At 36.6% G+C, this 72,089-nt stretch overlaps 2 protein-coding genes across 3 annotated transcripts; both read left to right on the top strand.

The window, feature by feature from the left end:
- Positions 1-14,813: 14,813 nt before the first annotated feature.
- LOC131144103 (uncharacterized) lies at positions 14,814-32,183 on the top strand. Of its 2 annotated transcripts, XM_058092489.1 has the most exons (6): positions 14,911-14,961; positions 15,101-15,186; positions 16,683-16,747; positions 19,949-20,541; positions 31,097-31,272; positions 31,385-32,183. In XM_058092489.1, exons 3-6 carry the CDS (start codon positions 16,687-16,689, stop codon positions 31,827-31,829), a joined length of 1,275 nt encoding a protein of 424 aa, XP_057948472.1. In that variant the 5' UTR covers positions 14,911-14,961; positions 15,101-15,186; positions 16,683-16,686; the 3' UTR covers positions 31,830-32,183. The 2 variants fall into 2 exon arrangements, with proteins under 2 accessions (XP_057948473.1, XP_057948472.1); XM_058092490.1 differs by lacking the exon at positions 16,683-16,747 and having other exon boundaries at positions 14,814-14,961.
- A 2,548-nt stretch (positions 32,184-34,731) lies between these two features.
- On the top strand, positions 34,732-37,339 carry LOC131144102 (probable purine permease 10). The gene is made up of 2 exons (XM_058092487.1): positions 34,732-34,927; positions 36,062-37,339. The coding sequence occupies exons 1-2, from the start codon at positions 34,891-34,893 to the stop codon at positions 37,165-37,167; spliced, it is 1,143 nt and encodes a 380-aa protein (XP_057948470.1). The 5' UTR covers positions 34,732-34,890; the 3' UTR covers positions 37,168-37,339.
- The last annotated feature ends 34,750 nt before the right edge of the window (positions 37,340-72,089 follow it).

Here is a 72,089-nt window from a genome sequence, read left to right as displayed (position 1 = left end):
ACACCGATATCTAAAGCTCCTTATAGAATGAGTTCAGCTGAATTAAAAGAATTAAAGGAGCAATTGCAAGAATTACTAGATAAGGGGTTCATCAGACCTAGTGTGTCACCCTAGGGAGCACCAGTTTTGTTTGTAAAGAAGAAAGACGGGTCGAGGAGGATGTGTATCGACTACAAGGAGATAAGTAAAGTGACAGTTAAGAATAAGTATCCACTTCCCCGTATTGATGATTTGTTTAACCAACTCCAGGGAACATAGGTTTTCTCTAAGATTGATCTTCGATCTGGGTACCATCAAGTAAGAATTAAATCATAGGGTGTTCCAAAGACAGTTTTCCAAACCAGTTATGGCCACTGTGAGTTCTTGGTTATGCCTTCGGATTGACTAACGCACCTGCGGTATTTATGGACCTGATGAATAGGGTTTTCCATGAATAACTTGTTAACCCTAGGGAGGTTCGGTCGACCATGAAGTTGGAGTTCATTCCTGGTTGGTCGACCGACTCGTCAAACTTTTGACCTTTGGGAACTTTAGTCAACCAAAGCTCTCTATGTGTTGGGGTTTAGTCGATCGAACACACCAAACTTGTGCAATTCAGCCATATTCTTCTTATGAAGTCACCCCTATTCACATGATAATTGATTCTAAGACTATGAGGACTTTTCATGTGATAATTTGGGACCTAATGTCACGCCCCGAACCCCGAAAAAGAACCCAGGGTTGAAAATGTAACCTAACCTGTCCCTGTATCATACAAATCATCTACAAATACAGTACAAAGGATGAGAGTCCGACCCCGTGGTGTTCCCAGGAACCCTAAACACATCCTAACACAAACATATACGCAGTAGAATAAGGTCATTCTATATATACATATGCAGTACCATACCAGAGTCTATATAAGAGCAGTACACAGGCTCTATCAAAATGTACAAACGGGTGCCCAAATACATCTCAAAATGGCAACCTACCAAAAATACAGTCCTAGCACTTATCCAAGCGCTAACCGCAATACACTGGCCACTACGCTCCCTACACTAGGACGCTAGTTTCGGTTACTCGAAGGACCTATAAAAATGTACGTACAGCAGGGGTGAGACACCTCTTAGTAAGGAAGAACACAGGTTATATCGGTGTGTGGCATTTGAGTGTTATCATGATGCAACATACACGCAGTTAAATGCAGTCCAGTACTAGTTTATACAATGCATACACGCACACATACACATGATCAGCAATCTTGGTGTCATCACACCCTTTGGCCTGAAGCCGGCCTGCGACATACGGCGTTGGCGCGTAGCCAACCCGTGAACACGGCGCCACTGACACATGGTTAGTCCCCGACTCCCATGGCATCGTACTGGCGCTAACTGGTGGATCCACACCCTTCGGCCTGATCTGCTGGTATAGGCTCATGTCCTCGGATATAGAGTCGGACACTCTTGCCTACGTGGCAGGCGATAAACACACGCCCTCGGATATAGAGCCGGACACTCTCAGTACGCGGAACAATTCGGAACCCCGTTCCTACTAGCATTCCAACAGTCACACACACATGCATGCTCATATAACCAAACAAACCACACCCATTTGGTAATCTAAATCATGGTTTTCCAAACAAATACAGTTTAAATAAGTCAAGGCACGACCATCCCAATAACACAATATAAATCACCATATACGCTCGATTTTCAACCAAAACCAGGGATGTAGCCCGTCGCCCCCTTTTTTCCAAAACTGTAATAATGAAAAATCCATAGTTTTCCCGTTAGATCCCCCCAAATAAATAGCCAAAACACACATCGGACCATGAACCACAGTTTCACCGAGTCCGATTTCAAAAATAACCAATATAAACACAATTCCCCTTACCTTTTCCCCGAATAGCAAATCCCGAACTCCAAGGCCCCTAAACAGCGAACCAAGTTCCAAAACCTACAAATCACAGTACAGAATATACTCACAAGACTGTTTCCTACAAAACTACTGGATTAGAATTGAAAATCGAGCCTTACCTCGATTTTATGCTAAAACCCAAAAATCTCCGAAACGGGATTCCAATTCGTAGAACTTGTAGAGAATCCTTCCACGATCCTCGTGGTAACTTCAGATTCCCGATTCCAGCAACGATCGACGAAGAAATCTAGAGAGAAAGAGAGTGAATCCTGAGTTACTAGAGAGAGAGAGAGAGAAAAATCATTACTTCACTACTAAGCAACTCAAAATATCATTTTAAAGAGCCTTTGACCCGGGTGGATTCGTCAACGAATTGGCGTCCTCGTCAACGAGTCTGCCATTGGCTTCGTCGACGATACGGTGGCTTCATCGACGAGGCTGATATTTCAATTTCTCCAAGAACCTCGGCATTTCCTCATCAATGAGCCCCTGAATTTCGTCGACAAGAAGGACGAAGGCTTCGTCGATGAAATCTGGCTTCGTTGACGAGGTCTGCTCATTTACCAAAATGCCCCTCTCTTTAAATATTTTTAAAAAATCATTATCAATAGTCGGGTTCTTACGACCTCCCCTCCTTATAAAATTTCGTCCTCGAAATTTGTACTCCCTCATATACGAACTCATTCTTACCATCAAACACATATATACCAATCTAGAGAAAAACTGGCGACCACTACAGCGTAGCCCCATCATACACTTACACATACATACCCTAACTTATGGAGGAGGAATACCATGGTTACATATACAATTGTCTCAAGAGTTCACAATACACACACTCCCGACGACTAACCACCTATCCCAACCCATAGTAGGATCATGTACAAGTGCTCAAAACAACTGTGGATACTTCCGGCGTATTTTTGTTTCCATTTCCCAAGAAGCTTCCTCAACCTCGTGGTTTTGCCACAATACCTTCACTAATGGTATCTCTTTGGTACGAAGCTTCTAAACTTTACGGTCTAGAACCTGAACAGGTATCTCCTTATACGCTAAAGTATCCCCAATTTCCAATCATCATAACTAATAACATCTGAAGGATCCAACATGTACCTCCTCAACATGGATACGTGAAACACCGTGGACCCTTGAAAGTGCTGGAGGTAATGCAATCCTATAGACTATTGACCCACTCGCTCAAGTACCTCGAATGGTCTAATATACCTCGGGCTTTGTTTGCCCTTCCTCCCAAATCTCATCACCTCTTTCATCGGAGCAATACGCAGAAATACCTCTCCTCCCACTTCGAATTCTAACTCACGGCGGCGAGCATTTGCGTGACTCTTCTGCCGACTCTGAGCTGATCTAATCCTCTCTCGGATCAAACGCACCTTCTTAGATGTTTGCTGCACGAGTTCAGGTCCTAACACCTGACGTTCACCAACCTCATCCCAAAACAAAGGAGATCGACACCTCCGACCATACAAAGCCTCGAACGGTGCCATCCCGATACTAGACTGGAAGTTATTATTATAAGCGAACTCTATAAGTGACATAAATTGTCTCCAGCTAACACCAAAGTCTAACACACATGCTCACAACATATCTTCCAAAATCTGTATCGTTCTCTCCGACTGTCCATCAGTCTAGGGGTGGAACGTTGTACTAAAAGTAAGCTTCGTTCCCAATACCTCCTGCAAGCTCATCCAGAATCGAGAAGTAAACCTCGGATCCCGATCCGATACTATGGACACCGGTACTCCGTGCATTCTCACAATCTCATGCATATACAATTCTGTTAGCCTACTCAAAGGATAGCCAACTTTCATCGGTATGAAATGAGCAGATTTCGTCAATCTATCCACGATCACCCATATAGCATTCTGCCCGTGAAGCACTGGCGGCAATCGGGTCACAAAATCCATGGAAATATGCTCCTATTTCCACACCAGAATAGGCAAAGGATGCAATGGCCCTGCTAGCCTATGATGTTTAGCTTTCACCTGCTGACATGTCAGACACGACTCCACGAAACGAGCAATCTGCCTCTTCATGCCAGACCACCAGAAGGTCTTGCGCAAGTCTCAATACATCTTTGTACTACTAGGATGTACCATATAAATAGAACAATGCGCCTCCTCTAGAATCGTTCTTCTAATCTCATCATCGTTCGGAACACATACTCTGATCTCAAACCTCAACACACCTCTCTCAAAGATGTTAAACTTCATAGACAGTCCCTGCTTTACCTTTTCCACAACCTCTGTCAACTCTGCATCACTAGTCTGCACGGCTTTTATAAGCTTAAATAAGGTTGGTTGGATCACCAAGCTAGCAATGAAAGTCTGATGATCACCGGACACCAACTCCACGTCAAGGCTTTCCAGATCCCGCCTGACATGATGCTGAGCTACAACTGAAGTTACTGCTGCTGCATGCTCTGACTTCCGACTCAACGCATCTGCTACCACATTAGCCTTTCTCGGGTGATAATTGATCGTGCAGTCGTAGTCCTTGATCAACTCTAGCCACAGCCTCTGCCTCATATTCAACTCCTTATGCGTGAAGAAATACCTGAGGCTCTTATGGTCTGTGAAGATTTCACACTGCACACCACACAAATAGTGTTGAAAGATCTTCAGTGCATACACAACAGCAGCCAACTCCAAATCGTGCGTAGGGTAGTTCTTCTCATATTCCTTTAGTAGCCTAGAGGCATAAGCTACTATCTTACCCTGCTGCATGAGCACACGTCCCAGGCCTTTCAGAGACGCGTCGCTATAAATCACAAACCCACCATCCCCCGAAAGAATGGTCAACACTGGAGCAGTAACCAGCCAGTGCTTCAACTCCTGAAAGCACTGCTTACAATTACTGGCCCACTCAAACTGCACTCCTTTCCTAATCAATCGTGTTAGAGGTCCAGACAGTTTAGAGAAACCCTCTACGAACCGACGATAGTAACCTGCCAGTCCCAGAAACTCCGAATCTCCTGCACATTCTTCGGCCTTACTAAGTTGACCACAGCTTCAATCTTGCTAGGATCAACTGATATACCATCCCCAGTAACCACATGGCCTATGAACGCAATCTAACTCAACCAGAATTCACATTTCTTTAGCTTAGCATACAACTTTTTCTCCCACTGAATCTGTAACACTAACCTTAAATGTTCCACGTGCTCTTCTGTATTCCTCGGGTAAACCAGAATGTCATCAATGAATACTACTACGAACTGATCCAGGTACTCAAGGAAAACCCTATTCATCAGATCCATGAACACCGTCGGAGCATTCATCAACCCAAAAGGCATGACTAAGAACTCGTAGTGGCCATATTTGGTTCGGAAAGATGTCTTCGCTACATCCTCCACTCTAACCCTCACTTGATGATATCCTGACCGCAATTTGATCTTCGAAAAGACCCGCGTTCACTGGAATTGGTCAAAGAGATCATCTATACGAGATAAAGGATAGCGATTTTTCACAGTCACCTTGTTAATCTCACGATAATCAATGCACATCCGCATCGACCCGTCCTTCTTCTTCACAAACAATACTGGAGCTCCCCAAGGTGAAACACTAGGTCGAATGAATCCCCTGTCCAGTAATTCCTGTAACTGTTCCTTCAACTCCCGAAGTTCTGTTGGAGCCATTCGATACGGAGCTTTAAAGATCGGTGCCTTGCCAGGCAACAACTCTATCGTAAACTCCACCTCACGATCTGGAGGTAAACGGGGTAAATCATCTGGAAATACATCCAGAAACTCACTAACTACCTGAATGTCCTTGAGCCTCAACTCATTCCGGGACGGTTCCTGCACACAAGCTAGGTACCCCTGACATCCGTCCAAGAGTAGCCTCCTCGCCTGTAGTTTCGACAGAATCTGTGGCGCTGGACACACACATGATCCCACCAATTCGTACTCCTATTCCTCAGGAGGTCTAAAAACTACCACCTTCCTACGACAGTCGATCATCGCATAACTAGAGAACAACCAATCCATCCCCAGAATGACATCGAATCCCGACATGTCATATACAACAAGATTTACTGGTAGCAGCTTTTCCTGAATTTCCATTGGGCAGTCTACCAACATCTTCCTATAGGAAGATACACTCCCAGATGGCGTAGTAACAGATAACACCTCATTTATGTCTTGGGTTTCAATCCCACACCGTCCAATAAAACTCACAGATACAAAAGAATAAGTTGCACTCGAATCAAATAAAACAAAAGCCTTATTCAAAAGCAATAATAAGGTACCTGTCACCACGTTCCCTACATGCTTAGCTTCTGCTGGAGTAAGAGAATATACTCTGACTAGAGTTGTATTCATCGGAACGGTTCCTCGAGGTATCTGATTGCTCCCTCGGTTCCCACTGAGTGCATGCACATCTCGCTTCGGTGCACGACAATCACGAGCCATTTGACTAGGTCTATCACAGTTATAGCAATTACCTTCAAAAAATCGACACTCACCCTCTTTCCGTCTGAGGCACCTAGTATAACCACTAGTCTGGCTCCCCTAAGAATCTTGGTGCTCGGTATTCTGGCGGTAACCCGAGCTCTTGTTCCTCTTCTTCCACGATCCCTGACGAGATCCTATCTGAGAACTAGAAGGTAATATCCTCTTCTTTGATTCCCAATCCACCTCGTCCTCTTGGATACCGGTCTCAATCATTGTGGCTTTATCCACCAACACCGAGAACTCACAGATTTGAAGCATACCCACCAATCTGCGGATATCCTTCCTCGGGCCCTTCTCGAACCTCCAAGTCTTCTCATATTTGCTCGAGATCAAACATAGAGCAAAGCGAGACAACTCTATCTACCAAGCCGCATACCCTTGCATCGCCAAACTCCCCTGAGTCAGAGCAGAAAACTCATCTGCCTTCACATCACGTACAGAAGCCAAAAAGTATCTATCGAAGAACACCTCCTAGAAATGGCTCCACGTCATCTCCTCTGAACCGACTCTCTGCTTCTCCAGCAAACTCACCGCAGTCCACCATTAACCCGCCTCCCCAGACAGATGGAAAGTAGCATAGAGGACTCGCTGCCTCTCCGTCCAGTGCAGGACTTCCAGAATCCTCTCAGTCTTTTCCATCCAGTCCTCTGCTGTCATTGGGTCAGGTCCTCCAGAGAACGTCGGAGGATGCATGTTTGTGAACCTCTCAATGGTGCACCCCACAGCAGTAGGAGAGCGCTCACATCTCCTCACACTCCACCCGATCTCCCGTAACACCTGCCTCATCAAACCTCGAGGCACAGAAGGAGACTCATCACTCACAGTCTCCTCTGAGCCACTTCCCAGGTCATTATCCTTGGGCTTCATTCTGCAGCACAATAGAGTCTATCAGTATCCCTATGACACATACAATTAACATCATGATCTACACTAATCATGTTAACTACTCCCTACCAGGTCTAGGTCTGTCCTATCGCACCGACACTAAAGTTATCAATGATTTACCATGCTTTTACTAAAATCGTCATCCTAGGAAAAAACACGAAATACCGTCGACAAATCCCGGTCTAGCAACCGAACAACCCTCAACTAACTCTACCCATATCCACATCCTATACTCTGGTATGTACTCACAACTAAGCCTAACCAAGTCTACAAGATCTAGTAACCTGGTTAGCTCTGATACTAAGCTGTCACGCCCCGAACCCCGAAATAGGACCCAGGGGTGAAAATGTAACCTAACTGTCCCTGTATCATACAAATCATCAAACAGATACAGTGCAAAGGATAAGGGTCCAACCTCGTGGGGTTCCCAGGCACCCTAAACACATCCTAATACAAACATATACGCAACGGAAAAAGGTCATTCTATATATACATTTGTAGTACCATACCAGAGTCTATACAAGAGCAGTACACAGGCTCTATCAAAACGTACAAATAGGTGCCCAAATACATCCCAAAATGGCAACCCACCAAAAATACAGTCTTAGCACTTACCCAAGTGCTAACCGCAGTACACCGGCCACTACGCTCCCTACACTAGGACGCTAGTTCCGGTTACTCAAAGGACCTGTAAAAATGTACGTACAACAGGGGTGAGACACCTCTCAGTAAGGAAGAACACATGTTATATCAGTGTGTGGCATTTGAGTGTTATCATGATGCAACATACACGCAGTTAAATGTAGTCCAGTACTAGTTTACACAGTGCATATACGCACACATACACATGATCAGCAATCTGGTGTCGTCACACCCTTCGGCCAAAAAGCTGGCCCTTGACATACGGCATTGGCTTGTAGCCAACCCGTGAACACGGTGCCACCGACACATGGATAGTCCTCGACTCCCATGGCATCGTACTAGCGCTAATTGGTGGATCCACAACCTTCGGCCTGATCTGCCGGTATAGGCTCACGCCCTCAGATATAGAGTTAGACACTTTTGCCTACATGGTAGGTGATAAACACATGCCCTCGGATATAGAGCGGGACACTCTCAGTGCCTGGAACAATTTAGAACCCCGTTCCTACTAGCATTCCAATAGTCACACACACATGCATGCTCATATAACCAAACAAACCACACCCATTTGGTAATCTAAATCATGGTTTTCCAAACAAATACAGTTTAAACAAGTCAATGCACGACCATCCCAATAAAATAGTATAAATCACCATATACGCTCGGTTTTCAACCAAAACTAGGGATGCAGCCCATCGCCCCCTTTTTCCCAAAACTATAATAATGAAAAACCCATAGTTTCCCCATTAGATCCCCCCAAATGAGTAGTTAAAACACACACAGGATCGTGAACCACAGTTTCATCGAGTCCGATTTAAAAAATAACCAATATAAACACAGTTCCCCTTACCTTTTCCCCGAATAGCAAATCCTGAACTCCAAGGCCCCTAAACAATGAACCGAGTTCCAAAACCTACAAATCACAGTACAAAATATACTCAAAAGATTGTTTCCTACAAAACAATCGGATCAGAATTAAAAATTGAGCCTTACCTCGATTTTACGCCGAAACTTGAAAATCTCTGAAACGGGATTCCGATCCGTTGAACTTGTAGAGAATTCTTCCACGATCCTCATGGTATCTTCAGATTCCCGATTCCAGCAACGATCAACGAAGAAATCTAGAGAGAGAGAGTGAATCCTGAGTTCCTAGAAAAAAAGAGAGAGAGAGAGAGAGAGAGAGAGAGAGAGAGAGAGAGAGAGAGAGAGAGAGAGAGAGAAACCATTACTTCACTACTAAGCAACTCAAAATATCCTTTTAAAGAGCCTTTGACCCAGGTGGGTTCGTCGATGAATTGGCGTCCTCGTCGATGAGTCCGCCATTGGCTTCGTCGACGAGACAGTGGCCTCGTCGACGAGGCTAATATTTCAATTTCTCCAAGACCCTCGGCATTTCCTCATCGACGAGCCCTTGAATTTCATCGACGAGCCGAGGCTGATATTTCAATTTCTCCAAGACCCTCGGCATTTCCTCATCGACGAGCCCTTGAATTTCGTCGACGAGCCCTTGAATTTCATCGACGAGAAGGATGAAGGCTTCATCAACGAAATCTAGCTTTGTCGACGAGGCCTGCTCTTTTACCAAAATGCCCCTCTCTTTAAATATTTAAACAAAAACCATTATCAAGAGTCGGGTTCTTACACCTAAAGTTAGTCTATGGTCTTTTAGCTTTTTAATTTGTCCCAAAAATATGGCATCGATCAACCAAAGTAAACTTCGTTTTAACCCTAATCTTTAACCCAAACCAGTTAGTTATCTAAGAAATGAGTTTCTGTGTAAAGTGCTAGTCTCTAGGGCCTGTCTATGGTTGTTATGAGCTATCCATTCACATCATGCATGCAATGCATTATTACAAAGCAGAATATAAAAACAAATGCAATTACAATAGAAAGTGTACGTCTTCTTTTGTCTTGCTCTTCAGTTCCATGGAATGCGCCATATTGATGTGAGCTTTAAGTTCCTGATGGCTTCCATTTTTCGGTATCTTATGTCTATGTTAAAATGAAAATCTGTTCACGCACCAAAAGCACACATAAGACACTGGTAGTTTATCAGCATCAAAATAGAGATCGGACTCAAAAAGTCAACATAGTTCCCTTGAACAATCACTTTCCAAGCCCTCCAATCCATTGTTTGGATAAAAATGTGCCTTCTTTGTTTCCAATAGGTGTAATTTACACCACAAAACATTGGAGGTTTTGTAAAGGATTGACCCTTACAAAACGAGGATACACCAATATATGTTATGTGATCTTTATATAAAAACGGTTAAGCTTATTGTAACCGAACTCTGATACCGATTGCTAGAAAAGGTGTAGTCCCAAGAGGGGGGGTGAATTGGGTATTTAAAAAATTTATGCAAATGCTTTAACAATTATAACCACAATTTAAGCACATTATCTAAATAAGCAAATGCAATCAATATTCACAACAAATATGAATAAATATAAATGTGCTTGATTGAAAGAGATTAGGGAAGAGAGAATAAAACCCGTATTTTTACAAGATTTAGCAATCATTGCCTAAAGTAACTCACTTGAAGATTCCATTATGCACTCCTTCAATAGGCGGAGAAACCTCTCTCTTTTAGTAGGCAGAGATGCCTTTTATAATCTCTCCTTCACTAGGCGGAGATGCATCTCTTCTTTACGTAGGTGAAGTTGTCCCTCTTCTTTGCTTTGACAGTCCACCCCTTACTCCTTCACTAGGCCGAGTCGCCTCTCTCCTTTTACTTGGTGGAGTTACCTCTCTCCTTGAATCGGCGAAGATGCCTTTACAAGTGAAATCAATGAAATTAGATGTACAAAGAATGCTCCTTAAATGAGTGAATTAGTACAATGAAAATAACAAGCTAATTACGCATCAAAACTGCGTAATTGGGCATCTTAACCTGGGCTTTATGGTTTATATTTTTAATTAAATGTCCAAAATTGTCCAATATTTTAATAAAGTGCCAAAATCATCATTCTTGAACTTTATTGTACTATTTATGAAGTTTTGGTAATTTTTTGTCGCAAGAAAATTCTTGGGAACCAAAACCGATACCTATTTGTATTTCGTGCATAACTTTTCTGTCCAAGCTCCGATCGAGACGATTTAAATTTTTAGAGAAAGAGGAAAGAATTATCTACTTTGTGTTTTGAGTTTTGTGAGATACGGGCTCCAAAAGAGTAAGATTTGCGATGAACAGAGAATGAAAAAAAAAAATATAACAATCCGGGTCGAGTCTCCCATCCGGGTCAATCCTCTCCATCCGGGTCTAGGGCAGCCTCTCCTATTTAATCCTTCTTTGCTCTCCCACACAGTGTGTGCCTCCGGCACCCTTCTCCCTCCGTCAAACTCTCCTCTCTTCTTCTCCTTTTCTTCTTCTTCTTCTTCTTCTTCTTCTTCTTCTCTTCTCTTTACTTTGATTTATTCTCGTCTTCTCGCTCTTTCTCTGTTTCTATTTGTTTTCTTTTTCTTTCCCTAAGCTCTGCAAACCCGAGACTTAATCCTCCATTCTCTTTCAGTCCTCTGCTTCTTCCTTTAGTCAACAATTCCAGCTGAGTAGCCACCAAATACCAGCTCTTCTGCAGCAGCTCCAGCCGACTTCCTCTGCTCTGCTCCACTCCAGACTCCCTGCAGCCCTTGTTCCAGCACCTACGACTCCATCACAGCTCCACAGATCTGCAGCAACTCTCCAGCAGCCACCAGCCCGAAGACCTCCACAACTCCTCGGCCAGACCAACAACCATCCTGCTATGCAGCCGAGGCTCTTTTTCAGCTACAACCTCAAAAATCACTGCAATCCCATACCAGCAGGCCATGCCAGCTTCAACCCTTATCTCCAGCAGCCCCTTGGCTCTCTCTCTCGAAGCACAGCAGCCGTGGCAGCCCCCTGTTCCAGCCAGCAGCCCCTTGGTCCACCACAGCAACAAACAGAGCCTCCCATGACCTTTTTTTTTTCTCTTTTCTCTCTCTCTCTCTCTCTCTCTCTCTCTCTCTCTCTCTCTCTTTACTTTCATCTTTTGTTTTATTATTATTATTTAAGTGACAATGTTTTTGTAGGGTTTATCTTAAAGTTTTGTCTTTTTTACTTCCTTATTTCTTTTTTGCAAACAAATAATTATTTAAGTATTGCTAATTTGGAGTTGTTTTTTTTTCATTAAAGATTGAGTTTCGAATTCCTCTTCGGTTGTTGTTAGTAGGTTTAATTAATTTATTTTTTTGTAGGGTTTTAATTGTTTTAATCTTAGTTTAATTGGAATTTGAATTTTTACCCCGTTTTCGTTCATGGTTTAATTATTAAAGGTTTAATTTTGGTTCGAACTCTTATTTAGTTAAAAATTCGATTTTTATTACGCGTGTGTGTGTTGGGTTTAGCTTCCATTGTGTGTTTTTAATTTCATGTTCTAGGTTTCCATTTTTAATTAATGCGTGTCCCAGTGTTTCCTTAAGTAGGCTAGGGTTTCCATTGTTTGCTTCTTAGTTCCATGTATGTTAGTTTTAGGGTTTCACTTTACGTGTTATTTTAATTAGTTTAAATAAATCTCAACAACTTTGAAAATCCCGAATCTGAACTGAATTCAGTACCTTTTTAATTTCGATTGGAAGAACGTAAAATCTGAGATTAAACGCATTCCTTGAGGAGACGATCTAGCACTTGGGTTTAATATTACATGACGTAACTCTTATACTTGGGATAGCTCTCGAACTGCTCATTTTTCGAGTGAGTCACAAGCTAATACACTCTCAATATGATTATGAAATGAAACTCAAGGAGTAACTAGATGGTGAGCACTTGAAAGATAAATAAAGAAATTTGCAAAGTGCTTGAGAAAGATTTTCAACAAAAGATCAAAATGTTGGATTTGTATAATGGATGTATATCTATCTTTTTATCCTTGCTAAATCAAGTTAGAAACCTTGTATTTATAGGCAAAATGGTCTACTAGCCGTTTTATGGTCGTTGGGCTTCTAAAAATAATTTATCTTTTTAAAACTAGTCATTTTATGGCCGTTGCAGCAAACTGTTACGATTTTCGGTTGACCGAATTGAGAATTCAGTCGCCCGAATTTTTGACAATTTCACTCGCAAACACTCTTTAGTATTTAGAGCATAACTTTTGTTAAATAACTTCAATAGGGCATTCTTGGAATCAAATGAAAGTTAAGAAAAACTCCCACAACTTTTGTGCTAAACATGTTTGAAGTTGAGATGCTATTGATTGAGAAAATTGTACATCAATGCGGCGACAGAAAAAGCAAAATGGATTTGGAGAATCTTGTTTTGGGGGGTTTCATTCCAAAAATAATTTGAACACTTTGAAATAATTTTTGCACATTTATAAAATGATTTTCAATGAAATATAGAGTGCCTAAGGTCCAACTAAGATTACCTATGAGTTTTTTCATGTAATCAATGATAGTGTACGCACATAGGTTCTATTTGCAAAATACATGAAATAAATTCTTCTAATTCTTCAAGCTCGGACTTCATGAGCTCTATTATCATAGCCATAGCCTTCGAGCTTGGTATTTATAAGCTTCATATTCATAGTCAAATATCATCGTCTTGTGTGCTTCATGACTTTACAATTTGCATATGTTATTGTGGTTAATACCTTAATACCTGTGTACACACTTAGTAGCACAATTAGATGTCTTGATTTGTTATTATCAAAACGCGATAAAACCTAGAAAAGCCAACAATCAGTCCGGGTCTAGATATAATAGGGGGTCTTATAATTGTAGAGGGGGTAGGTGGCATTTTAATGCAATATAGAAGCTTGACAAAGAGGGTGAGGCTGACATTGATATGGATGAGGATATAGGACTTGTGAGAGGAGAGGATTCACTGGAGAGAGAGAGAGAGAGAGAGAGAGAGAGAGAGAGAGAGAGAGAGAGAGAGAGAGAGAGAGAGAGAGAGAGAGAGTTGCATAGAGAGCATGCATGTAATAGGCTTCTTGGAGAAGATGTTGGGGCAAAGATGAAATTACTTGTTGTATGTGTGGATGATGGCAAATATATTGCCATGAGTGCACAACCAATCTTATAATATATGATTCAGTAATGAAAAATAACATTTTTTCCAATTGATTCCTCCTATTTTTTTTTTTTTAGTTCTAAAAATGTTAATGAAGCAAGTTGATGGTTTTCCACTTTTGATTTCTATTTCAAATTTTTAGTTTTCACTTTTGGTCTTCATCTTCATAATTTTTCTTTTGTCTTAAAATTTATTTTTTTCAATAAAAAAGTATGTACAAAGCCCACTTTGGGACAGGCTAAAACTCTTGTTGACCACCCAAACAACAAACTTCCCAAGGGCATATAAGAAATGCCCTAGGTAACGTCAAAGGGACTTGAACCCTTATCTCAACAAAAGCGAATTAGGAGGTGAAGTTAGGCTAAATGTTTAATTCCTTAATTTTAGAAATACTAGTTGTGAGCACTGTGCCACGTCCTCCACATAAAAAAAAAAATGTATGTTTTGTTAGAAAAGAAGGGAGAATGGAGTTGGGTTTTTAATGTGATTGGTTTTATGATTATGATAAGTTTTAAATTTGAACGATGATAATGGATTGTTTAAATGTTTGAAACTTATTTGGTAAAATATAATTCTTGATCCTTTTTCAAAAGAAAGAATTTGTAAAGTTGGTGAGGAATAATCTAAATAGATTTTTGATATTCGGTTTCTAACTTTTAATATTTTGAAATGATGCCAAACAACTGCATTGGTTGGTTAATCATTGACAATTTGATTTTGATTCAATTATCTCAATAAATCATAATTGAAAGGGGAAGAAGTCCGCAGAACAGACGGCTGGGATGAAATGAAGGATATGATCCTGCGCCGCGTCGAAGAAAAGGACGGTTTTGACCCCCGCACGCGGAGCACGTGCCGGGTTTCTTGCTGAGGAATCACAGAAGGGCTTGCGTGTGGCCCACTCTTCCGAGTTACCAGTTACCACTTTCCTTCTTTTAAAGTTCCCCCCGTCTCTATTTCGTCTCTGTAATTCTCTCGTTCGCCGGCCTACCCATCTTTCCCCCAACGCTCTCGCTTCCTCCTTTTGAGCCCAAACTCAAGGTTCGTTCTCTCTCTCTCTCTCTCTCTCTCTCTCTCTCTCCAACTTCCTGTTCTTCTCTGTAAATTTTGTAGTTTGAGCGTTTGGATGTCGCATCCTGTTTTTGTGATGTCTTGATTTTTGATTCGGTGACGTGTTTAGGCGGGGAAAATTCTCGAGGGAGATCTGATGTTCACGCTTGAGAATATCAACCATATACGAGATCATGATTGCCCTTCAGCATAAAGGTCCCTCTTTCTCTCTTTTTTCTCTCTTTCTCTTTGAAGATTGATATATTGAGCCGCCGTTTTGGTATTTTATGTTTTGGACTGTTATATTATTATTATTATTAATTTTTTCGTGTTTGGTTTTTTGGGTGCCCAAGTAGCGGCAATTATTCGGACGTTGTTGTTTTATAACATTATTAAGAATTGGCCTCTGCGCGTTTTGGGTGGCAGTCATCAGAGTGGAATGAAGTGTAGGCGGCATAATGGATAATGTTCAATACGAATATGTGAAGTAGTAGTTTCTGTGTTATTTCATTCTTTCTGGGCTTCAATTTGGTGGGAATAATATATTTTGTCTGTCAGAAACTAAATATGTTAAAATGTTGGGAAACTATGTTAAAAACTAACTGGGAAAACATTGTAGATGTGAAAAGAGTAGGAGATAGAATATCTAAAGAGATGCGGGAGGAGGTAATTAAGTGGTAAAGAGCACAGCTTTCCCTGGCGTTTGATGACATTATGCAGACCTCTTCCGAGTTTGAAAAACTTACATGGACCTTAATTCTCGTTTGCTGGGCAAATCCCTTGTTACGGTAATGACATATTACCCTTTGTTGATAGTTTAGTTGGAGAGAATCATCTTTTAAATAGTTCTCCACAACCCCCCCCCCCCCCCCTCCCCCCCCCCAAAAAAAAAAACCAACACACACAGAGGTATATACACTTCTGTATAACGAATATATCTTGGAACAAATGAGGTTCCTTTTTGTTTATGGAAATTTTTGTCCACATGCCTTACAGTCTCCATTATGTTATGGCATGTTTTGATTGTTGGAAGAAAGTTTATATCTCTTAGGAGGATGCATTATTCTTATTAAATTTCATAGCGTTCCTCTTTATTTTGTCTTTATCTAGGATTCCTGTAGGGGTGGTAGATAGAATTAAGAAAATTATGCAGGGTTTCTTGTGGTCAGGTGCTGGGGATGTGAAGAGAGATTATTTGTTATTTCGGTTAGATGGGATGGGGTTAGTAAGCGTAACGTGGGAGGTTTGTGGTCTAGCAATATGGCGTTGTAAGAACAGTCTTCTTTTGTAAATGGCAGTGGAGATTCCCTTTGGAACCTGTATGGTGTCTTAGAACATTTTTTGGGTGGGTTAATGGTTCTGGGGATTCCTTTGGAACCTAAGTCTTTGTGGCACTAGGTTATTTGGAGTAGGTATAGAATTCATTTAATGGGTGGGCATGGGATGCCAGAGGAGCTGCATATGATACTCCTGCAAGCCCTGGGAAGTTCATCTCTTACTTAGGTCGTATTTTTTCTTGCATGCAAAATATTTGGGAATAATTTAAGATAATGTAGGTTAGGGATGCTCCTCTATCTGTTTACTTTCATCGGTTGTTTTCCAGTTCTCATACCCTTATAATGCTTCTGTTTCCCCTTTTTTTGAGCTGTGGGGGGGTTGGGAGAAGGCTCTACGCTTTGGCATTTCCATTTCCTAAAAAATATAAATGATAGGGACATGGAGGAGTTGGCTAATCTTGCGGAGATTCATCCTAGATCAGATGTGAGAATTTGGAAAGGTGATTGTTACAATTCTTTCTGGAAAATCTTTGTTGCTGCATTTGTTGAATGCCTATCTTTCTTCCCGCTATCTCACATTTGTCTAAATCATCTAGAAAATATCAGTTCCTTCTAAAGTTAATTTTTCACCTAGAATTCGATTCTTAATAAATTTAGCTTAAAAGTTTTACGTGTAAATGAATTTTCATTGGTTAAAAAAAATGTGAAATGTTCAAAATATGGAGATGTCGAAATTTTGACAATCCATATCTATTAATGTGAATTTAAAGTCAGCTGGTCAATTAGGAAGGTATCACAATATTTAAAAAAGAGGTGTGTGCCCATAATCAACCCTATTCAGAATTTCTCCAACCACAATTAAAACATCAAGAATGGAACAATCTACATGATCGAAATATTTTGTGAAGATCCACACAATTTCAAATTCAAGGCTCACTTTTCAATTAATCCGCATGATTCCAATTTGATGCACAGAACTTTTCAAGTTAGAAGTTTGTGTCCATGGTTTATATTTGAACTTGTATATTCCTATAAACCTGAAAAATTAATGTATAGAATCTATATGATTCAACACCACTTTCAAATAAAAAAAATTCAATCCTAAAACATAATTGCACTAATCAAACAAATACATTTAAAAGTTTAAAAGAAAATTTTAAGAAGTTTCAATCGAAAAGGCAATCAGCCTTGATAGTGCCATTAATTACGAAACAAATTAAAAAAAAAATATAATCTCATTTAAAAAAAAAAAAAAAATTATATGAGCTCCATCAATTGCCATTTTTGAGAGAAACAATACATTAGATTAACATTATAAGCAAACTAACACAAATTTTTGCACTATTAGAAAATGAATACAATTCGCACACATGACATATAAATCAATGTAAGGGTTTACATTCATAATGGCATAAAGATATTGTCTAATAAACTACTAAGATAATCTCCAAGTTCATTTATTGCAAATAAGTCAAGAGATGAAAGGTTAGCCACATGGCATCCATTAGATTTGAAACACAAACCCAAACACTCCAGATTGTCCATGAACTCCATACTCTATGCCAACAATTTGTTTATTGTAAAATTGACCAGAGGAAAAAAATAAACTTTCAACATAGAGAGAGAGAGAGTTGTAGCAGTGTGGCGATGTTGTAGAATGAAGGGGAAGCATTAGAAGTTACGATTCTCTTTTATAGAAGAGGTGAGGGGAGAATAAGAAAGCATTTTTATTATGTATTACAACAACAATGAATATGTTTCTAATTTAATTTAGGCAAATCTTATATATCTTTAGGACATTGTAACAAATATTTTTTTATCTATTAAATTAAATAAAACAGTTTTAGTGGGCTCTCATAATTTTTAAATAAAATTAGCATTTGTATTTCTAAATATAACATATAATTTTTTGTAATTTTTAATTAGATCTTTTGGGGCTGTGCAGTTTTCACAATTCTTTGATTGCTTTGGCTTGAGAGGAAGGATAGAATCTTCAAAGATTAGAAGACTCCTCCAGAATTGTTTTGGGAGAAAGTTCCCATTTTTGCTTCTTTTTGGGCACATTCTTTTGGGGTTTTTTTTTTTTTTGGGGGGGGGGGGGGGTGGTCTCATGCTGTCTGATATTTTTAAGGGGTTGGAAGGCAGCTTTGATGTAATTTTTTAGTTTGTTTTTGTTTTTCTGTGCATTCTTTCTGCAAAGATTTTGTATCCTCCTATTGTAATTAGTTGTTCTCTTTAATATATTTGTTGGTTATAAAAAAAAGTACTTCTTTTGTATTATCATTGATATATTCTACAGTATATTTAAAAAATATAGTATTTCTTATCAAAGTAAACTAATTGGTTTCTTAAATTAATAAAAACTCTTAATTTGAAACTAACTACGCATAGTGAGGTTGTTTATAAAAAGAAACAATAGACAACTAATAAGTATATTAATAATTGCATTACATTCTTTTACTATGATGGATAAACAAATATAGTAAAAAAATGGAATTGAAGCAGCATCTCTTCGTAAGGAAAGTTGATGTATAATAATAAAAAAAATTCATTAAAAATACATATGAATAAGTGGCTATAGGATTAAAGGATAAAAGAATTTAGGTAATATTAATTTAGCTTAAAATTTTAAAATATTTAAAATTCCAGATACCAGGATTAGGAGTTTGGAGCCTCCTTAGTCCTCAACGTTCTTTATGGTATATATAATATAGATATTTGAAAATATGTCGTTATTATTATGTGTTCCTAATCTTATAGGAAAATAAAGTTGTATTAGACATGAAAGATATCTTCTTAAAAAAAAATATCAAATTAAAAAGCCCAATTTCTCCCATGAAATTCAGTAAAATGACGTGAAAGCAAAGCACATTCAAACTTTGAATAAACTATTCTTATATTGTATCATATCTTGTGTTGATTTCCTTTGAATATTATTATTTACTTGTGCAATGTATTTACTTAAACTCCACTCGATCATATTTAGTATTTATTCTGCATGCATTCGAAATTTCATGTGCAATGCACATCCATCTTATAATATTTAATAATTACAAAGTCTATATAAAATGTATAAAAATGCTAACCGTGTAGAATATTTTTGTTGGATATACATTGCTGGCCCAAAACATAATTAGCTTAAACTTTTAGGTAAAAGGATCTTAACAAAGTAGGAGAATGTGGGTTCTTGAGAGGTCTGGTTCAATTCATTTTGCCTGCATCTATATTCTATTTATTGAATTATCCTATAGGATGTTGTATTCCTTGAATGAGTGTTGTTCATGGTTTGTTTACCTCTGCACTGCATGCAACATGGAGACTTTTTTTTTTGGGGGGGGGGCTTCACATGTACTGTTGGGCCATGACCTGAGGCCTCAAGTGGTGAGGTAAAAAATTTTTTATTTCTAAAAATTATTCAAGATTTTGAGATCTGAGATATTAGATCCCCCCCCCCCCCCCTTTTCCTGTTCTTTGTTTTGTTTTTTCGTTTTTTTCTTTTTGTTTTGTGTTTTTTTGTTTTGCTTTTTAATTTTTTGTAAGCATATGAGGCTATGAGCCAATGATTAGTTGAGTGGTTGTGAAACATTTGTATAAATTGGTTATGTTGTATTTGTGCTACAATTGTTCAGCTGTGAGTGTGGTAGGGGGGAATGTTGTAAACTGAAAGTTTTTTATTGCTTACTTTGCACTTTTGATTGCAGTAACTATGCCGAGGGACTCTGAGGCATCCATACAATGCCTCCAAAACAAGGGACTCCCTTTTATTTTGCGTTGTGATGTGAATCCAACTGGCGGCTTTCCAGAGCGAAAGGAAGAAATAAATGCTCATCTAGGCGGGGATGTTACGAAATCGGAGCACTTGCTAGGCAATGACTCTCTTGAACCTCATGCTGAATATGGCAAACCTACCATGCAACAGGACTCTGGTTTGTGGTCAAATTGCTGTTATGATCCTAGGAAGGTTCAGCAGTGCCCATCAAATTCTTTTGTGAGGCAAATTTGTTATTGCCCTTTGGATAGCCGATGCTCTGCATTAAATATCTTTTCTCAAAGTCAGGGGTACCCCTATGAATTCCAGTTTCAGGAGTTCCAATATTTTGTGGTCATAGACTTCGAGGCTACCTGTGATAAGGTAAAGAACCCTCATCCACAAGAGATAATTGAGTTTCCATCTGTCATAGTGAGCAGTTTGACTGGCCAACTAGAAGCTTGTTTTCAAACGTATGTGCGACCAACTTGCAATCAACTCCTCAGTGATTTCTGCAAGGATCTGACTGGCATCCAGCAAGTTCAGGTTTGTTATAATCTTCTGCTGTTCAATTTGTAGTATAATATTCAAAACTCAATTAATCTTCTTAAGGAAATCGATGCCATTTAGTTGGATACAACAATACAAGTAAGAAGAATGGACTAAAAATATGTGATGTAGTTCTAATGAAATATGTACGAACTGTTTTGAGGGATAGCAGATGTATATTTGAAAATTAGATGATTGCATCTTATTCTGTCACAACTAGTAATGGTCAACTAATGGAGGAGGTGTATCCATCACTATGACCAAGTAGAGGGGAATGCAGCGTAGGAATGTTGGGCGAAATTTCTTTAAGTGGATGTAATGGAAAGATTAGTGTGTCTACCTGGAGATTTAACTTGATTAAATCAGAATGGAAACTATTATAACATTCATTCTAGAAATAAAATGTTCTTAAACTACAAAAATAAAGGCAGATGATCTAAAATTTAAGTAGGCTATTTTTTATCAACACTCCTAAAATTCAAATAGGAGCTAAATGAATCAAAGCAACTTCTAACCAAATTTATAGTAACCTAGGATCAAGACTGATGGTTTTTTATGGGTTGTGCACTAAAGTCTTAATCTCTCGATATGCAATTAATGGGACAAACAATAATCTTTTCTGCATTATTCTATTGCTTTTAGATTGTGGAATTTCTTGTCTTGTGTCCTGTTCTGTGCAGAGGTGTTTCTTGTTTTTGGGGTTTGTGAGGTGGGAAAGATGGTAAAATTCTGTGGTACCGTGCAACATGTTTTTTTGGTGCTTTTGATTGGAAGTGAATCCAGGGATTTTCATCTTCCTTCCATTTGTTGTTTTCTGACCTGCAAGCCTTTGTAAGATTGTCTTTGATTTGTATACATATACTTTGGAGATTGGTGAGCCACAGCACCTGGAATCATGTTGCAAAGTAATATTGGAGTGATTTCAATGTGAAATCACCTTCCAGACGACATCAAACCAAAGCCTTTGGGGAATTTTTTTTTTGTGGGGGGGGGGGGGGGGGATGCAAGTGGTAGACCATGGACTGTTGTGGCAGCGAGCAAACAAGGGTTCAGCAGGAGTTTAGTTATCCATAGTCAAGATTGCTAGGGTTTCAGCTGGAGACGGGAGGGTGTCAGAGGCAGCTAGGATTTCCTTGGGGAAGATGGGGTGTTGAAGACTGGGTGGTGCAGCCTGGTTCTCTAATTGTCTTGGACCTTGGCTGAATAGTGGATAGGAAGAGGGCCCAGGGGTTGGGGCCCCCTATCATTGATTCTCTTTTGAACCATCCATTAATCAAGCCCTTAATCAGTTGGAAGTTTCTTGAATATGGGCCAGAATGTTGAAGACAAGAGACCTGGCTTTTTCTCAATTGAGCCACTTAAATGAGCTGGCTCAAGTCCCTCTCATGGAGTTCAAGAGGTGCCTATGGTTGATCAATCCCAGAGTTCTCTGGTTAACTGTTATATGCAACCCAGGGTCTCAGTATATTTTCTTCAAAGCAGGACCTAGTCACAAACCTTACATTGCAAGCTCATCTTTGAAGCACATCCATGAAGGTTAAGAGAGGGTATTCCCTCAACTCTACAAAGAGGCGACATTGCTGGAAAGATTAGAGGGAGATAGGCAACAAAAGAAAGGTTTGTCTCGAACAATTCTGGAAGTTTGGTTGATGATTCTGTTCTTTTTGTGCGAGAAAAAATTCTGGTTGGGGAGACTTTTAGTGGGCCTATTGCAGAGGATGAAAAAGGAGGCGGGGGGTCCTATAATGAGACAAAATTCTTGTGAGGTTGAGATTTACGGGTATAATGTTGTTTGGGGGAAGATTTTAATGATAAGAAAGCAAAGTCTAATAAGTTTAGGGGTCAAAAGTTCTAAAATCATGAGAAACCATGAATATAGATGTTGAAATGAGGAAAAAGTTTGAAGAAAGCAAGTTACTGCTGATGAGATAACAAAAAAAGTTCAAAGGAGAGGTTCAGGAGGAAGATTAAGTACAGTGGTAAAGCCAATTGTTTAGAAGGGTGATATCTCTGAGAGGGTCGGCATTTGTAAGGAAAAAAAGAATTGGGGCTATGTTTCAGACAACGATCATGAACATTTTGATTTGATGGGGTTATGCTTCTGATTCATCTAATTTGCTTGGGAATTAAGCGTTTGTGCTTTTGCCTCCAATGGAAGGATAGGAGGGAATTAGTATTTTGAAAAAGTGATGGTAGAGATAAAAAGCAAACGGGGAAGGATGGAATTTTCCCACCCTCTAGTGGAGATTTTTGGAAGGATTTACATGATCACATTTGATGGATAAATTGGGTTTATTGATGCTTGAATGCAATGGAAATGAAATATGGCCAGTGGTAAGAGAAAGACAAAGAATAGTTAGGCAGAACTAGCAAATTTGAAGTTTTAGAGGAAGTGCAGTGTGAAGGGCTTGAAAAGCAAATTTCTAGGTTATTATGTTAGTTTTTATTTTTTACTTTTTATTTTTTTGTTGTCTTTTTTGAGGATTCTTATCCTTGCCTAGGTTTTAATTTCTCTCTTTCTTAATATATCTTTATATATATATATATATATATAATAAATCTTCCTTAAGTTTCACTCAAGGAGATTATTGATTTGCGGATGGATTTGGGGTTTGCAATGCATGAGGCAGCACAGGGGAGAGGCCAGCGAAGGTGATGAAAAAGGTATAGTGGAATAGGGTACAAATGGGTCCTGAGAATGTACAAGTTGGTGCTTATTGGTTAAAGAAGAATATATATCTATATTCTAGATGTTATGGTTGGGGAAGGGCATTTAGCTTGTATTCCTTATTATTGTAATAATTTTTTTTTGCTTTCCTTTGCGTGCCTATCTTGTCCCTTTTGCAAATGAGCATGCTATTTTTTCCCCACTTTGCACATGGGGGACACTGCAAATGATAAATGTATTTTACCCTCTCCCAAGCAGTTGCCTGAATTTACTAAATCACTTATCAGCTGAAGGGAAGAAAGTAAAGAGCGAGGAGTTACAGCTATAACTGGCAGAGGGGGGTGGGATGAGGGAGACAACCAAGACCCTTTGGCCCCCTTTGAGGGTTTGGGTATTGAGTTAGTCTGTCTGTTGGGCAAGGAGATTAGGGCGTCCATTTCTCCTAGTGTCTGTGAGTGAGAAAAGGAAAAAATAATAAGGTTCCAGAAAGAGTTACCCCGAAGTGGTCTTCTGATATTATTATCATTATTATTTTTTATTATTATTTTGGGAGGGAGGGTGGAGGTTATTATTGGGAATGTTATGGCTAGGAGACTGTACAAAGTGAAGGTTAAGGATGTTTAGGTTTCGTTAGGTTAGTTCTCTTGATATATATATATATATATATATCAGGAAGAGACTATGCTGCATTATGTGAGTGAGGCTGTGGTGAGGAGTATGTGGGATTTGTGCTTTCTTGAGAGGGCATGGGTAGTTAGGCTTGGGCAAGAAATTGGGATGTCTGTCACTCTTACATTTGACGGAGGAAGAAAAAGGTCCAGAAAAGATCTAAACAGAATTGGTGGATGATATTAATTGTCGAGAGGGCAGAGGATGGAGATTTTCTCAGTGAAGTTATATGTATTATTTGCTGGAGTGTCAGAATGTCAGAGAGAGTGTAGAATGCTGGCAGGGGTTAGGGTTGTTTCGATTAAGTCTTCTCATGATATTGGTTTTTTCACAAGAGACTTGACCTTTATTGTGCGGAGAATGCTGTGGTTAGAAGCTTTTGGGATTTGTTCTTTAAAGAGTGGAAATATCCCCATCTATTGGGTCTCTGGGTTGTATTTAGTTGCTTGGGATAGCTTTTGTGTGTAAGCTTGATTCTCGTGTTGGATATTTTTCTTTTTCGGTTAGAGATTAATGGGAGGGCTGAGTAGGGGTTTTTATTTATGGTTTTCTTAGACCATGTCTTAGGTGTTTATTTTGGAATATATTTTATGATCTTCGTTCCCTTGAAAAGAAAGAGGGATCTAGGTTTATGTCTAACATGCAGAAATTTGATAGATTTATTTGGGATTGTTGGTGTAGGGATTATCCCATTGGGTAATGCAGTCTTTTCTTGGTTAGTTTGTGGGGAGTATTATGGGGGGTGGGGTAGCGGTGGGGTTGGAAGGAGGAGTTTCCCGTCTCCTTAAAGATTAAAGATGCTTCAACTTCCTCATAAACTTAAAATGCTTCCCACCCAACAGAAAAAGTTCCTCCAAATCTCCCTAACCACAAAATGGAAAAAACAATGAGATAGTCATATGTTTTCGAAAAATGAAAGGGAAGATTGAGTGATTTAGTGGGTAAAAAATGATTCATATGTTGGAGTCTAGCTCAGTTGAAGTCATTAAAATTTTTTGTTTAGTTGAAGAGTAAATTACTAGTTTCTTTTAAGTCTACTCAAAGGGAGATACCACTCAATAATATGAAAACATATGAGTGGCACGCAGGCTACCCACATGTCACTCCGATTGCATAATCGGTGGGTAGGTTGGCTACAATGGCATCCGTGTAGGGCCTCCAGATGAACTGTACTTAAACAGAAGTGAAATTTAAGCGAACTCTACATATTTGGCGGGAAAAAACTATAATGTGTTACATTTTAATTGGACTATACCTCATGCTTTCAGTGCATGTCCAACTCAAACCTATACTAGGGCAAGGTATGCTATGCAACCGACGGCGCCCTCAAGTCGTCCCTCCATCTGTACAAAATAAAAACGTAAGCATTCGAATGTAATGAGTAGTAAGTACTACGAATTAGTATTCATAGTACTTAGAGCACAAATGCATTGTAAATGATGTTGTTACTAACAAGTATGCGAGTGGGATTCGGTTAACCAAATGCCCGTCCTCGTCCCTCTCAAGCTGCAGCACACCGAGGCGCGAAGGAGCTAAAGAAGGGCATCTCTCCTAGGCCCAAACCTGTAGTAAGTGGAGTGTGCCATATATCTCCCGCCTATTAACATGTGCCGTGTGGCACATTTCCTTGTACAACCACGCCAAAGTCACGGACCCCCAACTGTATGACCGAATCTATGTGAGGTCTGCTAGGAGTGGAAGGAACATGAGATGCGCTTGTCCCCGATAGGTCGTAAAACAACATCCCACATGTTAAATGCAACATGTGGGCTCTTGCGTGGCACGCTTTAGTATCCGCATTTGTATCTGCCGAGAGCTCATGAAACCTCTTCCCCTTGAGAAACCGCATACAGATGCGTGAACCAACTAACTCACTGTTAGGTGGCACGACCCCTAACAAACGCTTGCATATACGGCGCAGTGCGAGTCCTCCTTGACGATCTATAGGGTCCTCTACTGGTCTGGCAGTACGACTAGATAGGCCTCCTAATAATCAGCAGTCGGAACAAAACCGCGACGTCTTGGAGTGTGAAAGTCACCTCCCTGTGCGGTAGGTGGAACGTGTGCGTCTCTGGTCTCCATCGCTCCACGAAAGCTCTCACCAGATGCCAATCCAACTAGATATGGGCAATCCGATGTATCCTGTAGAAACCTGCATCGTTTATCCATCTAACGATGCGGTTGGCTGCATCTAACCGGCACTCCACAAATTGCGTGCCCCACTCGGCAGTACAAGGGGTTGGTATGACCATTAGCCCATGCTCAGCTGGACCGGCGCTCATCGCCCATCGTCAATACACTGCGATTAGTCTGCCCTGGATCAATATTGCAAAAGGCACCAGTGAAATATAGTAAATAAAAAAATAACATATGCAGTAAAATTCCTACAAGTGCGTAATAAGTCAATGTGAAGGGCCAGCTGTATCCCCAGGTTGCGTCCTTCTTGGACACCTTGTGCGGTTATGCCCTTGATGACATATGCGTCCATCTCATTTCGTATACGTGAGTTCCTAGGCCGACCTTTATGCCGAGCATACGCAGGATTTGCATGCAAAGTCAACAACGAGGATGCTGAGCAATACGCTTCGTGCCTAATCAGATTAAAATCGGCGGCGTATGTCGCATATTGCTCGGCAATGCTCTAGCATGACTTAACATACTTGATAGCTTTCAGCCGTGTCTCTGCACCTGTAGCGAGAAGGTGGAAGCATGGAAAGTGTAAAACTTGCCACTTCCTACTTGAGCATTCGCATCCGTTTATGCTCAAAGTTTGGACATTGTTTCCTTTATGTGACCCCGTTTGCGTGGTTGTGATGTTGAAGGTACCCCTCTACCGGTTGAACGTTGTGACTTGATGTCCGATCACCTTGAGCTTCCCTCTTTCTATCGCTAGTAGGATATGCGGAGTAAATGCATTTCCTTTAACTATTGCGTTAGGAGCAGCCTTCCGTCGGCTATTGAAATAATGTGCAACTCGATAAAATGTTAGTTGCACAAGGGCCGTTATTGGGAGGTTATGAGCTGTTTTCATGACTGTTTTCATGACGTTGTTGAAACATTCCATAAGGTTAGTGGTCATGTTTTTATACCTTCGTCCACCGTCGTGGCATTGAGTCCACATATGAGGAGGGATCTGCTCGAAAAACGACTTTACTGGTTCTCCACCCTCATCGAATATCCTCTCCATTCACTTGTCAAATTTTCTTACCTGATGCTCCCTTCTCGCTCGCTCACTCAGCCGTACGCTTCAGATTGACACTTTGTATTTTCGTATTAAAGTTGCTGACCACGTGTCGAAGGCAGAATCGGTGGTGGGCACGTGGTGGTTGCCAATCAGGATTTCGTTGCACTGCAGCGAGAATTTTTGGATGCCGATTTGATATCAGGCAAATGTCGTCCCTATTGGTAATGGAACGAAGATAACACAAAAACCAATTCCATGTGTTCAGGCTTTCCTCTTGGACAATAGCAAATGCAAGGTGAAAGATTTGCCTATTTGCATCTGAGTATGTCGCAATTAGGAGTTTATCCTTGTACTTACCGTACAGGTGTGTTCCGTCTAGACATATAGCGGGAGGGCAATGACGAAATTCTTGAATGGATACTGCAAATGACCAAAATGCAGATACAAATGTTGTGGTGTTTTCGCAACCTGGAACAGGAGTCCACCTCCACTTGACTAAAGTACTAGGATTGTATGCGCACATCGCTTACATCTACTTCGGCAAAGTTTGATAGGATATCTCCCAATCACCGAATATTTGGGCAATTGCATTCTGTTTGCCCAACCAAACCTTCTTATACGAGATCGAATAGTCGATGCGATGATCTATGAACTCTTCAATGTGGCGATTGATGTCGACGCATCTCCCCTTATCATATTCATCATCTCCCCAGCAATTAGGGACGATGTGAGTTGGTTATGATCTTACGAGAGAAGTTCATTCAAACACGCGTGCGAACCACCATATTGGGTGATTTCGAATAATTTGTGTTTAATTTGATACATTGCATGCACTCTCCATTCGCAATCAAACTCCTTGCACTTAGCAACCCATAACACTGGATTAAACTACACAACGTAGAAGTCATGGTGGGTTCGAGCGTGATAAATCCACACTTCTGCTATCAACTGATCCTTTGACCTGAATAACATCCCCTTACCCAGCTCAGACGATTCATCCCAACGAGTCATCCGTATAAGAAGCTCCTCTTCATGTCACAATTCTGCAGCATCTACGTCAATTTGAGCGTACGTTGGAGGTTCATCCATAAACTGGGTGTTGTAGATGATATCATTCATTGCATCGTGGGGGGGTGGGTTCACATCATCGTGAATTCATTCAACCCTTCACTTGTTTATTGCTCGTACGTGTCTTCATCTTCTAAATTAACATTGTAATATTCATCCCTTCGTCTAACGCTACATTCACAATATCGAACAACGATCTTGGACCTTCTGCGGGAACTTCTTCGCAACCTCCCTGTTCATCCGTGTGAAGAACAGGTCTTTCGTACGTTGGCGGCTCGAACGACAATCTCGGACCTTCGTTCAAATCCACTGCATGCGTCCCCCCAACCTCTTCACTCGTGAATGGTTCAATATTTTTGTCCGCGGTCATTTCATAATGACGTGTTTCTTGGTGTGTTCCTTCACTTCAACCATACGTTTGGTAGACGTCTTCGTTTGCCTATCCACGGCGACACCCATTTGAGGAATGGTTTCCACGTATAACTGCATAGTTATATATGTCAGACCTACGCAGTGTGCATCCAACACAATGCGCAGACCATAGTCATCAGTTACGGGAACAACCTCATAGAGGACTGTATCTTTGAACCCTCGCATAGGGTATTTTGCGATCACACGGAATGCATATTGATCCAGATCAATATGCAAATATTTGTATATCTTTGCATACAATTTATCTAATTTAATCCTATGGCCAATTCGAATTGGTCGAACCGGCTTAGTACTAATACTAACACCTTCTACTCCGGTGATAATTTTCCCCCTTATATACAACAACCCCTTCCATCGGAACACTATTTGAGCTTTCTGCCATTTAGACCCATCCTCAAGAACTAGTAAAGGCTTACGAAAAACAAAATTGTATATGTATATATAAGCGCATGGCGTAACACCTCTTTTAAGTTTATTTCCTATAAAATTACTTAAAATCATTAAAATTTTAGACATAAATTAACCAAATAAAACATTGACTACTCATAAATTCAATACTTTTTTAATCTACCACCTTCAAGAGTTCCCTTTTTTATTGGTGAGATATCTATTAAACATCAAGTGCTTTAAAGTCGGAGTGAATTGCATGATTTTAATTATAAGAGGTTATTATGTCCTTTCCCTATACCTTTATAACTTAGAAGCTACACATCGTTTATTCTTCTCCTTAGTAAAACCTTTTATCCAGGTATTTTTTGTTTCTCTATCAAATGTAACAGCTTAGAATGTAAATTATTAGTTAATTCAATCTATTTATTGCTAAAAAATAATATGATTATAAATTTATGTCAATGATAATAATCTTAACTAAATTAGTAGTTTTAACTAATATTTTTCCAATGAACATAATTTAGGTTATTAGTTTTTTCTAAAATAAAAATAATTTATTATAATACGTAATAAAAGTAATTTATGATTAATTATTATTTTCTACTTAATTATTATTTAAGTAGATTTAACAAAAGCATGCAATTTTTTGAAAATTAAAAAAACCCAAGTATTCCATTCTCTTTTTATTTTTAATTTATGATTAATATCTTTGTAATATCAACAATTTAAGAGCATAAATATAGGTAATTTTTATGATTAAAATGTATTAATTAATAATATGCTCCAATAAAAATTTGGAGATAAGAATTCAACCAATCAAAAATGGTTTCAATATAAGAGCACAAAACTCTATTTTTAATACATAGTATATACTATACGCAAAACTCAATACAAGTGCACTTCCAAATAATTCATTTAAATTTAATTATAATCTACCTTAACTCAAAATTCTAAAATAAACCGGACATTATTATTATTATTATTATTATTATTATTATTATTATTATTATAAATTAAGATTGTAAAATTGCAACATCATCAATTTAGGGTTGTTTACGAAAATTCGAAAAATTCACCTAAATTAGATTTCCGAATCATCAAATATATATATATATATGTCAAATTAACCATCTTAGTTCAAGCACAAATTAACCTAACTAATTTACAAATTAATACACAAATTCAACCCTAAAACCTAACCTCAGATTATTTAACAGCTATGTAACCAACAATATTTACACATTCAATATTCGCTGGACCATCCAGCGAGATTACGTAAGCATTAAAATGGGAAAATTTTTCCCAATCACACTGTTATTTAATATTTTATTATAAAATAAAATTATAGAGGGAAAAAACTCTGAAATTTCCTCTATTGTCTAGGTTTTATTTAGATTATAGTTTGACACAGACAATTTACTGCAGAGTAGTAGGCCCTACAAGGCTTTATCCTGGGATATTTGTAATGTGTGCTATGATGGCGAAGTGACTATTCCTTGCATTTAGGCTGCTTGGGCTTTGGGGAATTGATTGTTTGGCCTTTCTGGAGAGAAGGTTAGTTTGCTTACTTTTTTCAAATGGTTAAGTGGCAAAGATTCTAATTGTTTTCTGAAGTGCACTATCTTTACTGTCTTAAGTGGCATTTGGTTGGAAAGGAATGCATAGATTTTTAGAGGAAGGGCTTTGAGGCACTCGGCCTGGGATAGGTTTGTTTTATTTGCATCTCTTTTGGTTTGTGTTGACTGTTTCAAGGGCACTTCTTTTTAGATTTTTGGCTAGATTGGCTGGCATTCTTGTCTTCATGTTGTTTCTGTTATTGTTTCATCTTCAATATGTATTACTGCTTTGTTAAATGAAGTTATCCCATCTTCCCTTTAGACTGCAAAAAGTATCTGGCATAATGATGGACTCGAATGTTTGACTAGCAAGATAGGAAACAACTTTTTTTGTTTTGTCAAATGTGTGCATATTCACATGTTATTGTGTATTTTAGTCACAGCACTTTGATCCCTCCAATCTCATTTTCAATTACTGTTATTTTTTATGGTCTTCAGTTTAGGCCCTTCAAATTTTTTTTTTTTTAAATTTATTTTCTCATTCATAGTCCTGAGCTGTTCTGTTACTGTTTCTTGTGGCTCTAGGTTGATAGAGGTGTTACTCTAAGTGAAGCTCTCCTTAGGCATGATATATGGCTTGAAAAGAAAGGAATAAAGAACACCAAGTTTGCTGTTGTGACATGGTCAGACTGGGATTGTCAGGTAATGTTGGAATCTGAATGCCGATACAAGAAGATTCAGAAGCATCCTTATTTCAATAGGTAACGATTCAGATTAAGGGAAATTAACTTGAGTTGATAATCTTCTATATGATTCCCGTATACCACCCATAAATATGTTCGTAACCTTTCATTCATCGACTTCTTTGAGCAGATGGATCAATTTGAAGGTCCCTTTCCGTGAGGTTTTTGGTGGTGTGAGGTGTAATTTAAAAGAGGCAATCCAACTTGCTGGGTTGTCATGGCAGGGGCGGGCTCACTGTGGCCTTGATGATGCCAAAAACACTGCGCGGCTTCTCGCCCTTCTTATGCAACGAGGCTTCAAATTCTCCATTACAAATTCACTGATGTGGGAGTCTACTGATCATTCCTTATCATGGAAGCACCCGTCCTTTCTCGCGCATCACCATCATTGTAGGCTGATCAATCTGAATATTGGTCAATTCCAGTCACATCCTTGCTGTTTCTGTGGGGTTAAGAGCTGCAAAGGAATAGTTTGGAAACCAGGCCCAAAGCAAGGAAGGATCTTTTTTGTCTGTGGGAACTGGACTGTTGCTGGCGGTCCTTGCTGCCGTTACTTCCAATGGGCTTCTCTCTGATCTGAAAGCGTGCTCTCTTCTGTAAAAAAATATCAAGAAAAAAGAATTTGGGTCTTCTGAAATTTGAGCAAATTTAGCATTAGCTAAGCTGCTTGGTGAGATTTTCTCCCTAAGAAAAAGTAAATATTGTAGTGGATAGTTTGTGCGGCAGTGGCAGAGGCAGAGGCGTCAATAACGTAGGCTGCTGAGGAGATGAGGTTGAACCTGTAGGACTAACTCTATTTGTTGGCAGTGGAGTAGAGGGAACTATTTGGGCATGTTAGGTGGAATGGTACACTCAATGTTCCTGCATGCTTATTAATAAATAACACAGATGGACTGCTTTTTCTTTCATCTGTTTTTCTCTTTGTTTAATTCTTTGAAATCCATTATCTTTAAATTCCAAACTTGCAGAGCTAAATAACAGAACTCAAAAGCTCCAGAAAAAGAAATCCACCAAATGGACATTGAAGAAATATTATGACAGCTGTATGGACACACGGACATGGTGTGGAAATCAAGTTCCAATATTTTGATCCAAGGGAAACATCCATCTTGGTTATGAAAATATTCGTGGTGGTCTCTGTAACTTTTTTTTTTGATTTTTCATAGTCATGCACTGGTTTCAGTTAAAATTTGAAATGGTTTATGTGTCTGGCATGCTGATTGCTCCTAAATTTCTTATTTTCTTTTCCTTTCAGTGTGTTTGGATTCAACACTGGTAAAAATAAATTTTTGCTCTAATATGATTAAAAGATACAAAAAGTTAAACATTAATGATGTGTAAAATTAAGTTTTTATTTATTCATTCGTTACATATTTCATTTTTTTTCACCTTCCTCAATAACTAATTATGAAAAAAACAAGGAAATTCATTTCCCATTATTTTTTCTCTATATCAAATATCATTTAAAATAAAAAATTGTTCTAATATGATAAAAAATTAATAAAAATAAAATATTATATGCATAAATAATTAGAATTTTAATTATTGATTCGGTATATATATATATATATATATATATATATATATATATATATATTTTCTCACTTGTCGAAGTTCCAAGTGGGTCATTAAGCAAGCTGTCCAAACTACTGAGTCAACAAAGATGCGCCTTCTAGTTGCATCATTCACGAATATGCATTGCTTATAGCTGCATTGCATCCATCAATTATGAGATGTTGACTGTTCGGTAGATATCTCAAGTGAGGATATATTTTTTTTCATTTATTATGGTTTGGATCAAAGATTTTACTTGAAAAAATGAAAGAAAATTAAAGAGAAAAGTCATTTTTGATTGTATTTTCCTTCCATATTAAATTTTATTAAAAATGAAAGTTTTCTTTTTATATGATTAAAAATTGAGAATAATTAAATATTAATGATATGTAAATTTAAAATTTAGTTCGTGAATTAGATATATTTTTCATTTTCTTTTTTACTTTCCTCGACAACCAAACATGAAAATATGGATAAAATTAAAAAGCAATTCATAGTCCAGCAGAAGAATCAAAAAGCCCCTAAAATTTTTCGGATAAAATTAGTCTGGAAACCCATAACTCTATATATGGCCCTTCATAAATGTACTTTTTATGTTTTAGGCCAAAGAGTCCCAAGTGCTAATGATTTTTCTTTTTTCTATTCCTCTCCATTCTTTCACTTGAAGACAAAGGCCTCCAAGTGCTCACGAAAATTAAAATAGATCCTCATTTCAATGCCTACCTTGTCATGCCCATCACTTTTTATTTTCCATAAAATGCCGACTTTTAATTTAATGCCTCAGTTCTGCTTAATTTTAGCATTTAAAAACAAAAAGAAGAAGATGACACACCCAAGTTCCCATTGGCATTGTCCCCATCCCTTCCTTGCTGAAAGGGGTCGACCACACTCGCTCCTTTCTAATTCTAACACAGCTTTCTGTCATTTTGATTCCAACCGAGTTGCCAGGCTGGGGCCACCTCTGTTTATCTCATTAGGGCTCTCCTTGAAATTTAATTAATATTGGACTACCAAAATTTGAAAAGAGTTCATCTCTTCACACATGATTTTTTTTTAAGATAATAATAATAATACGAATGAATTTAGTAAATTAATAATTGCTTGTTCCATTAGCTAGTTTGTTGTCCTCATAAGCTAGTTAGGCCATAAATCATGGCCTATGCATTTTTTTTTCCCCTTTTAAACTTAGTTTGGACAAAGATTTTTTTTATTTTTATTATTATTATTATTATTATATAGAGAGAGAAATATTTTTGTCATAGAAAAAATAAAGTAATACAATTGATTGCCCTATGATGTTGACAACAGCTAATCGTTATTGCTAGGTAGATGCAGCAGGATGTGTGGTGTTATTTACAGGATCATTTTTATTTTGTTACTTTAATTTTAGATGACAATAATTTTGAGATATGCGAGGTAAATAGCATTGTATAAAGTTCCTAAACATTACTACTTAGAAATACCTACTACAAATCATAATATATAAAGTGTCATATGATTCATTGTTGGGGAAGTGAAAAGTGAGATGACGATGATATTAAATCTTCTGGAGCAAAGAATTCGCACAAAATATAGGAATCTCAAGACTCATGCTAGCTACTTTATTTTGTTTCAATTTACAAAGGACATGATTAGCAGCATTTTAAAAGTACTGCAAAGTATCTTATCCTTGCTAGTTAAATAATATTACCAAGTTGAGCCAAATGATTCAAGGCACATTAAAAATCATCCCAAGAGGGGTTAAAGGCTTTTTATTTTTGCTTTGGTCTTTTCTTTTGGGTTGCTGAAGAAGGGTTAAAGCTTAAAACAAAAAATAAATACACAAAGATAGTAAGATTGTATATATTCATTATAATTTTTTTTTTTTTTTTTTCTGGATTGTTGTCCTATGTGGTTATGAGCTACGCAATGAGAGGCTGTCACAACTCCTCCCATATCTCTTCCTATACCTTGCACAATGATTGGGATGCCGATAAGAAGAGGGGGGGTGGGCAATCATCAAATCATCTAATACGGTGCAAGGCTTCATCTGGGCTGAGTCCTAAGTTGCTCTTCCAGAAAGTTGAAACTGCATATTTTGACATGGGGGAAGTTCAAGAGCTGCAACTCCAAATCCGAGGTAAGCCACTATTGGCCAGTCATTCATCATACTAACTGGGCCAGAACACCAAAAAGCATTGAAGATTGTTCAAATGGCTTTAGGAGGAAGATCAGTTTATATATATATATATATATTCTCATTTAATTTTAAAACTCAGTGTCAATAACTTCTCCAGGAAAGAACTGAGAGGTCTTCAATGCCATGGTAGAAATATACAAGTCCAGCCACGGAAATTTTTGACAGCCCAATACTATAATCTTAGCTTGTTCAATGGAGTCACATATCTGACTCCTATCAAAAGCAATAAAATCTTCCTTTGCTTATGAGATACCCAATTTTTTATGTCAGGAGAAGGGAAGAAACCCATACACCATTCACTGCAGTTACTAATACTTAATATAGTTAGACTTGCCAACAAAAAAAAAAAAACATAAGCAAAGAGAGATTTTATTATTTATCTATTTTCCTTTCTCACTTAAAAAAAAAAAATCATAATCATTATTTAAAAGCAACAAATACTTTCAGTAGTGTTTGGAAGCATGGATTCAAGGCCTCAAATTTGGATATGCGTGTATTTCAATGAATTTCAGTACAATTTTATGTTTTATTTTATTCAAACCCATACAAATCCAGATAAAAGTTCCAAACTCCGGCTCTCAAACATGAGGTCAGAAAAAAATTATTTTAGATTCAAGTGTCATCTGTAGAGTTCTCCATAAAATTTGTATCTAGTAACCTATTCTTAACTTTTAATTCATCTGCACTGTTTCTATTTATTGTTGGCTTTTTCTCCAATTATTTTCCCTCAATTTTTTGAACTTTTTGCACATGTTTGCGACTATCTGTGTGTGTCTGTAGCTTGTTCTTCTATTTTACAAAATTCCTCCCATTGACCCATTAACCCAGAAAAAAAAATGAAGAAATATTTTTCAAACATAGTTTTTCATTTCATTAAACAGCTATATGACGTAGCAATACCCATTCCATTCTCAAGTTTCTGATTAGATCCGTTTTGGGCTGGTTGGAACGCAACTGTGGATATGCCTGCTGGGAAAACTGAAGTTTGCCATCTGTTCTTCCCAAATTTTCATCCCAAAACTTCACCTCAATTTCTAATCCGGGACTAAGCTTTTAATGTTTTGTTTTCAACAGTTGGGGAAGCCAATAAGCCAAACCCACCAGACCAGCAAGTAAACATCACCCCCCAATCAACAGTCCCCAAATTAAGAAACCTCAACTGGTGGCTAAGAATCGGCATTTATACAGTATGTGTCATTGTCGGCCAATCGGCCGCTACACTGTTGGGGGGATTATACTACGACAAAGGTGGGAACAGCAAGTGGATGGCCACATTTGTGCAAATTGCAGGCTTTCCTATCCTCCTCCCCTTATTCTTCATCTCAACAATCAAAAATCCAACAACAAATGGAAGTTCAGTCACAAACCAATCTTCCCCCTCAGTAATTACATTAATCTATGTCATGCTTGGCCTACTTGTAGCAGCAGACTGTATGCTCTTTTCAGTTGGACTCCAATGCCTTCCCGTCTCTACATTTTCACTCATCTGTGCAACTCAATTGGCCTTCAATGCTTTCTTCTCCTACTTTCTGAACTCTCAGAAATTCACTCCCTTCATAGTTAATTCTCTAGTCCTCCTCACCATGTCCTCTGCCCTCCTTGTATCACAAACAGACTCCAAAAATAAAAGTGAAACTGGGAAAAGAAAATACATACTTGGATTCTTATGCACGGTCGGTGGATCTGCTGGGTATGCATTAGTGCTAACGCTGACACAGTTTTCCTTCCAGAAAGTTATCAAAAGAGAAGACTTCAGGGCAATTCTCCATATGACAGTTCACCCATCGCTAGTCGCAACTTGTGCTATTGTGTTGGGACTTTTTGCTAGTGGAGAGTGGAAACACTTGAACAAAGAGAGGAAGGATTTTGAACTAGGGGAACTATCCTATGTGATGACTCTGGCATGGATAGCTGTGGGTTGGCAAGTTTATTCCATTGGAGCAACTTGCTTGATTGTTGAGGTTTCTTCTCTTTTTTGCAATGCCATAAGTACTTTTGCTTTTCCCATAGTTCCAATCTTTGCCGCCATTATTTTTCATGAGAATCTGAATGGAGTGAAAATTGTTTCCATGTTGTTGGCCATTTGGGGGTTTGTTTCGTATAACTACCAGCATTACCTTGACAGCCTGAAGTTGAAGTCAGAAAGTGAAAATGTGAATCAAGTTTCCCAAGCCTCCTGAGCAATATTACAAAGAGGTTTGCAGAATTAAATGGGCTTTTGTAGTCGTGTGGTTACTTCCATTTTGTACCCAAAAAAGAAAGAAAAACACACCACACAAGCTCGTGAGTGTTGACATTATCATTGTTCATGTTGCCTTTGTAGTTCTAATATTAGATTGAAATTTTCTCTAATCACTTTGTCCCAGTTCTATCTTCTATTATCTTCATGTGAATGATAATGTTAGCCTTTGGCCATCAGCCCTATTTTTTTAGGGTCAGAAACTATCCACTAAATTTGTGTCCATTTTTCTAAGACTAGCCATCCAACCCAGTGAACTTCAATTTATGAAATTGGATGACAAGACCGAAGCAAAAAGGACTTCTTGACATTTACTCATGTATGATCGCATAATTATAGAAGACGCAATCAAATATTCATATCCTCAAAAAGAAAAACCAAAACAAAGAAAAACCCTTGAATGCTCCTTTTTTCCAATGTGGAACAACTCCCAATCCTTTCTTTCGAATCAAAACAATAACTTCAGTGAAAATGTAATAATTTATGGCTTTAAAAATATATGCATGGAAAGATTTCCACATCGAAATTGTGCAAGAGTCGACACGGCATACTGCTCTGGCTGAGCAGGGTCTTGCCGAAAGTTAGGCAACCAATTAGAGGAAGCACTTAGCACTATCACCCAATACCTGTCATCAGCCAATAGATCATTATTGAGACAAAAGAGAGTTCTTATCATAAGTGGGAGATCAGGATATATGATGTGATCCACTTTTATGTTAGAGACGATACGTGTCAATCCAAGACCCTCATTGTTAAAGCGGTGACGAGGTCAATATATTCCCAGAAAATGGCCGCTGAAAATGATCAACATAGATTCAATTTTCCATTTGAGAAACTTGAGAAATGCTAAGATCAAAGAATTTCCTTTCTAGTTGCTCCGGAGACCCAAAACTTGTCATGACAAGGTTTTTTGTCCATTCGAGGCCACTTCTCACACAGATACAACTAGTAACCGCAACAAAAACAGTAGGCCTGGGCATATTTTAAATGATCATATGAATTATTGCCATTACCCTCCTTTGCCTTTGATTGTTTCTTGATTAAAGTTCATGACTCTGTACAATGCCCTTTCCTTGATTTCTCAACTCTTAATCAGAGGCATTAACTGTAGCCAATTTGGAAACATGAAAATATATTTTGTCATAATTTTTAACTCAATTTGAGTAGCACTTATAACCTTTGTTCATATACAACAAAGCACGGAACTCAATCACAAGCTTAACTAGCCCCAGTAGATGACCTAAACCACCATTAATTATCGCTAAAAACTAAGCCCCCTTCTCCAATTCCTTCAGCTATCTAGCTCCAACCCCTTTTCTCCTAAGCACACCTTATGCGAGAGAATTCTCAGAATCTAATTTCAACACGATGCCCAACATCCTCCACCACCTAACCATATCGTAATCTTAAAAACAAAAGGCATGAAGCTTGTAGAAAAATAATAATCTTAAAACCTAGAAATCGCCTTCATAAGTGTACCTTTTTGTTTGGGCCAAACATCCTAGGGTTGGGGGATTTTGGGTAGAAATCAACTGCCCTTTTGAGGACGCCTATAGATAGACAAATCTTTTTTTTTTTTAAAAAAAAAAAAAAAAAAAGCCCGGAAAATTTAATCTCAAAACCTATAAATCTATGGCCTTTTATAAGCGAAAAAACAGATCTAGAATCCAAGGCATTGGAATTTCGACATATTGTAGCGTAGGAATCGACTTTCCTTGGAGGACTCCCGTAGAAAAACCCCCCCCAAACTTTTTAAGAAAAAAGTTAATCTCTAGAAAATCCTATTGTCATTATTTTAATCTACTTTTTTGTTTTAGGTGCCTATACATACCCTCTGTCTTTTTTCCATCTCTTTTCATATCATTAAGGCCATGTTTGAGATTTTAAAAAATATCAAGGACAAAAAAAAAAAAAAAAAATCAACTGTATTTATACATTTTTAATTTTTTTTAAAATATATAGTAAATTAATAAATCAGAATCTAATTTTTCTTGTCGTTAATTTTTAAAATGAGAATAGATTTCCTTTTTAGTTTTATTTTTACAAGAAAAATATTTGTAGGAATGAAGCTTAAAAGGAAAAATAAAGTAAAATAAAAAGCTGTGGAGCACTTGATTTATGGCCTACCTAGCTAATGAGAACAAACAGTACTTTTTGTTTTTTAAGGGGTAATATGAAAATTTTGAATTTTAACCATCAAGATATTCCATAAAAATAAGATATGGAAAATTAATTCCTAAAAGTTTTAACCGTTAAAATATTCCATAAAAAAGTAAGGCATGCAATATTATCCCCTAAAAATAATTAAACATTTTTTTTTTTATAAACTTTATCTACATCTGCTTTGCAAAAAAAAAAATAAAAAATAAAACAAAATCTATCACCTCTATTGAATGAAAAAAAGTGATTGAAATCATGTCTAATTTTTTTGAATATGACACATTCCCTGAATTTCTGAAAATTAGTGAATTGTTACATCTATCTGAAAAATATATTCTATCCTTATAATATTTTAAAATAGCATCAATTTATTAAATTAATTTAAGAAAATTAGTTAGTATAATGTCTTGTATTAGAATTGGTGCATTCTCAAGAGGGAGGTGAATTGAAAATTTTAAAACTTCTTCTTAAGTTTAATAAGATATCAGTAATACACAACTTATGATCTTTCTAATCATATACCAATTGTGCAAATAATGATATGTGGAAATTAGATCATGCGCAACATTCACAATATATTAAATATAACATACATATGCAGGAATATCAAGTGCTGGAAATTAAAATAGATATACAATATGTTATCGGAGTTCGGCCAATTGTGCCTACGTCCCTGCCTCAGCTCGCAAGCCCAAGGATTACCACTATTGCTCACTTAATGGGTGGAGCGGCACCGATTACAATCAGGTCAAATTATATGGGCTGATCTTAACCTTTACATACAATCCTTCCGAGTTAGATTATCACTCCTTCAGGCCACACCTGGAATGTAACAAATATTTAATTTAAATTTTGTGTACAATATATGTGCTTCTCCAACAAGCAGATATGTACCGATGCGCACAAGTAATAACCAATGCACTTCAATATGATAGGAAATATAAGCTCAGTGAATATATATGAAACTATTTTCAATATAATGTCAATATGCAATCAAAGTGTGAGAGTGAGTCAGCAAAGTTTCTTTGAAACAATATATATAAATATATCAACCACAAATACGGTTTCAAAGATTTTCAAGAGTATAATCAAATATCTCAAAAAAGATTTCCAAAAGTTTAAGCACAAGAGATATTTAGCAAACAAGCTTGTCAAAAAATATTTTCTACAAAACACATGACAAGCTCAAGAGTCTTGCAATAAAAATGTAAAGACTCACAAGCTTAAGAAGGTTTCCTTAGAAATGAATTTATGAATTAAATCACCGAGGAAGACCTCTTGGCCTACTCTTATAAAAATCAACAATCAATTCACGTATTTGAGAGTATAAGCCCGTATAAACAATATGGGGCATCTCACAATACTCACACCAAAGATGTTTTAGCAAAGGAATGAGAATTGGTGGAGCATAGGAGCTTGTATGGAAATGAAAGGCATAAGAAATTTTAGAGAAATTTTTGGCTAATGATTTTCCTAATCCATGTTTAATCTTTCCAAATGAAGGAGTATATATAGACATACTCAAAATTATAACCGTTGGGACACAAAAGGAATTATTAAAAATGTTTAATCAATTTTTAACCTCAATTACCCTTAATTACCCATGATAAAAATGTGGCAACTCGAGAGTTTCGGTTGCCCGACCCTTAGGGTCGGTCGCCTGAACAGATACAGTCAGAAAAGTTCACTTTTTGACTTTGGGTGTCTTGAGTGAAGGTTCGGGGGGCTGAACTAAGGCAATTTTCCAAATGCTCGAGGTTTGGTTGCTTGGTTCATAGTTCGGTCTACCGAACTTTATGATTCAGTCGCCCGGGATAAATTGAACTTAGTATTCGGGCGTTCGAGGATGGTAGAAAGTGTCATCCTTTACATTTGGTCGATCGAGAATAGTATGTTCAATTTATGTTCGGTCGCCCGGGCCTTAGTCAACATGTTGACTTTCTACTAGTTCAGTCGATCGAGGCGTTTTCAACGCGCTAGGTTCGGTCGCCCGAAGCCCTTTCAAATCTACGCGTGTGCAAGTTATGCGTAGGGACCTAGGGCTTTTTAAGGTCTAGATTTTTTAATTTAGCCTAAAAAACTTGGCGTCGGTCGACCGAAGTCTTTTTTATGGTTATTGATTTTCTTATGGTCATTTGAGTTTATAGTCCTATCATGCATGCAGTGCATCAATTATTATAGACCTAAAATGAAAATATAATGCACTACAATAGAACTTGAAGCAAACAAAAGCTTCATGCTTTGCTCGTCTGCAAATTCATGGATTGCGCTGAATGGTGTGCTTATTTAAGTGCTTTTCGGCTTCCATTGCTCATCTGTCATTCATGCTTAGAAAAATAAACATGTTCAAACACTTAACACATAGATGAGCTACTGTGATTTGTCATAATCAAAACAGGGATCAGACTCAAAAAGTTAACATCTTGCAAGCTAAACAAGTGAATAAAAAATCGAACCAGTTCTCAAGTTGGCCCCTCCATCTTGTCCAATCAATTTGGCAAAGTCAACCAATTGACATCAACACAAAAAAATAATTCTATTGTTATTTCAGAAAAATTTAGAAGTATAAAAAATAAAAAATTACTAATAAATCATAAAAAATACTTACGTCTATATGAAAAAAAATTACCTTATGATATTTTTAAATCGCATCAACTAATAAATTAAATCAAGAAAATCAGTTAGTATAATGTCTTCAAAACGAAATAAGCAAATCAAAGACCCAACTTGTTCTCAAGTTAACCAATCCAACTTTGAAAATTGTTTTCAAAATGCCACCTTTCCAAAAGAAAATTTTTTTTTTTTTCAATTTAGTTCCAAATTATTTTCTTTGAATAGCCAATGATGAAATATAGAAATGTTTTCAAAATTCTTTTGCTGAGTATTCTCCTTTCAAAAGGAAACTTCCCACTTTTTGAAACCCCAAATTTATTCTAATTGATTGCAAATTGAAAGGATCTCAATTTTCATCTTCATTAAAATCCTGATTACAAATAAGGAGATTTTTCAACTCCATCACTATTAAATGTTTGATTTCAATCAAGGATGTAATCTTTATCTCCATTAAAATATTGATTGCAACTCCATCACCATTAATTGTTTGACTTCAATTAGGGATGCAATCTCCATCTCCATTAAAATTTTGATTTTCTTCAAGAGATTTTTTTTTACTCCGTCGCCATTAAATATTTTATTGCACTCCTAAACTCAATCTCCTTCTCCATTAAAACCTCAATTTCAATCAAAATATTTTCAACTCCATCTCCATTAAACCTTGATTGCAATCAAGAGATTTTCAACTCAATCATCATTAATTTCTTGATTTTAATCAAGAATCTCAATCTCCGTCTCCATTAAAACCTTGATTGCAATTAGAAGATTTTTCAATTGTATTACCATTGAATGCTTGATTTCAGTCAAGGATCTCGATCCCGATCTCCATCTCCATCAAAACTCTGATTGCAATCAGGATATTTTTCTGCTTCATCAACATTAATTTCCTAATTACAATCAAGAATTTAAACTCTCGTCTATATTAAAACCTTGATTTCATCTAGGATATTCTTCAACTCATTATCATTAAACTCTCGATTCCAATCCAATATTTAAAACTCACCCTTCATAAACTCTTGATTTCAATCAAGAGAATTTCGACCCCATCATTATTAAATTCTCGATTTTAATAAAGGAACTTTAATCATAATCTTCATTAATTCCTGACTCAATCAATGCATACTATCCATTCAAGCCCTAATTTAAATTGAGAAATTTTAATGTTGACTTTCCATGATTCCTATCTTCAAAATCATCTCTAGATTCATTCAATGCAATCAATCATACAATTTTTCATCCTTTTTTATTTTTCCTTTTTGTTTTCAAAAATAAAAGGGTTACCTGAGGCCAAAACCCTTTTCAGAATAAGGGCATATCAAGGTTCTCAAACTTCTTATTTGTGCTCTTGGATGATGACATTTCATCGGATGACCAAAAAAAGGAATTTTTCTTCCTTCTCTTTCTTTTTTGTTAAAGCACACACCGACGTAGTGCTAACCATCCTTGTAATAGGTATCGATAGGGGTGCAAGTTGAATGATATTTGTTGTCTTTTTAAGTATGATCCCTGTTTTGATTATGGCAAACCATAGCATCTCATTTGTGTGTTGAGTGAATGAACAAGTTTACCTTTCTAAAAGCACAGATCATGCTACAATATGGAAGCCTTGAAAAGCTCCTAGACAGTCATATTCCATGGCGTATTCCATGAACATCAGGTGAGCAAAGCTTGAAAACTCTACTTATTTTTAAGTTGTAATAGTAATTAGGGTTCATTTGTGCATGCATACTCATTTGATTTAACTGAAGTTCAACCTGACCATAGATTGACCTTAGGAACCCAAGAACTTCATGAAAACCTTTTATACTCAAAGTTAAACATCTTCCAAAAGGTTTGAAATATTTTTGAAAATCAAAGAAACGCCTTAAACTTAATTTTGTTAAGACTTGGTTGACCGGCTATTAAGGCCTAGTTGTCCAGAGTCTGCTCAAGGCAAAAAATGAGGTCTTTACAAAGGCCCAGCCAACTGGTTGTTCAAGCCCAGTCGATCAAACTGACCACACAAGCATTTTACTAAGCGCCCAGTCAACCGGCTTCTCGAAGGCTTATTTCGCCCAGTCGACCAACCTTGATATGAAGGACGATCCGGCGGATCGGATCATAAGGGCCGACAGAATGAAGCACATGAATTGGGAAATCACCCTTCGGTCGGTCGACTAGACCTCGAGCTAGTCGACGGGACCCCTCGGGTTGAGCCAATTTAAGCTCCCAATGGTCATGAAAATTTGAATTATAATATTATTTAATTGCCCAACGGTCACATAATGGCTACTTTGGGATTTTGCCTATAAATACAAGCCTAAAACACTTTGAAAATCTTTGATTCAAAATCATTTTATACTCTCTTTTTGAGCATCAAATCTTATTTCTCCTATTCTTTCTTTTAGAAAATATTTTTGGAGAAAACTTTGTGAGTTCATCAAGTAAGGCTTAAGCTTATATTCACTTCATATATATTGCTTGAAAGTCTTCTTGCATTTTATTTCTTTAAGGGTCAATCATATTTGAAAGAAAACCCTAGTTTCTCCTATTCTTTTATTTGAAAATATATTTTGGAGAAAATTTCTTGGGTTTTTTTAGAGCTTTGAGCATATATGCATTTATATATACTTGCTTGAAAAGCTTCTTAAGAAAGGCTAAAGCATATATTCACTTATATATTTTGCTTGGAAGCCTTCTTACATTGGATTTTTTAAAAGGTCATATTTGAGAAAAATCATTTTCCAATATCTCATTGTTTACTTGAAAAATATTTTTAAGAGGAAAACCTTTACTCTACCGAGCTTAATTTTATAAATCATTTGAAGAGTGCATATAAATTTTCATTTGTACATCTCAGCTTTGAAGAAGCAATTTTTGTATGAAAAAAATTATTGTCATTTGTATCCCTATGGTTCGGGTAGTGAGCCGTGTCAGGCGTGGGGTCTCGCTTGGAGAGACAACTATGCCTAGAAGCAGCGAACCAAGCATGGGGTATCGCTTAAAGAGGAGGGCTCCATCCTGTAAGGAATGTGTAAAAGGCGTGCTCCTCCCTATAAGGAGCATTGACTTTTTGGGCCAGTCTCCTATTTTGATTATGACAAACCACAGTATCTCATCTGTGTGCTTTAAGTATATGAACAAGTTTACTTTTCTAAGCACGGATGACAGATGAGAAATGGAGGCTAAAAAGAACTTAAATGAGCACATCTTTCAAAGTAATCCATGGAATTTCCGAGGAGCAAAGCATGAAGCCTTTGTGTATTTTAAGTTGTATTTTTATATTTCATTATATTTTATTCGGGTCTGTAATTATATTCCAAGGTCTATAATAATTAATGCAAGTCATGCATGGTAGGGACTATAAGCTCAAGACTGTAGAATGACCTTAGGGATCGGTTAACCGACGCCGAATTTTGGGGACTAAATAAAAAGACCTTAGATAGACCCTAAGTCCTTGCAAAAATCACTTAGGAAAATCCCCATTATCATATATGTTGCCAGGGGAAATCAATTTTCAAAAAAAAAAAAAGGACTTAGGTGGTAAAATATTAAGGTTTCGGGCAATCGAACCTTGGCATTGAAAATGCCTCAGTCGACCAAACGTAGGAAAGTCAAAATGTTGACTTGACTTTGGGCGATCGAACTAAAAAGAATGTAACGTTCTCAATCGACCGAATATTTAAAACTGACTTTTCCAACAACCCGGTCGCTTGAACTTCACGTTCACAATACCCCAGGGCAACCAAATGTGCAAGTTTGGCAGACCAAACTTGAGGTCAGGGGACCAAACCTTGAGCAGGTTGGAAAATCACCTTGGTTAGCAGACTGAATATTTGTTCAGGCACCCCAACATGAAAAACTTGCTTTTTCTCATGTTTCTGTTCGGGCAACCGAACCTATGGCTTGGTCAGCTGAAACTATCAGGTTGGCCTAATTTTTACCGAGGTTAATTGGGGTTAAACATGGTTAATTTTACTAAACACATTTAAAAAAAATTTAATAATTCCCCTGATATCCCCAACGGTCATAATTTGTGTCATGTCTATAAATATGAGCTCATTTGCAAAATTAAGATAGGATTAGGGATTTTGATTAGAAAAATTTTCTCTGAATTTTTTAAGAGCTATTCCTTCACATTCAAACCCTAATGCTCATCCTTTGCTTATCCCTTTGAAAAATCTTATTAAGTGAGAGCATATTGAGATTGCCTACATTCCCTATACAAGCTTATACTCTCTTGGTTTTGATTGAGTGTTGATTTTCTTGTGAGGGTAAGCCAAAAATTTTTCCCATTGATTTAATCTATAAATTCATTTATGGGGGAAATTTTTTGAGATTGTGAGTCTTTGCATCATATTGAGGTGCACTAATTATTGCTTGTGCGTATTGGTACATAATCAGCTTGTTGGAGAAGCACTTATTTTGTACACAATTTGTATTGTGAATTGATTGTATTCCAGACGTGGCTTGAGGGGGCATTGATTTAGCTCGTGAGAATCGATAGGGCCTTCTCCACCTCGTAAGGAGAGTTTGTAAAGGTTAAGGTCAGCCCTGAGAATTTTACCTGGTTATAACCAGTGCCGCTCCACCCGTTAAGTGAGCAATAGTGATAATCCTCGGGCTTACGAGCTGAGGCGGAGATGTAGGCGCAGTTGGCCGAATCTCGATAACATTTCTCATGCTTACTTTTAATTTTTGCATTTTAAATTTAAGCACTTGAATGTTTATGTTTTTAATATTGTGAATGATTGGGATTAATTGAGCCTGCTATACTTACTTTGATTATCTGCTCAGTTATATTTTGTTGGGTTATTTGGAATTTGCATAGACAGACCCTAGGTTGTGTTATACTGCTGCCAGTTTAGTTGAACCTAGGAAGAAATATTTTAAAATTCTAATTCAATCCCCTCTTGGGAATACACCAATTCCAACAAGGAATGTTGTAAGTGGTTTTGCCCACTCGATTAGCTGATCAGGATAGTGGAATCCTTAAGCGAGTTTGCTTAAGGCGAGGACGTAGGTGGGTACAACTAAACCTCGTAAAAATATTGTGTTTGCTCTCTCTTTCCCTTCACTCTTTATTTTTTAGCACATGTAGGTTTATATTTAATTTGTTATGATTGTTGTATACGTGTTGAATATTTGCTCACTTAAATATTGTTGGGATTTGTGATTATTTAGAAAAACCCTAAGCTTGTGTTATACTGGTGGTGATTTTAAAATTAGGGTAAAAAGAACCTAGAACTTTAAAATACCCAATTCATCCCCTCTTGGGATTACACCATAAATCATACTTGGTATCAGAGTCTGGTTGCAATAAGCTTAACTGCATTTTGTATAAAGATTGCAATGACTCATGAAGGTGTTTCCCTGTTCTGTGAGGGACAAATCACTTCAAGGTCTCCAATATTTTGTGGTAAAAATTTTACTATTTTTGTTGGCCTAACAAGGCTTAATCTCGTTTTGATGATAACAAATCAAGGTTACTTAACATGTTTATGCAAGTTTGAGTTTTAGGACTTATGTGATCTTAAGGTTTCAAGTGGATATGCTTGAAGAGTTTGAATGGATAATCACACCTAAGGCTTTGAGACATGATAAACATGAAGTTAAAGTCATATGAGACATGAAGCTTGTTGAAGCAGTGCACAAAGCTCAGAAGATATATTGGAAGCTTCATAACATGAAGACTTAAGCATTTAGATAGAATAGTCAAATAGAAGTCTTATATAAGTACTTCAAAACTCAATATTGATTGCTTGAAGCTCCTAGGATATGTCATTAGACTTAGATACCTGATTTTATTCATGGAAAATGTTTTCTCAAATTCTAAATTAAGTTTTTCATTGCATGAATTAATTTTGGAACCAAATATATTGAAAAATAAGATTTACTGAAAGGATAGGCGACTGATGATAAATCATCAGGTGATTGTGTTGCTACCATTTTGAAAATATATAAACAGAGTAGGCATAAGCGACTGACCTATCAGGCACAGTCAACTAACACCATTCTGACTTTTAGAATATGTTGACTTTAAAAGACTACTTACGACTGACCCTGAGAGGACATGCGATTAATGTGTATGTTTAAATGAATTACAGCGTTGATCTCCCCAAAATGACATCGAACCCATGCATGTAAAAAATAATTAGGCCAGAAGGCAGCATTCTCCCCTAAATCTCCACTAGGTAGTCTCTGATCACCTTACTACACACCACAACTGAACCTGCTGGCGTCAGTACACCTAACTCAGCATCTAACATCTGAGTCTCTACCCCACAAAATTTAACCAATCCCCGAGATATGAAAGAGTGTATCGCACCTGAATCAAATAACACTACAACACTATTTGACAAAATGGAAATAGTACCTATCACTACATCATTAGCGTTCTACATATCTCTCGGCGTAAGTGAGTACACCCCCGCTTGAGCAGTGTCCTTCTAGTGACCACCTTGGAGTGCCTGGTTACCTCCCCAATACTGATGCTATGGAGGAGTGTGAGTCAACGTCGCGCTGCAGTCCCGTGCCATATGCATTGCCCTAAGACACTGGTAGCATTTAGCTGGTCCACCCCTGCACTTGCCCTAATGCCTCTGATGGAATTTGGGACAAGTAACGTTGTGAATTCCCTTGATGGGCTCAATATCCCATCTCCTGCCGCTGGCTCGTGAAATTACCAAGCCTCCTCCATGAACCCTGGCTAGTGCTAGTCTGAAATCCCTGAGGCAAGGGCCTCTTCTTTTGGTTTGCTACTCTCTCACCCTCTTGAACACTGGCCTCCACTGCCATGACCTTATCCACCAACTCAGAAAAAATCTGAGTCAACAACGCCACTACCTATGCGTGTATTCCATGGCTCAAACCTCCGGGCCTTCTTTGGCTCGTCTAAGATTGTGTATGGAGCGAAGCGGGATGGCTCCATAAACTTGGCCACATATTGCTATACGGTCAAGTGCCCCTGAGCTAGATTTAGGAACTCCTCTACCTTAGCCTCTTGGGTAGCAGTAGGGAAGTACTTGTCAAAGAAAACCTCATTGAAACGGCTCCAGGTTATAGCCGCAGGTCTTGGCCGCTATTCCTCCACTAGTTTTGCAGATCTCCACCACCTCTTTGCTTCGCCCACTAGTTTAAAAGTGGCATACTGCACCTTCTGCTCCTCCGTGCACTCCAGCACACCCAACGGTTCCTCAATCTCCTAAACCCAATCTTCATGAGCTGCGATTGGGTTCACTTCTCATGCAAATGTTAGCGTACTCGTCTAGATAAACTATTGAAAGGTGCAGCTTCGCTCAACTGGTGGCTGATCCTGCTCTTTAGAGTCCCTTTGGTTCTCCTTCCTAACATGCCGCGCTATACCTCGCAACACTGCCAAGGCATCCATATCATCCTCACTGGAAGTATCCATGTGATTATCCCCTCTATCTACGATGTCCTTTCCCATGGAATCCATCCTAAAGATAGGATAGAAACAGACTTAGAAATTCCACATTTATCATTCTCACAATCCTGCCACAAAACTGTCAAGGTATCGGCCTCTAACCATAACACTAGCACTACGCACATACTCAACCAACCTAACGTTCCCACTTAAATTTCTAAGTTCTAGTCTCTCAACCCACGAATGAAACCATCGATGGATTTACCATGGTTTTCCTGAAATCATCATTCCAGGAAAGGCACAGAAGACCATCAATGGATCTCCTCCTTTAAGCTTCCAGAATAAAACCCAACCTAACCTACCCATTCCTATCCTTATCTTATCTCAACCTATACTCTGGTAATCATCCACTATCAAAGTCTGCAGAACCTAGCAAACTTGGCTCTGATACCACCTATAATTCCCCGATTCGCCACGTGGGGCCTGGGGTGCTACTTTAGTGACGTCTATGTTCCTGATACCATATTCATTATATAAATGCAGCGAAAATAAATGATAAATTCTCTAAAATACATTACCAGAGTTCTAAACTACATTTATACACAAAGGTCTCCAAATATCCATATTATAGACCATAATACAATAGAAAAACCAACTCAGTCCATACAACCATAATACACATCCAGGGACATCAAACATAATGGAAACATATTAGAGTTCTTACAGACACTCACAAAAACTAGTTATCACCCCACCCCGGAGCTTACTAAGCTTGATCTCGAGATGATCCTGAAAAGATGATTTGTATATTAGGGTGAGACACTTCTCAGTAAGGCATATTAAATTAATATAAGTGTGTAGCCAACATGAGTTTTAGTGTATACAGAAAACATCCCATTCTCCATTTAACCGAAAATAGCATTTATACATTATACTCACCCTACATAGTTGCAAATACCCTTTTCATTTCCACAGCATAAACTAGTTCAGTAAACAAATAACACCATTTACGTAAATCAACAGATATACGTAAAAGACACTCCCTAGGACTAAATGACATGCTTAACCCGTATGACGGGTTGGGGGGCCCGAAGGTTGGACTTTGCCCTGGGGGGCCAAATAGTAATTCCCTAACAACGATACCGTGCGCACATGGCCAATTGTAGTTTATAAACCCCTTTTTGAACGGATGGTTTTCGAAATAACATTGAAACTATAGGTATACATACATATAACACTTTTTAATTGGTTCAAATTCAATAAAAACCTAACTTAACTTAATTCCCTTACCTATTCCTGAAAAATAGATCGTCAACGTTCTGAAAATCCAAAACCCTAACTTTTCGATCAGCCGCCGAAAACAAATTGGCAAGCCGAGAAAGGAGAGGAAAGTGATTGGAGAGTGATCATGTGATCCTGGTGAGCCTACGAGAGAGAGAGAGAGAGAGAGAGAGCCACGAGAGAGAGAGAGAGAGAATAGAGAGAGAGAGAGTACAAAAACCCTAAGAGAGAGAGAGAGAGAGAGAGAGAGAGAGAGAGAAAATATTTGAGTTAATGAAAAATATGCTTTGCTTAGCCCTTAAGTAAGCAGGCTCGTAGAAAAACTGTAGACGGTTTTCCTTGCCTTAACAAAATTGTCGATGGTTTGGCGGTTAACCTCCTCAGTTGATGGAAACCGTTGATAGTTTTTCCCAGCTCAGTGAAACCATCGACGGTTTGAGCCCTGCCAAACTAATTTCCTTCTTTTCCCTTTATTTTCCTTTATTTCTCTCTTCCTTATTTATTTTCTTTTATTTTTAGGGTTTGGGTTCCTACATTGTAACTTCACCTAGTAACAAAGTTGGTAAATGAAATCCTCTCAGCGAGTTGCTGGAGACAAGGACGTAGGGTGCAGCCGAACCTTGTAAAAACAACGGTGTTCAGCTTCTTCTTCCCTATACTTTTAATTTCTGCAGATTTAATCTATGTGCTTGACTATATTTTCATCATTATCTTGCTGAATATTAAATAGTGTTGAATATTGAATTTTGGTAAATATTAAATCTTGCTAAGTATTGGAACTCGCTAAATATCTAATCTTGTAAAAATATTGTATTATGCTTAAAATTTGTTCTTGGTAAATATTAGATATTGCTAAATATTGGTTGATTGTGATTGAGCTTATATTCATTATATGATTAAGCTATTAAATTAAAATTGCAGATAAATATATATAACTTTGATTTTGTAAGACAAGTGATTTGCAAATATCTGTTTTGAAAGAAAATATCGCTTGTGGCTAAAATTTAGATTTTATTATTGATTATGTCATTAAAGTATAAATCAAATCATTGAATTTATTCTTGGATATATTGTTGTAAACCTTACTCATTCAAGCTAAAATCATATTTTGAATAAGGACTAAATTGAATGTATTAATTCTTTATTTTATAATTCAGATCGTATACTGAGTTTTACATTTATATCTGAGAATCCTTTTTTGTATTGCTTAATAACTAAATCGAAATGGTATTTGTGAAATTGTTAGGAGTTAAAGTGATTAAGGGCTGCAAATAATTTTTTAAAGAACCCAATTCACCCCCTTTTAGGAATACATCCTAATTTTAGTTTGGAAACTAAAAATGAGCACTTTTATCAAATCTATGGATTGGAGGGCTTGGAGAGTAACTGTAAAAGGGAATTTTGTGCCAAGGAAAAATATTAATGATATAGAAATTCCCAAGTTAGGAAATGATATGAATGAGCATGATACTTGTTTAAAGAAAATAAATTCTCCTGCCATGAATATGTTATATTGCGCCTTAGACACTGATGTACTTAATCAGATTTTGACCTGTCTAAGTGCAAAGGAAATTTGGGAAGAGCTCAATAGGAGATATGGAAGAACAGAAGAGAAGGAGACTACCACTCTGAAAGATTCAAGCTCAAATGATCAAGAAGTGGTAAATTGTGGGCTAATAGGTTTAATCGATGAAGAGATATATGCTTTCCACTCTACCTCTATTGATGATTCTTGTGTTGAATTTTGCGATACATAATGTGTTGAATCATCTGTTGACTCTAGTTATTATTCTGTTAATGATGCATGCAATGATTCAAGTGATAATTATTGTGATAAATCATGTGATGAATCATGTGATGAATTTAATGATGAAAGCATGCCTACAAATGACTAGACAATGCTTTATGTAAAATGCATAAGCTTTTATGAAAGTTAAGGAGTTGTCCCAAGAGGGGGGGGGGGGTGAATTGGATTATTAAAATTTCTTTTAATTCTTTTTATGAATTCTTTGACCTCTTATTAATTTATCAAGTACACAACAAAGCTTAGTTAATTATTCAATCCACAAACCAACACTTCAACACAACACAAGTAAACCAAAACTTAAAGTAATCAATCACAAAATATAATCTGCAAAACTTTAGCAATTTTCTGCTTAAGGTATTTGATTGTAGCCCTATGAATATATGTAAGCCCTGTGGTTAATTGATTTGATTTCTCAATATGATGCTCAATATGAAATCCAACATTCTTTCTAAGAATTTAGACTTTAAATAAACTTTCTAAGAATAAGTCTTTGGTGTTAACCAATCAATGTACTCCCTTACAGTTTCCGCAATTTGTATTGATCAATTAACGTACTTCCTTTCGGTTTCCGCAAATCCCAAAATCAAATTAATATTTAATTTATTTAATATCCAATCCACATAGTGTTTATGATAAAAAATTAAAACACAACCACACAGTTAATATTTGCTGGAATTTAAAGAGAGTAAAGAAAGAAAGTGACACCACGTTTTTTACGAGGTTTGGCTTATCCCTAGCCTACGTCCTCGCCTTTGGCCAATACCACCAAAAGATTCCACTATATCATTCCTTTCCGGGCGGAACAAACCTTTTACAAGCGATAGCCCATGCTTAAACACTCCTTAAGTAGGCTAGAGCAATGCCTCTCCAAGTGATTCCCCACACTCGGTTACTCTTTCAATAGGCTAGAGCAATGCCTCTCTAAGTGATACCCCACACTCGGTCAATGATCCAATAACCTGGAATCGTCAAGAAACAAGAAACAATATTTGTGTACAATAATACTCTCACAAAGAGCAGATTAGTACAACTATAAGCACAAAATATACTTCAATGTACATTTCAATATAAAGAAATTGAAGCTCAATGAAATTCTATCACCAATATAATCTTTCTTTGAATGAAAGATTCCGACTTTAAAGCTCAATTTTGGTGTGAGAAGATCAGCAAGAACTCAGTTGAGTAAGCAGCAAGATGTGTGTAAGAAAGCCTTTGAGAGTTGAAAGCACTTGAGAGTATTAGATTGCTGAAAATATTTCTTGGTTATGAAAATCCTTGTCTTGGGGGGCTATTTATAGAGTTTAAAAATCTTAATTTCTTGCTCCCCAAGTTTACTTGGAGTGTTGGTCAGGTTTATAAAAATATTGGAGCCCAAGAAAGCAATTTTAAAAATTTTCCCGTTGGCAATTTTAAAAATTCCCTCAAGTGGTAGTCGCCTGTCTTAGTTATTTTTGAAAGTCAGAATACTGGTAGTCGTCTGTCAAAACATAGGCAGGCGCCTCAGATGACAAGGTAGGCGTCTGTCAGGCTACCATCAGGCACTTGATACCTTTCTGTCTGCCAATTCTTAAAAAACACAAAACTGATCAATCACCTGGGAGTTTTGGGCAGGCGCCTGGGCTTTCAAAAATATTTGTTTTTTAAGATTTGACTTTGAAAACTCTTTTCATTTGAGACCTTCATTATTTATAACTTTGGAAATCATATTTCAAGGTCTTTAAAAATGGTTTCTAGGATTTTAATTTCTTCCTAAAAGAGCTTCAATGCTTTTATATTGAGTTTTACTTGAAGTACTTACATAAGACTTCCTTAAGACTTTTGATATTCTAAGCACTTAAGTCTTCATGCTTTGTTCTTTCTTTGGCTCCATATTGTCTTCAAGCTTTTAGCAAGTTTTTTTTCATGCTCTCATGATCTTCAAGCTTTATTAGACTTTAGCAAGTTTTCATTCATGCTCTCATGATCTTCAAGCTTTAATAGATCATCTTTGAATCCATGCCTTTTAAGCTTCATTTGATCATCTTTCTTTGGAGTATAAGATTTCATTGATCCTTGTGAGCTTTTGACCTTGTAGTTATATATTTGAGTCTTGAAATATCATCACTTAACCAAATATGTTAAGTTCCTATCGTTTGTTATCATCCAAACAAGATTTTAAGCCTTGTAAGGCCAAAATTTTAATTCAGATATCTAAGAAGAAAACATTCTTGAAAAATTAAAATAAAAGGTTGGCAAAACAATTAGAAGGTCTAAAAGAATATCATGCTACCGTAGAAAACAAAAAGATTGAGAAGGTCTTGAAAATTATTTTCTTGGAGAGAAAAAAATAGAAGATTATTTTGGAACAATATCCAAGGTTACAAGTGAAAAGAATAATTCAAATAAACCCTTAGGAGTTAAAAGAAACAAGTCTTTCAAAAAGGGTTCATGTTATAAATCCCATAGTCATAACAATTTTCATGTCTCATCAAGTAAGAATAAGTTAATAGGCAAAATCTTTCACATGCATTCAAAACTGTTTATACTATGAAAAGATAAGGCACATTAGACTCACTTGTCTATTTAGAGGTTCCAGAGGCAAAAATAAGAAATTGATATGTGTAATCAAGAAAGCATACCCCTCAGGACCAAAGGAAGAATGGGTTCCAATTGAAATTACATAATTGTTTAGAACAATTCTTCCTTGGATTTTAGGATAAAAGGGGTTGTTATAATTATTTGCATGGGAAGTGGTTAGTGCTTAATTTATCAAAACTTAGTATACTCTGTTAGCATGCTAAGAACTATAGAGAAGCAAGCCTTGAGATTTCATGTGATAATATCCAATCTATTCACTTATCATGTATATACCATAATAATTGATTATAATATGAAAATATTGGCTATAACATGCTAACTTTGAATTGAAAAGGAATGAGCAATTCTTTGCTTGAATGGGACGTTAGTCTCCACATACATTCATATCATTCCTCTGATTTCAAAGTAAAGGTTGAAGGCTTAACTGAGTAAAATTTCTGGAACCTTATATTTCTGAGATTAGTAACATAAATCATTAATTCTTGAGTAAAATCTTAGAAGCATGCTTGAGTAAATCCACTTCCAAATGGACAAAGGCATCTTTATTTGGTAAAAAATTCTTAATACTTAATTCATGCTTAAATATGAATACCTAAAGTTAAACATACTTTGTCCATTGCACAAGTTTGAGCTTTAGGAAATTCATCTTATACTGTGTATCATCTTAAACCTAAACTCATTTTGAACATAAAATCCTTGATCAAAATTTAGTCATCACTCTAGTCATAAACACTGATTATCATAAAGTTCCAAATCTATTAAAGTGCTTTAAAGACATCCTTTTATAATCAAATTAGGGGCATCCACTAAGGAATTCAAGTTTTTCACTTAGTCAAATTTAAATATTCACTTTGTGCTTAAAACATAAAAATTCTCTAATTTTGGTTCATGCAAAATGTTTTCTCCTCCTTAAGAACTTTTTATCAAACCGCGATCACATTCGGTAAAGATTCATCTATTCATTGGTTCGTATCCTTGCTCTAATTTGTGATCTTATCTAAAGGATACACTTCAATTGTGATAAATCAGAAATAACCAAAGAGCAGTGTTCAAGAAAATTCATATACTCCCGAATGCTCTTTGCCTAAACTCTTAGGACATTCCTCTCGCTAGCATAAAGATGTTTTGCTTAGTTTGAATACTCTTCTAAATTCATCAGTGAATTATTCTTTGAAGAGTATTAATGAATTCTCCCCTCATTAGCTCTCAACTTTAATTCAAATCAATTAGAGCCTTTGATTGGTGTTGAATGGCTAAGATGATTGCACTAGGTTTCAATCTAGATGAAGGAACAAATTTCAAAGAAACCTTTGCACGAGCAATTAAAGTTGAAAGTCATTCAAAATGGTGCCTCTTACAAAATTCCAAGCTAAATTCAAGTTATTGAAATTTAAGAGCTAAGAATTTAATAATTAGGTTGCATAACTAAGGGGGAGTTTTTGTAAAATTTATCCGATAAACACTGTATAGTATTGTGCTTATCTTATCCTTTTTATTTATTGGATGCTTTGTAAGAACTGCAAATCAATATCCATTTTTGCTTAATGTTTATATTATTTGATGGATAATTTATATATTTTTTTTCATTAACTATTTTGAGCTATACTGGATTGCATGCTTGAACTGGAATGCCATCAGCATGACTGATGCAGATTTGTGAATTGCATGCTGATAGTAAATTAGGTTGGTGCATGCTAGTGTGAACTGCTAAATGGAGAATGCACTATTAATAGATGACATTCTGCCAATTTTTTTTTTCATTAAATTTTCCTAAAAATGCTCTAAATTATATACACTTCCATCTGCTTTAGGAAAATCTAGTTCATGGACACCATTTGATCCTATCTTTGGATTCTGAACTTCATTTAGGATCTAAATGGATAATCATGTTTTTAAAATTCAAAATCACATAGCTTGATTATGATCCATAAACTGTGAGCGAATGCATGACATTGGGGGTGTTTTCATTTCACACTCACTCATCTTCATATTAAACCCCAACATAGCTATTGCATAATATTTGAATATAGCCTTGAGTGGCTATCATGCGCTGAATGGAATGTAATATGCAGTGTGATTGTGTGCTAAATGAATATATTTGCTCCATACTGAAATTTTCTGAAGGATGAATGTATGATAAATGATTTGATAAAATGAAATTCATCCTTAACTGGAAATTTTTTTTTTGTGCATGAGAGCAGACAGGATTGTTGAACTCCATCCTAGGAGAATTTTTTTTAAAATTTGTTCTCACGTGGATTCATTTGCATCATATCATCATTGTTTTACTTTTTTAGTCCTATAGCTCTTCTGATAACCATGAACATCATATCTTGTTTTTTTTTTTTTTTTTTTAATTTTAAATAGATATGGATTGTTCTTAGGTTTTGATGAACACTTTGCATGAATTATTTTTTTATTTTCTGATGCATGTATGTTATGTAAAAATAATTTCTAAGCTGATATTCAAATTGAAAGGGGGAGCTTTCAAACTTAAAATTCTATCTTTTCACGCTCACCCACATTTTAGCTTAGATTGGGAGATTATTGTGGCATGTTTTGTTTTAAAGCATAACTTCTTGTTGTTGATAGTAATTCTTGTTGTCATATGATCTTACATTAAACTGTCTAATATTTGGATCTATATGGTTGCATTTTTTGGTTAAAATGTGAAATGGTATTAATTGTCTACCAGAAAAACATAGCTTGCTTGAACCTTTGTATTAAAGTTTCTTTTTCAACAAGCATAATCCCTATGACTTAATGATGATATTAAAAGGGAAGATTTTCTTTCAAGATTCATGACATGTGTAAATTTTCTTAATATCAGTTTTGTCATGAAAGTAAAAGACTTAAGGCCTCTGATTTCTTGAATAGTCTTCTTTACAAAGGAGATTTTTTTTGGCCTTTTTGCTAATGACAAAAGGATTAATAAACCCTCACTTTTGGCGAAGGAATTTGTTGTGATTGTTGTATATGTGTTGAATATTTTCTCACTTAAATATTGTTGGGATTTGTGATTGTTTAGGAAAACCCTAAGCTTGTGTTATTCTAGTTGTGATTTTAAAATTAGGGTAAAAAGAACCTAGAATTTTAAAATACCCAATTCACTCCCCTCTTGCGATTACACCATAAATCACAATCTTTTCTAGAATGGTTGCTCAATCACCTTCCTTACGTGCAAATATACTACCCAACCTTGTTCTTTGTGTTGTAAACTTCTTTGGATTTTTTTCCTAACAAAATTAATAATAATAAAGGTAGCAACTTGGCTTTTTCAATTTTTTGTAACTTATTAGAGTCTTAGTTCATCCTTTGGAATTTCTTATCTAGGGAAAATAGTCATGCCACGTCTCACTCGTCGACGCCCATAGACCAGAATCCAGTGTCAACATGATCTATGGCAACTGCCAACATTAGCATCAAAGTATTCTCCATTGTTAGACCTATATTATTCAATGGAGAAGATTTTGCATATTGAAAAGATATGATGACCATTTATCTAAACTCCCTCGACTTTGAAATTTGGGACGTTATCCAAGATTGATACAATCCCCCAACCATTGTGGAGAATGGTGAGACCAAACTAAAACCTAGACATATGTGGAATGATAATGAAAAATGCATGCATCAAATAAATTCTAAATTTATGAACATTTTGCATTGTATACTAGAGAAAGAATTTAATTGCATCAATGGATGTAACACCACTTATCAAATTTGGCAACACTTCATGCGACCTATGAGGGAACCTCTAGGACGAAGTTATCTAAGATAAATGTGTTTGTCACATAATATGAAAATTTTAAAATGCTTCCAAATGAAAAAATTAATTATATTTTTACTAGATTTACTAATATCATTAATGCGTTAAAATATCTTGGCAAGTATTATACTAACTTTGAACTTGTGCAGAGAATACTTAGGTGCTTGCTAAAAGAATGGGAGGCCAAGAAGCTATTGGGTTATCCTACATTGGTTGTGGAAGGAGCTGGTGGTCATTTATTATGTGTGAGGGAAAGCCTCACTCCTTGAGCTAACTTTTGGGGTTGAGAAGGCCCAAGACCACCCAACACTCACACATCAGGCTCCAAACAGCAGCACTACATACTCGACAACTTGAGGAGAATGTTGAACCATGGGCCCTAATAACACTGTTGGGTGGTCTTGGGCCTTCTCAACCCCAAAAGCTAGGTCAAGGGGTGAGGTTTTCCCTTACACTTAATAAGTGACCACCATCCCCTTTCACAACTGATGTGGGATAACCCAACAATCTCCCCCTCACACATCGATGTCTCTCCCAACAAGGCAACCATCGGGGTCCCCACAGCACAGCACACTAGGGAGAATGTTGGTGAACCAAGCTCTGATACCAGTGTTGGGCAGTCTTGGGCCTCCTCACCCCATGAGCTAGCTTTTGGGGTTGAGAAGGCCCGATGGTTGCCTTGTTGGGAGAGATCTCGATGTATGAAGGGGAGATTATTGGGTTATCCCACATCGATTGTGGAAAGGGCCAGTGGTTAGTTATTTAGTGTGAGGGCAAGCCTCACTCCTTGAGCTAGTTTTTGGGGTTGAGAAGGCCCAAGACCACCCAACACTGGTATCAAAGCCCATGGTTCAACATTCTCCCTGAGTTGCCAGGTACGAAGTGCTGTTGTTTGAAGCACGATGTGTGAGTGTTGGGTTGTCTTGGGCCTTCTCAACCCCAAAAGTTAGCTCAAGGAGTGAGGTTTTCCATTTTACCTTTCCACATATGATAATTTGAATCATTCAAAGACACCATTTTTCTTAGATTATCCTCTATAACTCAACACAAGATATTTAACAGAATAATAACCACTTAAAAGTGCTCGATCGAACCTTGCTCTAATACCACTTGTTAAGTCTGAAGGAGTCCATGGGTGGGCTAGATGCATATGAGTAAGCAGCACCTTGACCCAAAAGCTTAAGTCTATTGGATTTTGGGCCCAACCATGTATATAAGCATGTGTGAGTGTTGGATGGTCTTGGGTCTTCTCAACCCCAAAAGCTAGTTCAAGGGATGAGATTTTCACTCACACTTAATAACTAACCACTAGCCCCTTCCACAACCGATGTGGGATAATCCAACAATCTCCCCCTCACACATCGGGGTCTCTCCCGGCAAGGCAACCATCGGGGTCTCCCTCGGCACGACACACTAGGGAGAATGTTGGTGAACCAGGATCTGATACCAGTGTTGGGTGGTCTAGGGTCTTCTCAACCCCAAAAGCTAGTTGAAGAGGTGACGTTTTCTCTCACACTTAATAACTGACCACCAACCCCTTCCACAACCGATGTGGGATAACCCAACAATCTCCCCCTCACACATTGGGGCCTCTCCCAGCAAGGCAACCATCGAGGTCTCCCTCGGTACGACACACTAGGGAGAATGTTGGTGAACTAGGGTCTAATACCAGTGTTGGGTGGTTTAAGGCCTTCTCAACCCCAAAAGCTAGCTCAAGGGGTGAGATTTTTCCTCAGACTTAATAATTGATCACCAAAACCTTGTACAACCGATGTGGGATAACCCAACAAAAGACCGTGATCATAGAGTCAGTGGACCTATAAGAACTTCCTCATGAGGAGTTGCTTGGGTCTCTTCTTGCGCATGAAATAGAAGCAAAGAGGGTGATGGACTCAAGAAACAAGAAGAAAACTTTTGCACTTGCTTCAACAAAAGAAAATGAGGAAGAAGAAAAAGATAGTGATGAAGAAATTATGATCATCACCAAAAAATTCAAAAGATTCCTCAAAAAGAAGAATGATGAAAAAATGAAAATGCAAGCAAACAAAAGAAGATCATTTATTATGAATGCAAAAAGTAGGGCACCTTTGAACCAAATGCATATATCTCTAGAAAGGAAAGGAGAAAATCCAAAAAAAAAAAAAAAAAAAAAAAAAGGCCCTTCAATGCCATTTAGGAAGACAATGACTCCAATTTGGACTCCGACATAGAAATGGCAAGTCTTTGCCTTGTGACTATGAGGACAAAGATGAGGTAAGCTCCTTTCCCTTGAATGAATATTTTCAAGATGACTTTCTTAATACCCTTAAATTTAGGACTTAGTTTAAATGACTTTCTTCAAAAAATGAAACATAGGCTTTTTCGAATCTTTTAGATTTTTTCAAAACAAATTTCTTTTTACTCAAGGTTTCGTAAAAAATAAAATATTAAATTGTTCTTAAAAACTTTTGTTTTTGTGTTTCCTTTAAAATGTTTGATTATGTGCAAAATTTTCCCTAATTTTTGAAATACAATGAAAAATTTGTGAAATATTAAGTTGTTTAGATTTTTAAGGATAATTGAATATATTGATTGTTTGCACCTGTTGATGAAATTTTTGAAATTCTCTTATGTTAAAATGCTCATTGTGAAAATCATGCTTGAACCTTGTGTATATATGCTTTGGTTTAGTGGGAGCATGCTTAGTCCAATATTGAGTTATGAATGTCATGCTTAAATATCATGTCTTTTGATTTGAAGTATGAATATCCTATTGATCATTTTGGAAATTTAAGTTTAATGAGTTGTGATGTTATGAGAAAGGTGAGTTTAAATGAATACTTTGATCGAGGTCATATTATGGTTAATAGAATATCATAATTAGTTGAACATATTAAACTTACTGGAAATTAAACTTGTTATGACTATTGAGCCTACATGAGTATCTTGTAATTGAAAAAATTTGAGAACATTGAATATTTTGTTGTGAATAGGCTAATGATCATATTGAATATCTTGATGTGTCTTGAGAAAATTAAGGATGTTTTTGTATGGATTTAATTCTTAAGAACGCCCTCCCTAAAAACTTTTTTATATTTACCAAGAAGGAGCAGGCATAAGTAAAAATAATTTTGGTCTTGTGAGTCTTGAATGTGAAAAATATTATTAAAAATAAGAGCATGATTGGGAATATTTTTGAAAAATGGTTGCAAATTTTGATTGATATGAACATTGTGAAAATTTGAAACTTTTGAAAATCATGGTCCATGTTGAATAATTGAAATAAGATAGAATTTTTTAAAATCTTGAACAAAGTTTAAAATTATGAATCATTTTTCTTATACAAAATTAATACACCCCATTTTTTCCATTTGATAATGAAAAAGGAAAAGAAATTTTCAAGTATGGAAAGTTTATTTTTAAGTTAATTGGTATAAATTTAAATTATCTTATGATCAGCAAAAATTGTTATCAATTCTTATATGACTGTGCATTAATTTGGTATTATCTATTGTCATATTTTTTACCATGCTAAAATCTTCACGATGGAGCACATTGACATATTTTTTATGATAAACATGTTTTAAAGCGAAAATTTGTACTTAAATGTTAAAGTCTTTAGTTTCACCTGTCATACTTTGATTTTGATGATGTCAAAGGGGAGGAAATTGGAAAAATAGGAATTTGTCTGTGAATTTAATTTATTTATATATGTTCCAGCTTTTGCGAATAGTTTGTCATCATAAAAATGCGAAGATTGTTAGTCCTAAGGTTTCATTAACTTCGTTTTAATTATAACAAACTATATTATGTACTAATTGTTTTGTACTTAAATTGTTTTTTTTACAAGATTTAAGTCATTGAAGTTGTAGAAAAAATGAATAATTGAGAAAAGAAATTGAAGATTTTAATTGATTTATTTTATTATTTTTTCTCTTTATTGTAATGTACTTTAAATTGTAAATGTATAAGAAAACATGATGCATAGCACAAAAGGGCTTAATTTGGTAAAATAGGAATAAAAAGGAAGACCGAACTTCAGCCTTGTGCCAGGGGTGGTCAATCGGCTTAGGCAAAGGCCAGAGGCAGTCCAGCAACCACTAAACGTGGTCGATCGATCTGGTAGCTCTTGCCTACAACGATCACTTTTTTCTCTCTAACTGCTAGTAAGCAGTCATCCAGGCCCAGTAAGTGATCAATTGGATAGAAAATGGCTAGCTTTCATCCAAACTCTATATATTAACTTTTAAGTCTTGAGAACATAAAAGAAGTTATCCATATTGAACCATTAAGTGTTCTTACTTTGAAAATCTACCTTATTCACCTTGTTCTCTAAATTGCTCGTCTTTGAGAGAAAACTTTTGAACTATCATTTTGATTATTCATTGAAAGTTTATTATGTGAGCTTAGATTTGTATATCTTTGTAAAGAATTTTTTCATTGTAAGCTTTCTTGTATTGGTTCCTTGGTCTCTAAAAAATAAGGGTTTTTTGGTTGTCTTGTCTCCATAGAAAACAATGATTATATTGATTTCTTTGGTCTAGGTTAAAACAAGGGAAATAACAAAATTTCAAAATAGTTGGTCTTGAGAGAGTGGACATAAATTGGTTACCAAACCAGTTCTACAAAAGAGTAAGTACATCTCTCTTCCCTTCTTGCTTTAATCTAACTACTTTTATATTGTGTGATTTGATTGCTTATCTTAATTTGCTTTAAATTCTGCATCAAACATTTACATTTTATTAAACCCAATTCATTCTCCCATCTTAGTTGCTTTTGGGCCAAGATAAATTTGTGTAGAGCAGCGATTTGACATGCATAGATTATATATATCATTTATTTTCTTAGATATCATCTAATGACCTATTCATTATTTTTACGTTGATTCAAGACTCCCTCATTGACTCTTTTTTTTTTTTTAAGGCAGAGGAATACCGTGGAAACAAAAGGACATTTGTGGCTTACATAATAACCAATAAAACACCCCATGCATCAAACCAAACAAAAGAATAAAACAAACTTATACCAATATAAAAAAGAAACCAACTAAACATACCTCATGTAAGTCATACCCATCTTATCTAATCTATACAAACCTTTGATAACTCTAGGAATTTGACTACTATTTGTAAACAAACTATTCCTCCCCATGGCACCTTGTCGAGCCAACGCATTTGTCACTTTATTCCCTTCTCTATAGAAATGATTTGTAGAAAAATCTACTCCCTCCAATATACCAATAACTCACTCATTTTTATTAATACATTCAAGGAAAAATTATTTCTTTTTTTCAATAAAAATTGTATGGACTTGCTAATTTTTCACATATAAAACATTAGATCGATATAATTTTTAATCAATATTTTAAATTAAATAAATATGTCGTAGACTAATTTGTGAATGTGCATGGACCAGCTAGCGGTGCCAAAGGGGTCCAACACTACTAGATAGGAATTAAGCAAAGAGACGTGCCATTGTTGAAATAAATTAAACATTTAAAACGTGAAAGAGATGAGACAACACATGTAGGATGGAGAAAATTTTATATATATGATAATGAGTCACACAAGACACTTGTCATATGTTGCATAAAATAATCTTTTTGCTTTTATAATATTTATAGATGTGACAGGCTTCCCCCAACCCAAAAACCAAGCTAAGAAAATGGAAAACATGTGATTTTATTGACTTTAATTATTAATCTTGAAAAAATAATAATTAAATATTCATTTATTTATATTTAATTATTTGATTGCAAAGAATTTCCCTTGCATTCAATTAAATATATTATTAGCATGAGAATTACCTTATGACTAAGCATATGTAAATCCTTCAAAATATTCACCGTGGACAAAAGATTTTTGAAGGCCTCTCCCGTCTTCCTTGTATTACAATCTAAACCACTTTATGCTTAAAAAAATTATTTATTATCATATTTTTTACTTTTTTTCTTCTTCTTGTCACTGTTTCTTTGTAAAATAATATGATTCATTATGTAAGAGAAATGACAGATTAAGGTATATTTCATGTGCCTGATAGATTAATAGAATATATCATATTACAATCTATTGTCCTTTGTTTTGTTGATTTACAAATATAGCACATGTTTATGAACAATTTAAAAATATTTTAAAGCTCTTTTCTTTTTCTTTCTCTTTTTATTTTTCGTTACTAGAGAAGGACTAAAGCTTAACACATTCAAAATATACTAATGTAGAGAAGACTCTATATTAGAGAAATATTTTCACCTTCCATCTATAAATTATTGTACAGTTATTAGAGCAGATGTTTAAGCATTATTCTTGATTAATAGATATTTAAGCATTATTCTTGGAATTATTCTTAGGATCTTCTTCCCTTTCTCATGTATTATATAAAAATGGTAACGTTGAATATTTGATATAGAAAAGAGTCCTTCTTCAACTTTGACATGGTATCAGAGTAGGTTTTCTGCGTATACTTTTTTTTCAACACCGTTAAAATTTTTTTTTTCTACAAATCATGTCCAACATCACATCTTCGGAGGTCTCCTCCTCCAATCCAACATCCCCATCAATTTCATATGTATCTTCTCCATACTTTCTCCATTCTACTGATCACCCAGGTGTCATCCTAGTCTCCACCCTTCTCAATAGTGACAATTAGCCTACTTGGAAGAGGACCATGAAAACGACCAACGTCCTCCTCAGCAGAAACTCAATTGTGGGAATGCTGCAATGATATGATCTTATCATGGATCCTCAACTCCATTGATAAATCCATTGTTCATAGTCTGATCTATCATGAATGCCCCCGTAATGTATTGCTAGATCTTGAGGATCGTTTGTGATGCCTTGAATCCGAAAAGGGGTCCGGACGGTTATTCTAAAAAAAATGTCTGATACCAAATAATTACACAATGGAAGATCTCCATAACAATTACCAAAGTACTAAAAACCATACTTTATTACAATAAATATCCTAGTATCACAATAAGGTTTTGAGGTCATCAAAACACATAAAATAAGAACAAATCTTAACTAGACCTTCTATCCCATCCACACTTCCATTGTGCACTCTAATTACTATTATACTCCTCATGGCATCTGAAAAATATTGGATAATGATGGGGTGAAACACCTCTCAGTAAGACGAAATAAATTAATATCACTGTGTGGCAAATGAGTTTCTATGTAAACAAATATATCAATTAATATAACTTTAAATGAAACTGCATTTTATAACTATAACTCACACTCATAATTGAAAACACATGATTGCCATTACATATGCAAATATGAGTAAAAGAACTTCCCTGCATGGATAACCGACATGTATAACCCCCATGACGGGTTGTGCAGTCCGAAAGCTGGACTTGGCTTGGTACACCAACACTAAGTCAAAGTAACTCATATGTTAGTCCAATTTGCCTACTGAACATGGCCTGTATACCAGGAACGTACTCAACCCCTCTCGCTGGCCAAATCGACTTTCTATACCAACACTATTTTGAATAGTGTGGCTGCACTGATACTGATCTGATCCATCAGGGTTCTTAAACCATATAATGCATTTTTTTTACATTTCCCGAAATCCAGTTTATCACCATAATGTAATTCCCATAGATATATAATAAAATACCACTTCATAAAATCTTACTATAACCAGTACCATACCGTGAAAATCCCAATAGGTTTAACTTATACAATAAACTGAATTAATCTCATACCACACATTTTAAACAATAATTCATACTTTAATTAATCTCATATACTCAGATTAAAATCAACATAATATTCATCTAATTATATTCTTCAATTTAAATGGTTAATCTTTGAAAACAGCTGACATAATTTATTCCCCTTACCTTAATCTTGGAGTGGTGCCTACGACGTCCCAATGAAAAATCCGCTCCGGTTAAAATATTCAGGAGCGAACCTAGGACCTAGATATGGTGTTTTTTTTCAATTCAGTCAGGAAATACTGAGAAATGGAAGAGAGAGAAAGTGAGCATGAGGAGAGAGAGAGAGAGAGAGAGAGAGAGAGAGAGAGAGAGAGAGAGAGAGAGAGAGAGAGAGAGAGAGAGAGAGGTGAGAGTGTATGGCCAAACAAAGCAAAGGGGGGTGGGGATTGAAATTTTTTTTTTTGTCTCTTGAATGTTCAAGAGACATCTTTTCCTATATATATAATATTATAATATTATAATATTATATTATTTAATTAATAATTTTTAATTTTATTTTTTTTAATAGTTCCATGCATAGTATTTTTGGGGTCGTTACATCGTTTATCTCCAAACAACAATCCTAAAATTTTAAAGTTAAAGCGTGACATTGCTACTCTCACCTAAGGCTCCATGACCATCTCTGTGTATTTTACAACACTTAAAGGTTATTGGGATGAACTCGCCATGCTTGCCTCCACACCACTGTGCACTTGTGGTGTCTTAAAAGAATTAACGCGAATGCAAGATGCTGAGCGTATTTTTTTCAATTTTTGATGGGGTTACATGATTCATATCAAAATTTGACCATGGATCTTTTACCTCATGTTACCAAGGTCTATTCAATTTTGCATCAAGAAAAGGGGTAGCGCCTTCTTCATATCTCTAGTATTCCAACAAAAGTTGCTACCATGACGGTTCCTCAGAATTTTTCTCATCCTCCTAATAGCAAGGGACAAGGGCATTGTAATGCCCTGACCCGCGACATGGGTCCCGGGGTGGTACTTTAGTGACGTTTGTATACCTGATATCATATTCATCATATAAAAGTAGCAAAAATAAATGAAACATTCTCCAAAACATTACCAGAGTTCTAAATTGCTAACATACATAGAAGTCTCCCAATATCCATATTAAATATCTTAATACAATGCCAAAAATCAACTCAGTCCATACAACCCTATTACACATCCAGAGACTTCGAACATAACTTAAATACATTAGAGTTCTTACAGACACTCATAAAAACTAAACTGACTATCACCCCACCCTGGAGTTCACTAAGCACGATCTCGAGATGATCCTGAAAACATGATTTGTATATTGGGGTGAGACACTTCTCAGTAAGGCTGTAATGACCTGAAAATTCTTACCATTTATATATATATATATATATATATATATATATATATATATCTGTGTATTTACATCCATACCTAAGCAGTGGAAACACAAATCATACAACCACTCACAAATATATACTATACAATACCAGAATCTAATATATACAGACCATAGCTATACAAAAATACCCCTCCAGCATCATCTAGTCAAAATATATACAATTCTGTCAAAAACTCACCCTATAACCAAGGTAATAAAAAAACTCTCTATCCGCGAGCCTGATCTGCTCGCCTAACTGGCTCACCTGAAAAATGTTAAAGTAATGGGGTGAGTCGACGCTCAGTAAGTGGAAATATGCTATTACTAGTGTGTAACAACTAAGTTAAGGATACTTTTAAATAATAACAGAACTGTAATACAACAAATAATCTGCAAAACATATCTTTCTTTCTCAATTTAAAACATACTGTATCGTCTGTATTTTTCTAATTTTCATACTGATAATATCATACTATACTCATCATATACTGTAAAACTGTATACATATACATATCTATGCTTTATCCCTGGGACTCTGTACGTCATGATTTGACCCATCATGACAGGGTTGTGTGGCCCGTAGGCGAGACTTCATCTAGTCGGCCTTCTAGATAAGTCAATATACTCTACACTACTTCAGCCCGATCAAACCGCATCCACTCCTAGGCTCGGGTCTGGCTACTACCTCGTCAAAATCGACCCCCTCCACCTAGTGAATTGGGGAGCTGCATCCTCTTCGAGCATGGTTGACAGTACCTACACACTATTTGAGATATGTGGTTGCACTCTATCTGTATATAGCAACGGTACCGTGCTCTGTGATCTATATATGTACTGTATTTGTCTGTAATCTTTCCATAGGGATCTGATACTATATATATATATATACACATATATACTCTTTTACTATTTTCATCATGTTTCCAAAATTACCATAACGCTATCTTTCTGTACTGTAAATACTGTAATCTCTGTACACTGTATCTGTAGCATCTTGATGCTACCTCTATATCTCTGTCTGTATACACTGTCTATATACTTTGTCCATATACTCTGTATGTTATGGTAATAGGAAACATGACATGCTATAACTCTGTATATACTATTCTGTATAAAGCTGTGATATACATACTAATCTGAATAAAACTGTATACATGTATATGTATATATATATATATATATATATATATATATATCTGTCTTATGAAACTATTCGTATAAAAGTTGTATATGCATGTACATTTCTCTATATAATCTCCGTGAACATATATCTATATTTGTATATTCTGTATAATTCCATAAATTGGGAAAAACTATATAAACTATATATACTGTCTATATCTGGGTATTCAGTATAGTATGATATATTATAAAAGCTATATAAATTTCTTCATCTCATGAAAATCTACTCAGGCCACATAAGCATTTAAACTCATATTCTGTAAATATTGTATAATAAACTGGTACAAATATGTCTATGAAATCTCTGATAGCATTATGAAAACTCCTAGCATAGCATATTTCCCTTACCTTAACTTTGAAAAGCCCCTATAAAATTCTAGCTCTATACCCGCAGGGTTCCTAACTCAATATTCTGAAAACACAATCCCCTAGAACAAAATATCAGTATTTTCTTACCTACAACATTTCTTATAACTGAGGAAAAGACAAATATTGAACAAAATGTCTTACCCTGAGATTGGGACGAAATCCAACCTAACTTTTCTAACGATCAGCTCCGGCAGACTTGCAAAGAACTTCGCCAGGAACATCGTGGTAGCCTCAAATCTTCAATTCGGTCAGAAACAGGCCCGAAAACGAAGAGAGAAGTGAGAAAGAGACGTAGAGAGAGAGAGAGAGAGAGAGAGAGAGAGAGAGGAGCGCTAAAAATAGGTAAAAATTCGAGTTTTTTACTATTTATACTACTAGATTCGTTGACGAGACACGTCACCTCGTCGACGAGTCCTTCATTAAATTCGTCGACGAAACCCTATACTCGTCGACGAAATTTAGAGCAACCCATTTTTTGCTCGATAGTTTCTCATCGACGAAACCCTGTATTCGTTGACGAATTTCCCTATGCACTCGTTGACGAATTCCCTGTATTGATCGACGAGTCCTAGCAATTCCTTGATATTGTTATTATCTCCAAAATGCGATGTCGTCGACAAAGTCTACTTCCTCTTTCTGTTCCTATTTCTATTTTCCTCTCTCTTTAATATTTAAATATTAGTATTTTCCTAGTCGTTATAAAGGCAGATAAAGTTAATATCAATGTATGGCCAACATGAGTTTTAATGTATACAAAATATCATCAGTTTTTAATTAACACAGTTATAAAATCATTCTCCAAACCACACTCTCACACACACACGCACACACACACACACACAATTATTTATAGGTGAAAGTTCCCGAGGATAGGGGAGATTACACACCCATACCTATAACTCCCCTCTATTCTAACACATTATGCAACCTGGTATGGCTACAACTGATACTTATCAGGGTACTCGTCTTTCTCAGCAAGCCCTCAGGCAGAGAGTTTACTTTTCCATTAATATTTTTACAGTTGAAAATATGCATTTGCTTCCTCAGTATAAACCAGTTCAATAAATAATAACACCTTTTACATAAACAACAGATTTTTGTAGAAGACACTCCCTAGGACAAACACATCCTTTACTTCCCCCATGGTACGAGTTGTGCGGCTCGAAGGCTGGACTTGTGCCCTGAGAGATCAACCTATACACAGTCAAAGTAACCATCTGCAAGTACATCTGCAGGCATCCATTTCTCAGTTGCAAGTCCAATAGCATTACCACTTCCTGGCCTGGGTACCCAGGAAAGGTACTTCATCCTTGTGCAGGCTAAACGGCGGAGACCACCCTACACCTCTCAGTACAGTGTGGGTGCACACGGTCTCAATAATTTATTTCCTAGCAATGGTACCGTGCTCACAATATAACTGGTCCTCAAGGTTCTTAAATCATATCACGCAATTTAAACAACAAAAACTGTAGTATATATATCTCATTTCATATCAAACTTGCCATTTAATAAACCCCAGCCCCCAGGCATTAAATAAAACCTGGCTCACAGCCATTAAATAAAACTCGGCCTCAGCCATCAAATCAAGTCCTAATACTTTGCAAAGGCAATTCTAGTATGTTTCACAAACAGTTCAGTATTTTCACAACCACACCCAAATCTGGTTACACAATAACTGTGTCGATTATTCACCTACCACACGATTTTAGTTTTAAATACAATCCATAAATAACGAACAAGTACCTCATAGTATATTTAGTTAATAAGCAAGTTTTTCACCGTTCATTTTATTCAAAATACCGTATCATATGTCCTATATTTGAAAAGTTCATTTTTGAACGATTGGTTTTCGAAAGAACCTCTAAAATCATAGTATACTTATATATAAAGCAGTTTAATCAGTTCAAACTTAATAAAAATCTGACTTAACTTAATCCCCTTACCTGTTCCTAAAAAAGAAATTGATTCCGTTTGAAAAATGGAAAACCCTAGTGTTGGCCTAATTGGGCTTTTCAATCAGTTTTGGTGATAACAAACAAAGGATATTCTAATTTGGAATGGTTAAGTAATGGTGTTTCAGGTTTGACAAGAAAACAAGGATTGTTATGTGCCATCAAGCTACATTCATTAACAAGTGATCCAAGAGAAGCTCAAAGCAACACTAGATTGATCAAATCATGGGAAACTAGAACCAGCTCAAGCTAAAATCCAAAGGATTTCAAAGTAACCATGAAATGGAAGATTTCAACTTTAAAGTATGAGGTTTTAGGGAGAACAATGTAAGTACTTCAAAGTTAAATATCTATTGAAATATCATTTGGTGCTTTTTAGGGGAAATATAAGGACTTAGAGACCTATTTTAAAACTCCGTAAAATGTTTTACAAAAGATCAAAGAAAGAGAGCAAAACATATTTTTGAAACTGGAATAAAGAAATCAGAAAGTATACTGTTCAGAAGACTGAAATATTTGTTCAGAAGACTGAAATGTCAACTTCGGAAGATTGAACTTTAAGCTCAGTCGTCTGAAGAATTACTTTAGAAGACCAAAGTTTAAGTTCAGTCGTTTGAAGAATTATGGGAGAAATGTAGAACCTGCCAGAAACACATCAGAAGATTGAACTCAGACTTCAGTTGTCTGAACTCAAAACTTCAGAAGTCTGAACTCAAAGGACTTTAG

The sequence above is a fragment of the Malania oleifera genome, chromosome 12, assembly GCF_029873635.1.
Source record: "Malania oleifera isolate guangnan ecotype guangnan chromosome 12, ASM2987363v1, whole genome shotgun sequence".
NCBI classification, from domain to species: Eukaryota; Viridiplantae; Streptophyta; class Magnoliopsida; order Santalales; family Ximeniaceae; genus Malania; species Malania oleifera.
The sequence above is the reverse complement of the archived record's forward strand: the minus strand, read 5'-3'. Positions and strand labels throughout refer to the sequence as shown.

Coding starts and splice junctions, on each gene's coding strand:
- LOC131144102 (XM_058092487.1), top strand. CDS start 34,891: ATGGGGGAAGTTCAAGAGCTGCAACTCCAAATCCGAG. Junction 34,928..36,061: donor GCTGCAACTCCAAATCCGAG/GTAAGCCACTAT, acceptor TGTTTTCAACAG/TTGGGGAAGCCAATAAGCCA.
- LOC131144103 (XM_058092489.1), top strand. CDS start 16,687: ATGGAGGAGTTGGCTAATCTTGCGGAGATTCATCCTAGATCAGATGTG. Junction 20,542..31,096: donor CTGGCATCCAGCAAGTTCAG/GTTTGTTATAAT, acceptor TTGTGGCTCTAG/GTTGATAGAGGTGTTACTCT. Junction 31,273..31,384: donor AAGCATCCTTATTTCAATAG/GTAACGATTCAG, acceptor TTCTTTGAGCAG/ATGGATCAATTTGAAGGTCC.